A 57,143-nucleotide genomic window follows, 5' to 3' on the forward strand; every position below is an offset into this window, starting at 1 on the left:
CTTCAGTAGGAGTTGACCAGTGTAATTCCTTTAGTACTATTCTATATGACCGTCCCTGTTTGGGCTGATATGTATGATAACTTATCTTCCCTGCTTCTAGTTGTTGTACAAATTTTCTATATGAATCTACGTTATTTATAAATAGTCTAACTTGTCCATCTTTTGACGATTTATAACTAAAATCTCTTTTAGAAATCAAAGTTGAAAAAGAGGTTATCATTTCACTTATGTTAACTACTCGAGGTCTAATCAACGGTGGTGGCTTTGGAATATTCGGCATTGTTGCTTCACTCGCTTCCATATTATTGTTCTCGCCAGCCTCTTGTTCATCATTGTCGTCGTCACTCAAAAGATCGTATCGGTTGCCATTTGAAGAGAGTACTCTCGCCTTCTGCATTCATTTCGCGACTTTACAGTTGTTGGATGTTTATTAACAAATTGATTTTGCAACACTTTGATACTTAGATCTCCACTAAACACGTGACACGTCTGTTCACTAGCACATTCAGAAAGAGACTCCTTAATTAGATGGATGTGAAAAAATTATCATTATCACAATATATGTCTTCGATTCGTTATTATTTTGCTCGCTACCTTTACGAGCTGCTCTCTTGTCAATAAAATTGTAAATAAGTCGCAATATATTTAGCTGTTCATCAATATTTATTATGTCGGCTTCTAAGTAATCTCAATCAGATGTAATACACTTATACCAACGATTTTTCCAGTCCTCGAGACACATTTTATAAGCACCTTCTGCTATGGCCTTCAGCTCCTCCAGAGAATTCAGTAAAAAAAAAACAACGAGCATATTGATTTTTGAGCGGTTTTGGCGTTTAATTTGGTTTCGGCTCATTTTTTCTCTTCCATTCCGACAATTGTTGACTTGTTTGCATATCATACTCATAAACCCATATCTCGTCATTCGAACGGACGCACGAGAGAAGTTGAGCTCTCCTGCAATCTCTTTAACACTTACCTAACGATTTGCAAGCACCATATCCTTTACTTTTTTAATATTTTCATCAGGTCGACCAGAACGAGACATGTCCACAATGATATCTCGACTGCCTTTGAAGGCTTTGTACCACTGAAAGGCAAAGACAAATCCTTTGTTCGATATTTTCATCCATTGTAAAAATCGCAACGCATTACTGAGGGGTCAGAGGTCAGAGACTTAAGTAACTTCTGTAAAGAAGTTGGTTGACAAATCGCTCATATTTGCATGGCAATTAAGGACAGTCCTACCATCTTAACAAAATTTTTTGAAATATCATTAAGAATGGGAATTTAATTAGAACTACTGGGCACTTTTTTGTATTAATATCGAATATAAAACTATGGGGTTACTAAACGTCTATTGACTCTGAAAATAGAATTTCCCCACAAAGAAGAAAGGTTGCACAATTTAGAATAAGTCAGAGGACATGAAAAAACAGTGCCTAAAAAAAGGAAACATTTGGTCATAAAACTACAAAAAATATCTTTAATATCTTCCTAATTTCGTTAATTTTTAATTTATTTTTCCGTAACCAATTGAAGATTCCAACTTTTTTGCTCATTACAACAAAATGTTATTAAATGGTCATACCCCTATATACCACAGGCGCTATACAAGCCCACATGAATAACTCCGTACAAGTGTGGAGATGTCATTCCACTTTGCGTAAGTGTTTTTGCTTTTGTAAACACACGTACATATGTACATAATTTCCTAGCGTACTCCACTTTTTCTCTACACACTTACCTACATACATACACATAGAATACGTTTTCGTTTTTATTTTTAAAAAAAGCGACTTTATTTTTGCTTTCTTTTGGCTTAGCTCGCAGCGCTTAAAGCATTTGCAAGTGCCACTTAATAATTCATTAGTATCATCTGTAAATTACACGAGCGAGCGCGAGTAGCGCGTAACTTTGTCATAAATTGCGAACTAATAAGCTAACATAACGTACTTTAAGACCTCGTTACTGCAGTTATAATTTAGACTGCTTTTAGGCATACAAAACCTGCGTGATTGCCGTACTTAGCCTTTAAGTAGGAGCAAAAAAGCTGATTAGATTATTATTTTTTTTGTATTTTTTTTTTTGCTTAATTTTTAGTACTCGGTTGAGAACAAGAATGTAAGACATTAAATAATTTATAAAGGCATTAAGTTTTTTTATTTTAAAAATGGTTATAAATAGTTTTAGATGAAATTTCATTTCTCAGCAACTACCAGTTCAATTTTGACTACAGCCTCCGCTTCTTATTATATGCGATATATTAAATTTTCGTTTAGTTTGCTGGCTGGTGGGAATCTCCAATTAATTGCTTGACTAATGTCTGCAAATATCGTAAGTGATTAAGCGGCCGTTCACTTCTGTGTTCTTTAGTGTTGTTTTTATAAAATAAATGAATTTTTTTAACAAATCTCCAAACCCAAAAAAAAAACCAGTTTACGCCACCATTTAAGGGATTTTCTTAGGAAACAGTACGTTGAAGCATACTGATCAGCACGATCGACTCCGCCCATGTATTTGATGTAATCCATTATTATATTATTTTTCATGACGGTCAATTCTACTCCACCTCGTAAAATTCGTTTTACAGGCTTTATTCCTGCATTGTCCCAGGTGGTCAAGCATGTCAAAAGCACCTTGTCCTTCCACGCTTTAGATTTCCTTAGATTTCCAGTATGTTACTATTGATTTTTTTCCGAATTTTATCCTTTTTTTTTTTTTTGTTTGTTCTGGTAGTTGCTTCCTGTTTGTTAAGATAGTTACTGCAAGGTAATATTTTAATTTAAATAATTCTTGGTCCAAGATATAGCTCATGTAATAACGATCAGTGAATATATAATATCCTTGAGCACCAGGTAGTTTTTCGAGAAGCAATGAATACGCCTTTCAAACTTCCAAAATAAGGAAGAGTACCACATTCTGTCATCGTATAAACCCTTCTTGTAAGTAATGAAGGGGACCAGACCTTTGAACTTGATTGTAGATTCACTTAAACAAATTCCTCTTCAAGGTGTAAAAAAGTTAACAAATTTCGAATTTATGTAATCCAGGAAACAGTTAACTAACTGTAGGCGTGTTCGTGGTCATGCATCATTTCTGATAGAATCTGTCTCTTGTAAACTTGCTCGAATAAAAAGGAATGTAGCTGGCATCACTCCGTGACCAATATTCTCTCAAATTTGCCAACGGCATTGTCTCCATATTTATTGTAACACCAATAAACGCCTACATTTCTTCGATAGTTACACTCCGCCGATTTCGAGAGATAATGTCTTTCCATCAAATTTTTTTTTTTTTTTTTTTTTTGTGAATTATTATTAGTTTCGATAACAATTGTATTGCCCAGTTCATCAGTAACAAATAGTTTAAAAAAATTCAATGGATCTTCCTTATCTGATGGTGCGTGCGGTGCTTCAGTAGCGCTGAATGGTATTATTGGCGATGTTTCTTTAGATTCAGTACAATCCATTCGGAACTGTCCGACTCTGAGTCTTCTTTATAGTATAAGTATCACTGGATATTACTCGGATCTTTCGCCTACTGACACCTCTCACTTCGTCACTACTGCTGTTATTCTCTGTATCTTGAGGCTCTCTGTGTAGTGCCGTATTTTCCTCGTTAAGCATCGTGAAACCAAACTCACATTCACTTGAACTTAATTCGGTATTACGTTCCATGATTTTAGGGATCAACAACTTTTAATTCAGTAATCTTTCTGCTACCACTGTCAGGTTCAAACTGATGCCGAAAATGCACTCCGCAAGATAATAAAATCTTATCTCATCTCCGTTTATACTTCATAGGAGTATATAGAAAGACCGTAACGAAGATAGTTAGACCTGCGTATCGAGTTAACGCAGCAAACTAAGTAGTGAGCGATAGTCACCTCCCGAGTGCAAAGTGTTAAACTCACAGTTCATTTAAGATATGGTAATACATTAAATAAAGTACTCGAAAGTGGACTAAAAGATTTCAAAACTTCGAATATGTGGGTGTCAGTGACCAAAAATATCGAAATATACAATATCAATTACATTCAAAGAATTTTTTTAAAACGGGTTTTTGTGCGAAGGAAACCTCAGCCGACCTGAAATCGCAAATTAAGTACGCCTGTAAAGTAGAAGAACTATAATTGAGTCAAAACTCCAAAATTTTCAAAAACCAACATTGCATAAAAGGTTCTATCGAGCGTAACGTGTGAAAGACGAAAAGTCTTCGTCAACAAAATGATTGGATCTTATCAGTGGGGATTTAGATCCTTAAAATCAACAACCGACCAGATTTTCACTATGCGTCAAATAGTCGATTTTAATGAAACCTTCGACAGCACGTAAAGGAACTGCCTATATACCAAGGCTCAAACATCACTGTTGACAGACATAAATTCGAAGTTGTAGATAATTTCGTCTATCTTGAAACTAGTATTAACACCAAAAACAATATTAGCCTGGAAACCCAACGCAAAATAACTCTTGCCAACAGGTGCTACTTCGGATTGAGTAGGCAATTGTAAAGTCCCCTCTCGACGAACCAAGACAAAACTCTACAAGACACTCATCATCCCCGTCCTGCTATATGGTGCAGAGGCACGAGGCATGAGTTTTCGAGAAAAAGGTTCTGCGGCAGTTTATGATCCTTTGCGCATTGGTAATGGTGAATACCGCAGTTGATGGAACGATGAGCTGTATGAGATATACGAAGACATTTTCATACGACGAGCTATCAGTCTATCTGTCCTACGGTGTTAGGCCCTCTGTATTTTCCTCCCCACAAAACTGCTTAATTTGTCTGAACGATGAAAACAAAGTTCTTATATAAAAAAAAAAACTGTCTTTATTTTAGGAGATAACTTCACGAAAGACAATAGATTATTATACAAAGCAAAGTTAAAATTTCCGAAGTTATTGTTCCGATCGGTCTATTATAGGATGCAGTTGCCACATAGTATTAGATTTTCAATGTTTTTTTGTGGCGATAAAGGCAACAATCATTTATTTTGAAAACATACTAAAGAAACCAATTTCATTAGAAGTTTAATTGTTCAGTAAGTTTCATTACACTTCCTTCTCACATTTCTGCTGTCCGCTATGGACTTTTTTACGAGAATTACTTGCACGCACTTTTCACTTGCGCCGAGATGCGTGGGTAAATGCAATAATGCATAAAAGCTGCTATATACATACTCGTATATATATACAAATATAATATGTATTTATATATGCATGTATATGTTTGGTTTATGCATACATGCATACATATTTATACCGCACCGACTTTTACGTGCTTTTTGTTTGCCATTCACTGTGGCGTGCCGCAAAATGCAATATGAAAGGCGCAAACAAAGTGGAAGCGTAGTAAGCGGATAAGCAAAGTGGTGAATGAAAAATCGAGTAGGCCAACGCTTATGTACGCTTAGGTTTGTTTGTACTACAAGCACTACTCGCATGTAACTTCGAAATGTAGTAAAAAGGTATCTACATATATTTCAGTATTCATTCACATGTTTGAATTGATGTCACCATTCGGCATTTGAGTATATTTCTACTCCTCTGTAAATATTCGTGTGCGACAAATAATATGTTTCTACGCCAACTACGTCAACTTTCGTTGTTTCTTCAAATGTACATATATACTAGTTTTCAATGTCCTTAAATGTATGTATTTACGCAATAGAGTTTCTTTGCTTTTACACTCTTCATACGCAATTACCCTATTCCACTTAATAACTGCTTGCTATACCTTTTCTTGTTAACTGGTAGCAATATTATCAGATACAATACTATATTTGCAATTAGTTGTGTGAAAAATTGGTAATGAAAATGTATCACTCATACGCATTGGTGCAATGTAAGGAGGGATGCCTAATTTTATGGTTCCGAAAGACAAAAAATAGTTGAAATTCGAAATGTGTATAAAAATATTATTTGACTGACTTTACTTGTAATTTATAATTTAAATAATCAAGATATAAAATTTTCTGACTCCGTGTTATACAAAAATTCCACTCCGCAGCATTATTCCGGGTGGTACAGCGATAAGCAATGATGGAGAAGAGAAACAAAAATTAGAAATGGGTTCGCTATTGCAGTAAAAAATAAAAATAAGCAGCATCGTCATGTGGCAGAACCAGTATCAACAATAGATAGGGAAATTACTAAAAACTACTTCTCCGAAATTAACTTAGCCTGAGAACTGAGTATTCCGATAAAACTTTTAAAATTGATTTTAGGCATTAAGCTTGCCCACAGTTGCCAAAAAACAAAACAAACAACATTTAGCGCTAATTATAGTGAAGACCAACTTTTCCCTTCCGTTTAAGTTCTGCGGAGTTCCGGTTGGTCATTTCCGGTAAGCACGTAAAGCATTATTTTTCAAGTCAAACTTCAAGATATAAAACACTTTCGGCAACATTTTTCGAGTTTACTCGTACAGCGAGATTGGTTGTTTAAGCTAATGAGCTGAGGTTATATGGTAAAATTCCACACCAAGTTCAATTGGATTCTATCAACATATTCGAGCAAAATTGTTCCAGAAAATACTTAACAAAAGAAGAAACCGCCTACACTGAGAAACAGTGCCGGAAACTCAAAGAAAAGAAAGCAAAGCTTTTGAATTATGTTACCAGATATGTTATAAAGCCCTCTTTACTACTTACTATGGAGGACGGAAAAGTTTCCAAAATATCCGGATCTACTATGATGTTTTACATATTTGCTCAAACCGCAAACTTTTTGAATGAAACCAACACAGGTCTCTCGGTTCTCCCAGATGAGAATTTATTTATTCTAGGCCCTACTGCATTTATCATATATGATACCAGTAAGAAAAGCAGCAAATGCGATTGAAATAATTTAAAAAAAAAAAGACAATCGTTTCAGAGTAAATGTAGGTATTCACTTTTAATATTCCGATAATTACTCACGATAACAATAATGACAATATATCTAGAAGAATATTACATAAACATCTTCGCGAATTACAAAAGACAAACCAGGATCTGATAAAGCGTTTCAATATTATTTTTGAAATTATCTCAAATAGCTACGACAATATCTACGATGAAAAACCGGTAAAAAAAACCGGAGTGTAATGTGTCGAATACTCTCAGAGCTGAAGTGTTTTAATCCATCCGGTGACATGACCTAGCCAGCGTAGCCATTGTCTCTTAATTCACTGAACGTCGTCGTATAACTTGTACAGCTCATCGTTCCATCCAGTACGGTATTCGCCGTTGCCATAAATCTCCCGTCGACTCATCAGATGTTGTTATCGTATATGCCTCTGCACCATATAGTAGAACGGGGATGATAAGTGATTTGTAGAAGTCCAAAGTAGCACCTGTTTAAAAAAAATTATCAATGGTATCTATGTCATGACGTACGTCAGCAGTTGTACACTATTGTGACAGATTGTACCTTGTCTAAGCAGCTCTGGAGCTCGAACACTGATAAGGTACAAGTAGTTTGTTGAGGGTGGACTTTCACACAATACGCTCTATAGAACCTTATACGAGATGTTGATTAGGCTTATCCCACTGTATTTGGATTTGGGCAGAGTACACTTAAATTTCAATCATCGCGCATATTTTCATACTACCGTATTATACAAAGAAGCTACATGCCCCTTCTTAGTTCAAAATGAATTAATTGCAACTCTCAGTATCTTTCACTCCTCGTCATACCAGCTGTTCTTTAGCTTTTTCCGAAAACCAAAGTTTTCACAGAAGCTAGTTCTGCAGCAACAAGATAATGATCCTAGTCAGTGTTAGAACTGCGGAAACAGCCGGGTAGCTTGATGAATTTTCATATCCTGGAATCTAGTACAACAGACAACCTCAATTTCTGTCCTGTTGAAACCGATCATGAAAGCTGAATTGATCGACCGTTTTGATGCCTTCTTTGCCCACCCTAACGTTGAAGTCAGCAAGTAAGGTTTTAACATCGTGGTGGTAGCAGATCTCATAGGTGCACTCCAGACTCATACGTCTTTAGTCACATCGACCTAAATAAGCGATATGTTGAGGAACTTTGCGGAATGTGGCTAGGCGTTCATCCACCGGGGCGAACACCAGTACTCAGTGATGGAGTCTTTCTCCCAACACGCATCCGACACCGAATTTGCGCTTTCTGATATGACCATCATAGTGAATTTCACAAAGATCTACTGGTCTCATTCCCTGTCCCGTCCATCTTCCTACAAGAACATTAACCGGTTTTGCTGCGGCACCTTAAGGGTTCGGATGTTTCAAGTGCATGCCTCTTAATTGTAATCCTTACTGCATTTGCAGTTGTTGTCATAAAAAGGGGTCTCTCATCCGAGGCTGTTGTGTCCTTGTCATAGAGGTGCCTTTTTTACGAGATGGGTTCCAAACCCAGCGTACACCACTGGAGAGGAATGGTTCGCCTTCTGACTTAGTTCGTCTTCAAATGGATGAACTTAAGATTGATTTACAACTTCGTCCACCTTCTATAAAATGAATATGTTTCAAATTAACAATACAATTTCGGTGTAAACTTTCCGGAAAGAGTACCTTTAACAAATGCCACCTGGCCTAGAGAAGTCGGATCATAACTGTTCAATCCCTTAAGTTCCAAATATGTAAACATCCAAGTGCCTATGCCCATTTTTTGTGAAAATATAATTCGGTATATGCGATAAATAATTATATAGCACCGTTTTCGCATAGTAGTATACCCTTGAGTACAAAATGCATTAAATTGGGTCAATACTTCCTGTGCAGGTCACACCCGAACTTAGCGCTTCCCTACTTGTTGTTATTTTAAGCTATACATCAGTGGTAATGCGAAATATTTCTCAAAGTTATATACTCTTAATTGTGCAACTTCTTTCATTAAATCATAAAAGTGTCCAGTTACATTGAATCTACGAAAAATAAATTTGGGTTTTGGCAATACCTGAGCTTATTTGTAACTGATTTGATTAATTAACTGTTGTTTGTAGCTAATACAACTTTAGATTCCGGCCAAACGTGTAAAAGCTAGAAAGTCCGAAAGCCTCCATTCCATAAACACTCGCTTATGTCATCGTTTTCTCCATTTCATGACCTTTGACCAGCATGAATGTGAATGTGAAACTAATAAGCGGTGAATAGAGGGTTTTTGCTACATATACGTATACACTTTCAATTCACATATTTAGTCATAGCATTTATATCACGTCCCACCACAAAATGTGCGTTGCAAACAAGCACGTTCTTTGTACTTGCCGCAAAGCCGAGTATGAGAAGGCAATGTTGCTGCCTTGCGTAGCGTGCACTGCTGATTAGTGCGTGCGTCCATTGACTACAAATGGTTACAAACACATGCAACACAGGCATTTAATACATGTTTATACATACAAAATGCATTTTAAAGGGCTATAAATGAGACAGGACCGGTTCAACGGTTAAAAGAGCCCAAACAAAATGAATGCCCGGGCGCCTATTAGTATACTTAATATGGCCAGAAAACATTCTCCCAAAAACGAGCTAAAATGTGTTTGAAGGGCAATTGTTTTAAAAAGAGATAGTATGTGGAAATATGCAAGGTTAGTAACTCCATTACAATTTTTTTTTTTTTTCGAATAATATAAAATTTCAACGCAATTTAATTTGTAAGTTTCGTAAAAAGTAATGCTGGGAATATGCTGAAGTAATCCACTTATTGAAAAATATGTAGCACAAATTTAATCTTAATTCCTCATAAAAGTTAAACAGCGTTTTTAGCTCATTTATACCACATTTTCGGTTCAACACTTACCCATGAGACGAAGAAATTGCACCACTGCATGATGCGTAACTTCACCTTATCAAGCAAACGAGGGTTTGTGTCATGTGCTTGGGACTCGCCACGTTTAAAACGGTCCCAATGAAAAGGAACAAAAAGCCTCGGAAAAGAAACTCCCCTTTTGATGACGACACATAATAATCAGTTTAATATATTCATTATCCTCACAATTGTTGGCCCACCAGCACCCGTCTTCTAATTATAGCGACGCTGATGCAAACAAACGCTAATATCAGCTTTTATACTCCGTTAGTCTACAAACAGGCGCAGTCCTGCCACGCCGCCACGGAGAATGTCACGCACTCACGCAACATTTTCAAGTGCTCGTTAAAGCCGCAGGAGCCGCTTTAGCTTAAAGTGTACTCTTTTAAATTGAAGGCTAAATATTTATTTTATTTCATTTTCAAGTGCATGTATTTATAGCAACAAAAGCAGCTGAGCTGAATTGCACAAAAATCGATTTGAAAGAGTGTTAGTGTAATAGAAGTAAATCTTGAGTCTATTTAGTACTTAAACGCCAGCAGGCACTTGAGTGTTTCCGCTTTCGCCAAGAAGTTTTTAAATTGCAAACTTGCGTGTGTACGCAAGCTACAGTCGTACATAAGTACAAACTTCCCCTTCTTCGATTTATTTGTTTGCTTCTTTTGTCGCACTACAAACTTATTTAGCGTGCAACAGTTGCTTTTGTTTTTCTGCTTTCTCCATAGAATGCTTTGAAATACTTTAAACGAGTATTTTATATATTACCTACTTATATTTTCTGTACCATATACTTAGTATATATTTATGTAGTTGTCAACACACACATACTTACACCCACACAACGTGAGAAAAAACTGAAAATGAATACGCTCGGAAATACTAGAAAGCAGTGAATCGGAAAAAGCTGAGCAGTACTTTCTGCCTTCCACAGAACATCCTTCGCATTGCTTAATTTTCATTTCGTCATTTCGCTGATTGCACTCACATACATACGCACTTACGTAGGCACAGATGAACATGCAATTAGCAAACACTATTTTTACACGAACTCCTAGCTGTATATATAGCATGTGTGTAAGTACACTTTTATTGCAATCTGCTCTCTTCAACATTTGTAGATTTCTTCTCTGCAGCCGTGGTGAATTTCAACAAAAACAGTACAATTTAAGAGAAGGCAAATACATTGTAAGTATATAGGTACATATACATATAAGTAAATACCTACGTAATAATATCCCGATGCCCTGATATGCAAAGTGAAGTACATAATATAGTAGTGAGTAGTCTACCCTGAAGCGAGCTTTTAACGTAAAGCACAAGCTTTTTGTAGAAAGCTCCAATGGTTGTAAAATAAGCTGTATTAAGTTCAAAGACTGCCAAATAAGCTTCGACAGATAAACAGAGTGACTCGTGTTCTAAGTTAAAGCTCAAAGCTCCGAGCTAATACCTCTATCATACTACTAAAGTACCTAAACCGGAATAAGAATTAAAAACAAGGTGTTTGAGGGTAGAATTTTGGCTAAGTGTGATGTTATCTGATATTTTAATCCAAGACATTCATCCTCAACTATATTTTAAAGCAGCTTCCGCTCCAATAAGTATGTAGTTTACTGTTGATTGTAGAAGTGGCAGTTTGAAGTTAACACTTTTTAAGCGTTCCGGGAAAACAACGGCACAGTATAAGAGCTTCAAGTAATTCCATAGACATATAAGATAACTAACAGACAATAAATCTTCCATGACAAAAAAGTACCCGGATATTATAATTAATTTCCCCGGGTGAACGAAATTTTCAAAAAATGCTTTTATATTTACAATAACTTATCTGCTAGATTTGTGTCATTCTATTGATTAGGATTTCACCCGCTTTTTGATTTTAAAATATTATTGTGACATGGGCTTACGGGTTTCTTTCAATCAATCAAATTTCATTGTCTTATTAAATTCTTTCACGCCTTTAAGCTAGCTAGACAAAGTGCGTGGTCTTTAAACGGAGTTTTTCCAAGGGGTCACCGGAAATGGCCGAGTTTAAAATATATTTTCCAAAATGTCAGAATTTCTTTGTTAATAGAGTATGTTTGTAACAAGTAAAAAATTTCATAAAATATTTCAGTTTTTATATGAGAATATAATTTTAGTAAAAAGGCTGTCTTTCACCCGGGGAAACCCATGTAACCCCGTAAGCCTGTAAAATTTTTCTCTCATTCTCAACTTTACCTTCTACTAACTAATACATAATGGCCTGTGGAGAGGATGTGAGGTCTATAGGGACAAACTATATATTTCAAAGAGAAGCATTTGGAAAATTAGATTACTCCCTGAAACAATATATCCCACATAGGATTTATATGGTTCAATTTGATTTTTATATGCATTTTTTTAAGCTAAAATAAGTAGTTCGTTTCGTTATTGCCTCTATCCTTCGACAAACTATAAAAGGCTGCTGATAAAAGCCAAATTTAGCCATAATTTTGTACCCTACCAGACCGAAAATCTGTATATTTTTTTTAAAAGGCTTTTTTATTTATGCCATCAGTGTTCGTCCTCAATTGAATCCTCCAATGAAATGCTGTATTTGAGTGATATATTTCCGCTGTGCGAATGAACCCAGTACACGTACTTTCACTTGCCATTTTAACAGTTCGTGGTTGAACCTTCACTAAAGTTAATCAATTTATTTACAATCTGAAAGAAATATGTACATTATGTTCATAAAATTTGTAGACAAGAATGAATAAATTTTGCGAAGTTTTGAACGTAACAATATACGGTTATACGGCTTGTGCTTTTAAGGCACAATAACGAGCCCAATTGCAACCATAGAAAGATTTTTTAATGTGGTTCCTATTTTAAAGTATTCCTTTTAGAATAAGAATCAATGTAGATAATTTATTCAAAAAATATATATTGGTACCTATTTTATTTTTTCTTCTATACCCTCGTAAGCGATATCTACGCCAATGATAAAGAAAATGATCCGAATTGATTTCCATATCGCAGCTGATACCATCCATTAGCGCCCATTATTCTTAAATAGCTTGCAAAATAGGTTGTCTTTTATATTTCGGTGTTTGGCAATCGTGGTGTTGCAATCTAACAACTCACAACTTTATGGTAAAGTTTGTAATTTTTATTATTATTATTATTTTTTTGTTTAGGAAAAATATACAAAATATTAAACCTAATAGTAAGAAAGGAGTACAAGCTACTATGGCGATCGCCTTCGATATAATAGTATAAAATTAAAAACTTAATATTTTATTATGAAAATTACATTCTTTTAGAAAATTACATATATTAACAATGTTGGAAAGATGGTGTATTTAACAATGTTGGATATTTACTAGAATTAAAGTGTTTTTACCTAATACTCTCTAGTGCTGGACAGATATTGAATATATGTTCCATGGATAATGTGCTGGGGCAGAATGGGCAGGATGGTGTAGGATTGCCGCCAAGAAGATGTTGGTGAGTGACTTGCGTGTGTCCGATCCTTAATCGAGTGAAAATTGTTGCTTGCTGTCTTGAGATGTTGTTGGGGTAGCATACATTCGATATTGCATGAACACCTGGCCGTAAAAAAGGTTTGTTGTCGTTGCATCCCGCATAATTCGACAATCGCTCAAAAAAAGCCTCGTGTGGATTGGTGTAAAGAAATGCTGGAAAAATACGTTCGCGGTGCTCTAAAGGACGTTTAAAAGATCGTCACAGGTGACGAACTATGGATCTATGCGTATGAGCCCGAAACAAAACAGTAATTGACCGTGTGGGTCTTCCAAGACGAGCCAAATCCAACGAAAGCTGTTCGTGGAAGAAGCACTTCGAAGCAAATGGTCGCCTGTTTCTTCGGCGACTGTTCCGCTTGAGCAACATAGGACGGTCAATTCTGAGTGGTACACCACCATTTGTTTGCCTGAAGTCTTCGGAGAAATTCGAAAAACCGACAAGAGAAGACGAATCATTGTGCACCATGTCAATGCGAGCTCTTACACATCGGCTCAAACCAGCACCTTTTTGAACGGCCAAAACGTCGAATTGATGGGTCATCCGCCATACAGCCCTGACTTGGCAACCCTCTTATACAAGTCAACCTACGTACGTATAATGTGTGTACACTCTATATGAAACTGGAGGAGAACATTATTGAAAATTAAAAATTAATAAAACAGATCTTTAGTGGTCTGCTTGTTACTGAAATAACATCCATTTTCAATATATTTGTGCTTACAACTCATAAAACTATCAATGATTTTGTAAGATCTGCTATAAATTACTTTAAAATTTTTGATTTACATTACAATCAAAAAAAAATAAAATACAAAAGAACAGTTTCATTTGAAAAACAAAAATAAAACGAAGTAAACAAAGATCATAAAATATATATATTTAGTTTCAGTAAAAACTAATTTTCCAGTCGACCTTTCTCCAAGGACCAACAGTAATCTGTCAGGATAAGACGATACCATCAATATATATAATTAATTTAAGTTCCTGGTCGAAACATTCTCCTTTTTCTTCACTATACTTTTCAAAATGAAATGAAAATGTATACAAATATATATTCGATACTCATATTTGCTCCTATAGCCTGAACGTTTGTAAAATTTTTTCATTATTTGACATGCAACACTTCACAAATTGTTTTACCGTTTCCCACTTGATCATGTATTAAACCACTGATTTCATTTTAAGCAAATAACTTTGATGTACATATATTCTTAACCACCTATTTGAATACATAGGTACACCGCACCGATATCTGGCTATTTGACTACAAGATTGTTTCTAAAAGCATTTGAATAACTCTTGAAACTAAAGTAAAACAGGACATCTAGACTGAAGGATCTCTTCATTTGATTTTTTGTGAAACCTTAAAATCATCCTTCTAACTTTTCGCATATTTTCAGTAAGAGGTATGCCCGAAAAAGAAGTGCTTAACCTTAATCATGACGTTAGTAAGAAACAAGTATAGTATGTAGTTCTGTTGATCTGGGAGTAACTATGGACCCCAAACACAATTTTTGTGCATATTCTATGTTTTTTAGAGCTAAAGGCGCTTTTACTTTTGTTAAACGTTGATCAAAAGAATTAAGAGATCCGTTTAATATGACAACTCTTATTACATCTTTGGTGAGGCCTAAATATATTGGAGTATGGTATGCTTCTGTGATGTGGAACCCTAATTATTAAGCCCATTCGGAAAAGCTAGAGTCTATTCAAATGGTCAGTCTACATCTCTGTTGCTTGATATTAATTTTAACGTCCCGGAACCCAAACTTAATATCTGTTGCTGAGCAGCTTTAGATCGTAACGCTTAATAACTCTCCTGCCTTTTGTGACTCAGCTCGTTTGCGGATTGCACCCCTCGCTTAGGTTGGACGGGAGGAATGTAGTCGTTGGGCGGTTATTATTATAACAACGAATTAAAACATAAGTCTGCATAAATTAAAAAAAACTAGAGCATGTTCAATACTTTCATGAAAAAATGCTTTATCTTGGCATTTGTAAAGTTTTACCTTTGTTTGAACTTTGAAATTGTTTTTCAACGCAAAGAAAATTCTTTACATCTTTAGAGCATTCCATCTTATGACCAAAAATTGTCCAAACCGAAGCAAAACTGATCAGCTGCCCAAAGCTTGTTTTACTCATAACAATGTATCTTTGTGCCTGAGCCAGACAAAATTGATCGAAAATTTAATCTAGCATAAGAATGATGATTGTATGTGAGCTACTTTACTGAAACCCATAGAACATTTTTTTAGTATGTGGCATTTTAATAGTTTGTTACTGGCAACTCCTAACTCCCATATTTTCTTGGACGAATTTCTCAGATTTTGATTCTTGCAAGTTGCAATCGTATAAAATGTTCGGTTACAATAGAACTTTGCCCGTCCTTACTTGATACACATATGTTTCTTTAATTTTTGGAACCAGCATATAATGTAATTATAAGCCTCTGACATAGCTTCGAAATGAAAGCAAAAAAAACAAAAACTAACTTTAAAGAGTGCAAATATATTATTCCATAATTATGGAAGCATTGACATTTATTTAATACACAATATTAACATATATTCTTTTAAATATTTTCTTTTTCCTAAATCTGTCCATTGTTCGTCATAATGTCATCTAGGTCACAAATATTTTACTCAATGAACTTTGTCACAAGACTGAAACGCTGCCCTACCTGCCTATGGACAGGTACGTACTGCTTAAATAATTAATAGTTTTTATCTTTATGCAACCTTAAAAAAATGTATATTAGGTAAGGTCGAGAAGGGGCGTAACAGTAATTTCAAATTTCCATTTAGACAATAGTATAAAAGAGTGATAGGATAAATATGTATGTGTATTGAATTGATCGTATTATAATTGTTCCGTAAAATGTATGCATTCACTGCCGCTTTTCCTGGGAAAAACGCCACTACAGTCTTTGCGAAATTTCTGAGCCTAGCAAAGCTTTGTTAATAGACTCTTGCTCTGCCGTCCTTTTGGCTTTGTATACTTTTTAATTTATGAAACATAAAGCGGTACATAACCAACCCCTTTGTTTCATCATGTGTGGCAGCATTTGTCGATTATTATTGATTACTGTAATTATCTCTAGAAATTGAATGATTTTATTTTGCAGCAGTGAACAATGGTCTGAAATCTCCAGAGTCAGCAGAATATGCGATGCGTATGCGATTTATATTATTTGCGACCTACACTAAAAATCCCAGCAAACAAACGACTACAACCTCAGGGGGCACGTGAGTAAAATTCATGCGGTTTAACCTTTCCTATGGCTTCCTATTGACTAAACATAGGTTTTCTTATTTGTCTTCATTCAAAATATGATATACTATTGTCAATTGTAATTTCGTAGTATTTTTATGGTACTTTCAGCCAAAACCTTTACTTTCGAATGAATGCAGAAGAACTAAATTTTATATATTTCTATAATTTATATTATATATGGAACAAAGTATATTTGGATTACAGAAATTAAAGATTTAAATATTTTTAATACTTAAAATAAGAGCTTATTTTATTTAAAAAAGTATCTTCAAGTTTCTATTCACTCTTGTTCGATGAAATTGGGAACTTTGTCTTTTAAAACACTCTCTTAAATAGGAAACTTTCACCCACTATTGAGAAGAGAGCTAAGGAGACATTAAGTGCTGACTAAATATCAGCCAAAATCCCTGTCTCCGCGTATAGCATGAAGTTTAAGCTTTTCTTTATTAAGCTATTAATGGATCGTCTCAGTGTGAAATTTGCGAAAAGTCGATTATTATCGGATAGTATAAAATGTAATAAACACTCTCTCAATTTTTGTAATCGAAATTCCAATTATTACGATCGCTAGTTTCTTGTGGAAAGAGAACAGTGGGGGAAAAGTTATTACTACAATCTGTAAACGCGTTTCCCTCAGAATGGTGGTTTTCACAACAGTTTCCACTCTCAAAGGCAGAGTTTTGAAGATATCTAGTTCCAATTTGGAGGAAACATTTTCAACGTAATTCTCAATCGCGCTGTGGAAACGATCTTCCTAATTTTCCTAAACAAAATAAAGTCGAATAGGCGGGTGTTCAAACCGCCGGCATCTTGTCAAATTAAAAATTTCCATAGCGACTTTCCTGCAAATTAATAATATTTGGGAAATTTTTGATTAAGATCAAGCAGATGAACCCTTTAAGGATCATATTAACAGCACTCATTGAAATTTTCGTACTGTTCCTTAGGTTTTTCTGCGAGAAAAGTCAGTCATAATTCATAACTGGTTTTTACTTGTATCCCAAGTTATTATTATATTCTCCACAGTAAGTTGCACAATAATCTTCTCCAATCCCTCAAATGTATTTGTTTAATAAATAAACTTACCTAAACTATATAAGAATCAAATTAGTTGTTTTCGATTCGCCAAGCGTTGGAGAGTAGTCAATCGAACAAACTATACGAGATGTGCGCACAAATAGGCCGCTTTTGTGGTTGTGTGGTGCAACCCTGCGCTCGCATGTTTTCTAACATATGCGCAATTTTAATAACCCAACTAAAATAAGGTTTATATTTTCATTTGTCACTCACAATAGTAAGATTGATTTAAAATATGCACAGTAAAACTTGGTAGCATTGAAGATAGTGATACAAGATAGATTTAGGTTTAATGTGGTATCCGCGTACTTTCTTTTATGAATTTTACTTAAACTTAAAAGTTATCTCCCCTTAACAGAACACTCACTTTAACAATGAAACTAAAGTATTTTAAAAATCCCAAACTCTTCAACCATTCCTCATTATTATGTGTGTATGCATGCCTCCCACGATTTTCAAAACAGAGTTTCCACGAAATACTTACTTTTTATGAAAAAATAATTGTAACACGCTTTCAAAAGACAATACAAATATTTTGGGAAATTCGCTGTTAAAACACAACAACCATCTTTTCAGTTATGTTTGGCCTCTAAGCTAACAACGAGTTTTTTTCGGAAAGCTAATTACTATATTTTTCTAATGTACAGCAGATATATCGCTCTACCTGAGCTTCTTACCGCTAACATTTCTTCTACCTGAAGACTAGTCGTTGGAAACATAAACAGTATAAAAGAGTGGTCGCCTGAAAGTTTGCGGCATTTCAAAAAAAATATTTCGACAGCACAAGTTATAAAAGAATATATTTTACGGAAATGGATTTGCTAAGAGAATATAACCATGCAATAATTCTTTCATTACCGGAGCAGTATGATGATAGTATAGTAAAAGGGTTGGAGGAATTCTACGATGGTCCTGAGGGACCAAACGATAAAAAATGTAGCAGCAACTATTCAAAGGGAGAACTTGGATCGCACAGTTTTAATGAGAGCAACAACGAAATGGAGGAAGCTACTAAATATTACAGTTGTATGAGCTCAATTGAAGACCTAAACAAAACAGATAATAGCTGTGCTAGTTACATTGGATTTCGCACATCCACTCCCATAGAATCATCAAACTTACAACCGATGTTCGGCGTAGATAAATTCGGATCGATGTCGACAATATATCAAAATTTTACCTTTAACATTCCACTGAGAGAATCTGATTTGACGACTTTCAAAGACGAAAGTTATACTGAGAAGGAGCACAGCACTTCATCATCCTTAGAATCTAACTTACAGAACTTACAAGAGATTTTTGACGATAAAGATAACGTGGCCGCTGCCAAGATACCCAGTTGGATTTTTTCTAGCACTGACACTCCATTGAAAGAATCAGATTTTCAAAACTATGATGACAGTTATAATGAGAAGAAGCATCAGGATAAAAAAGCCTCCGCTCAGGATAAAAAAAGCTCAGAATTTTACTGGCAAAACTTGCAACCGTTGTTCGAGAAAAATGACAACGTAGCGATGCCAACTACAGGCGATAATTTTTCCGGCGACGACGACTTTCCGCTGAGCAGATCTGAGTTTGACAGCCGTGACAGCTTTATGGAGAGGGAGCATCAGGCGCTTATGTCAATTATAGGTCGTGCTTTTTCTAATCCTCCCAATCACAACGACGGATGGTCTAACAATTTTAATGAAGAATATTGGTCAACAAATAAGAACAATGACGAGTGGTATAAGGATAACGAAATATGGCCAAAGCCTTTGACATTATTTTAAAGTACACAATAATAAATTATCGAAGGAGAGAGAACTATTCAAAAAGAGAAACTTGATACTCAAATCAAAATGCTAACATGCAAGGGAATGAATGAATGAATGATAAAGAGTGGTTAGTAGACATGACTGTATTGAAAATTTTGAGAGAAACTTGCCACTCAAACCAAAAAGATAAAAGGCAACAGAATGAATGAGATGATGGAATATTTGAGAGTTTATTGAAAAAGAGAAACTTGCCACGCAAAAGTTCAAATGCAACAGAATGAATGCTGAAATAAACTTGATGAAATTACGGAAAGTATCTAAGATTTGATGTCAACCATTTTATATAAATGGGGTTATCGGAACCTTAGAATAATACCTATTTCTCGTCAAATCAATGGCGATATTTCTATCAAGTGTGGCTAATATAGCTGGTCTTGCAGCAGTAATTTGTGACCCATGTACAGCAAATATATTAGAGGACGGGGCATTAACAAATTCGATAATATATATACACAATTCAGAATATTATTTTTAAGTGGAAGTATATTTAGATGGAAACATACATATGTCTAGAGGGCAAAACTTTGGAAATCTAAGTTGATAATGACACGGCAATTGAAGAAATTTGTACTGCTCATTGAAAACTGAATCTATGTGTATCTTTGAACTAATAATAAATATTTTGCTATGAATACGAAAAACTAAATAGTTATTGGATTCTTTGTACTTTGCTTTTCAGCCGATTTTTATATTCATAAAATTCTGCAAATGGTAATGCAAGAATAAAATAATTTATAATATGAGACATAACTACTTTAGTTTTTTTATTTACATATGCATTCTTTCCTCAATTGAATTACCGTTCGTTCGCACCTACTCAGCCCGGTGCGCACATTTGGCCGTATCTTCTTTAACGCCTTTGCTTTTGAACACCTCACGTGCTTACGACAGTTGAATAGCCAACCAAGCCGATAATCAATACATGCCACCAAATCAATGAGTCAATAGTCACATGCCTTTTTTTAACGCATTCCGTGACAATATTATGTAAAAAAATTCTAAACAGCTGATTTGGTTTTTTACCTTGTTTTGCTGCAAGCTTTCACTTATTGCTACTATTTTGTATTGTTTCTTCTTATGTTTTTACTAGCCGTTAACTTGAAGTCTATTGCAATGATCGATTGAATTTTTGCTATACTTTCCATGACCGACTTTTGTCGAAACGTTAATGTAATTAGTGGCATATACCAAGGCGTTAGAACAATTTATTTTCAGTTCTTCGCGAATTCTTGAACTCTCAACAACTAACCTGCGGGATTTTATGAAAATGGATAGTAGAGAAACTGGAAAATAATAGAGGTGTTTCAAAGGATATACAAAGAGTATATTTCATCAAGGATTAAAAGGGTAAAGCATCCTTGAAAGGTTACCAACTAGATGGATAATACGGGGAAGGATTATGGGAACAGAAAGTGCAGAGTGCAAAGAATTAAAATTTGTGAGAACTTACATTCTAATGTGAAAATATCGATCGTTTTGTACACGGCACTAATCTAATTAATGATTGTGAAGAAATAATAATTGAAGAAACTAAGTCTAAGTGTAAAACATTTAAAACCAAATTCAATTATTCTTCTAAACACAGCGCATCCTTTACCAAGGTTTTGGGGTTACTACATTTGAAAAGTAGTAAAGGTGTCCTTCAACCTATTTGAAGATCCGAAATTTTGCAGATGTCTACTAAAAATGGATTCAGCTGCCATGAAAGAAAAAAAAACTTGTATTATACTTTAATAAATGTGAATGCAATATTATTTAAAGTGATAATGTCCTTAGAGGCTCTATTTACTAAAAAAATCCAATAAAATAAACGAAAAATATAAGAAAAACCTTTCGAAGGACTTCTGATGTCCTGTGTATCATTGGTGTGAAGTATTATTTCGTGAGAAGAATAAGAAGTTATATAACAGTAAATAAATGCGAACACAAAAATTAAAGTTAACTGTATTTTTTAAAGAAATAATGTGAAAGAAAACTTCTACAGTGTAAGAGCTTTTTACTGACATATTTGGATACAAGAGATTTTTTAAATGTTCTGTGACACTAGTGACTACCGACCCATATATTTTTAAATAAAGGCATCATTCTCCCGGTAGATCAAAACTTTCGAATTGCAAACTGGTGTCAGTAGCGAGCATATGTGTCATCCATCGCACGGACAGCTTTATCATACCCAATAATTGATAGAGAATGTGTCCCACATTGTGTTTTTAGATGACTGCTACCTCGCGCACCTTTAATAAGTAATTTGCTAATACGAGATTGACACTTTGATTTTTGTATGCGATGTCACTTCTTAAAAAATAATGGAAACAAAACTACTCATATAATTTGGTTAAAATTATTTGGTAATAGTGGTCGTTTTCGAGAATGTCCTCCATTTAAAACAACATAGAAAGCCGGAATTATATTCCGCTAAACCTGACTACACCCAACTCAAGACTCTCCCACGGAACCTATTGCTAAAAACTACTTCGTGAGGGGACAGGACATTTAAGCTTTCTCTGTTCTGCGGATTGACGATCGCTTCGCTTACATGTTCAGAGTCCTCTATATACTTTATACACGTCGGACAGTTCGGACTAATGTCATTGTGAAATCTGTAATGGTAGAATGGGTGCTTTGTCCATTAGGTATTTGAGTCAGATGGAAATCCAGACCCCATGTCGTTTATCTATTCACGAGTGGCGGCCTTTAGATGAGGATTGCCACCACTGCTGCAACATTTTAACCAACTTGTTTCTCTCTTCTGTCAGAAAAGCCTATGTACTGCAATTATTTGTTTAACATAAGATTTTTTATCCAGTGCTTATAGTAGTATTACGGAACTCATTGATTTCACTATTACAAATCGCCGGCTGGAACGCACGCTGCCACTATTGATAGAGCCTTATAAATTTTGTTGGCTTCACCAGAAATATACGCTAGGCGTTTCTTTAGTTTTAATTTTGGAATTCAATTATACTCCCCGATACTTCAGCTGCGGCTGTGAGGCAATCTCGTACTTCCCTATGCTGAGCTCTACTCGCAAAATGATAATTTAAGCACTCTTTGCATTTGTTTCTTCGGTCGACTAACGAAGATATCGTCCTCATATGCTATAAATTTCATGTCTTTAGTTCATTTCTTCTTACCACCCCGTCATACATGAGGTTCCATAACAGTGCAGACTGATCCTCCACTCGAAAGAGAGTAGTTCTTGATGCCTTCGTCTATATCAAAAATTAGTCTTCTGTTTTTGAAATAACTCGTGATAATGTTCATGAGGTGTTCAGGGGCGCGTATTTAAACCAGGCCCTTGATTATGTGTGGCCATTTTGCCGTGTTGAACGCATTCTTAACATCGGCGCGCAGTATTTTTTGTACCACCCGCCGGCTTCCTGGATAGCTAACTCTACGCGATTTCGTGATATTTTTTCGTGCGCTTTACCCATTGTGTCGAGAATACACAGAGGTCGGTACGATAAAAGTTCTTCAAGTGGTTTCGTTGTTTTCTTCACGAGTCGGGGATTACCTTTTCCTTTTTTCAAGCTTTGTACATTTTAGCAAACATTTGATGTTTTGAGCTTACAGCTTCCTTAAAGGCTCTATTGAGTATACCATCTAATCCATATTTAGATACATAACGTACGTAGATGCATTCTTTGGTAAATAGTATGTTTTTAACTCCTCAAATATATTTCCATGCAAGACTGAGTTCAATAAGAATATTCAATTTATTCGAATTTAATGACATACCCGTAGTCTCTGCTGATTGTAAATATTCTGTGTTTGATTTGTGCTATAAATGGGCATTCACAGAGAAAGTGAAAATTTTTTTCGTTATTTCTTTCTAGCTTGCAGCTGCGAAACACTTTATTTTAGAGCATACCCATTTTTAGCGCGTGTTTTCCGAACAGCCACACTATTCTCTCCCCTACGTAATAAGACCTTGATTGCAGTTATATCATATATGGACCATGTCTGTTTCATTATATTACAGTTGGTTATTGATTTCCACTGTCACTGATTTCTTGAAATTGAGTATAAAATTCTCTTTTGATCGTTCCCAGCGCATATGGCGTTAACTTCACTTCGGATTCGTCTTAGAGGCTACTAATTTTAGCTTTTTCGTTACCTAAAATGTTCCTGTGAGAACAAAAATTAAGGTCAAGTGCGAATGACTTGATAGTGAGCTTAAAGCCTTTCTGTAATTGTTAGCTACGATGGAATTAATAAATAAGGTCAACAAGACCAGGTATCCCTGTATATGGTTGCTTTCTGTTTCTTCCCGTAATTCTTTAATAGACCACTATTGTCCTTTTATAACCATTTAATATAACCAGTTCAGGGCATAAAAATACTATTCAAATGATATAAAACACATTTTTACTATGTTTGGAACTTACATTAGGGGTATTGAGACCAGCTTTGTTTACGCGGGTTTGGTTTCTGTAAACTTAACAGGTTATCGTTTTACCGAGTAACGAAGTACCAGACTGGCAAGCAAGATAGTTTTTTCGTTACTTGTTAACATCACTCAGCTGTTTTGTTTGCGTTCTTGCCTCAAAAGTTAACGAAAAAAAATCCATTTGCTGTCTACTATAAATTAGTTTCTAAAAAATTTTTCAAACATAAGTATTTAATATAATTGATCAGCTGTTTTGAAACAAACCTTACACCCACTACTGATGTACAGCAAAAATTACGTTCACAATTAAGTGTTTTAGCGAAGTATCAACTAACGAACTCCCATATTAACAAGTTCGGTCTGAATGCCCCTATTATAATGACGAAATTATACGAAGGAGGTTACCCTCAATTTTGTAAGCTAACTTCGAGAAATGAAAAAAATAATTTCGGAATTAGAACTCAATCTCTTGAAATAGATTGGTTCAGTCCGATATCCAGTGATGTATAATTTTTCTTATTTACTTGTAGGCTTATATAAATTTCCAAGTAACTAAAAATTGCGGTACTTTTAAGACACTCACTAATTATATGTGCACATCAAAATGTCACAAAAGAAGGACGATGACCCTGAACAGGGTGAACCCAATTACAACATCTCTATGGGAGAGGAGTATATGCTAAATGAGATTGAAAAGAATTTCATATTAGCGGCCGAACGTGGTGACATACAGGGTGTTAAGAAGTGAGTAACATAACTTTGAACCAATCTCACAGATGGTTTTATAACTTGAATTTTACATACCAGAATAATTGAGGACAACAAGGGTCAACCGGATAAGTTTAACATAAACTGCGTGGATCCGCTCAATCGCTCAGCGCTCATTTCTGCCATTGAGAATGAGAATTTCGACTTGATCATTGTGCTGCTGGAATGTGGCATCGAAGTGGGCGACGCGCTCTTGCACGCCATATCAGAAGAGTACGTCGAAGCCGTAGAGGAATTACTGCAGTGGGAGGAAACGCATCACAAAGAGGGGCAGCCCTATGTAAGTATAGAGAGTTGTGCAACCGCATTTATGGTGACACTGGTGGCCACAATCAATTAGCATGTATGTCCGTCTTATATTTGTCTGTTTGTTGTTCGTCAAATAATCTATTTTTCATTGTACTGATTACTAATTACAGAGCTGGGAATCTGTTGACCGTAATAAGTCGACATTCACGCCGGACATCACGCCATTAATATTGGCAGCGCATCGCAACAATTACGAGATACTGAAAATTCTGTTGGATCGTGGTGCAACACTACCGATGCCACATGACGTGAAGTGAGTAAAACTGCGTGCACACATACACATACAAGAGTAAATTAACATTGTCACTCAGATACCTGTAATCCGCTGCAACTCGACAGCTTGTTTGCTATTGTCAATGTGTTGGTTAGCATTTCTGTTATAGTTTTGCAATATTTTTCCATCTTCCGCAACACTATTGACCCCTTTACAAACGATGGTGTCTCTCTTCTATTTGCTGCTTACCAATACCATTTCATTGCCGTGCACATACACATACGCACACCTCCATATTTAGGTGACGTGAACTCCATCAATTGACTATTGGCTTTTGTTGTTATTGTTGTCCGTAGTTCTTATAGCCGAAATTAGTCGCGTTTGGCACGTTTCCTTATTTGTGCTGTCCCTGCGCTCCGCATGCGTTTACGTGATTTTCAGCGAATTTGCATTATTTTTGAAATGCTGCCGCCTCTGCGCCGGTTGTCGTCATCTGTTTGGTGTTGCATGTCGCATAATATGACGTTGAATAATTCGAATTTATGCGCATTGCCACAAATTGTAGTCTGAGTCCTATCAAAGTGGTTATGCCAAACAGCTGTGGAGGTGTAAACCAATTCAAAGGCGATTGCTGCGTGCGCTTATGTGCGCATTTGGTTTTTTAGCACATCCGTGGATTACTTAACATTCGCCAATAATTCACTTAAAATTAAAGTGCTGCTTTCTTATTGTAATTTAAATGGAGTGACTTCTTATACATATAGTACATAATAATCAATTCGGTATTTACACGACTATTAACATTGGCTTGAGAGCTGAAGAAAATTATATTGCGTAAATAACTTCATAGAAGTGTGGAAAAGGCGCACGTGAAATTTATGAGCTTCTCAAGAAACTTAGTACTTAGAATTCTGGTTTATCACATAACTAATCGTTTTTCCTACAGCTACAGTTGACGACGGAAACAGAAGTGGTTGGATCCAATACAGCCATAAAACCTGTTCGCAAACGCATTCGCAGAAATTCCATTAGAAAACATAACATTTTATGCAGAGAAATTAATATCTTGACTATATAAGTGTCAATGTGTGGCATGAAAGCCTACGGTTCGTGAACTGTGTGTCTTCTGACAACATGCTTGAAGCAAATTAGACTATTCAGATGAAAGTAGACAATTTACTGTCTGCTTTACGATGATCCTTCTTATTCTTTATTGACGTTTACACCGCTTACGCGGTTATAGTCGAGTTTGTCGTCAATTGGATATTTCAAGCATAGCCACATCCTTTTCCACCTGTTCTCTCTAATGCACTTCCTCCGGTGGGTACTGTGTCCAATACTATTACCTAGCCAGCTTAGGCGCGGTCTCTTAATTCGCTTAACTATGCCAATGTCTTCGTATATCTCATAACGTTTCAGAAGATATTTCGTCTTGCCCGCATTTCCCATCAGACCCATTTGCTTCGCATCTTTCTCCAACCTGGAGAGAGCAGAACCAAAGGCGTGGTTCTTATGGCAAATGATATCGCTTTCATCGTCGTACGTCAGCAATTGTTCACTCTACAAAACTTTGTCTCTGTTCAGCTTGACAGCTCGAACTATTTTCTTCGACAGTAGAATGACGAAGTCGCACGATATGGAGTCGCCTTTTTTGAAACCTGGTTTGGTATAGAACGGCTCGGAAAGGTCCTTTCCGATCATGGTAGAGCTTTTGGTATAACTTAACGTCACTTATAGCTTACTTACTTTTCGTTCTGTCAAAGTCAGCTTTGAAATCGACGAAGAGGTGGTGTGTGTCGATCGTTTTTTCACGTGCCTTTTCCAACATTTGGCTAAGGTGAATAAATTAATAAGGTCTAATCAGTTTGTTGACGGTGGTCTTTAACCGTTCACACAATATGTTCCATTACACCTAATATATGATGTTGAGGAGGCTTGTCCGACCGTACTTGGCGCAGATTGTGGGTTTTGGCTTTTTGTGTATGCTTCTTAGTAGTGTTTCGCCGCCGTATTTGAATAGTTTGACGGGCAATACATCGGCCCCGCCACTTCATTGTTTTTCAGGCGGGTAATTGCTGTTCGAACTTCTTCTTGGTCGAGTCCGGTATCACCCAGTGTTACGCTTTCATTACCATTCAGCAGGCTGTAGAAGTATTCTTTCCGTAATTTTAGTATGATAGGCCTTCTACAAGAGTATGCTCCGGTCTTAAAACCTTCCTTCTGTTTTTTTTTTTTNTTTTTTTTTTTTGTTTTTTTTTTTTTTGTGTCTATTTTCTCTCCACTGCGATACGGCACTCCGCGCCATACCAGCTGTTTCTCGCCTTTTCAGAAAAGCCAGGGTTGATAACATTAGCTCATAACTAAATTTTTTCGAGATATGCAAATAATATATTGCCACATGGAGACTTCTAAAATCAAAAAAGGTGAAATATCGTATTTAAATTTAAAAAAACAAACATGCCTTGTAAAGGGTGTTTCTATACTCTTGTAACATTTTGATACAGATTATAGTAATTTTGTTCATTTAACGGTTGTTTGTACCATTTAAGGCTAATAGGATCACTGCCACGCCCACAAAACGCCATTAAACGAAAACTATGAAGCGCCACAATTAAGAACTGAGTTAAGATACAAAGCTTTAATTTGGCACAGGGACATCTGTGGGCTAAAAATTCAAAAAACTGTGCGTGGCCACGCCCTTTAAGATGTTTTACTCATATATCTCCTAGACCACTACAAGTATGACTTATGTTGCCATAACCAAATTCACTAAGGACAAGTCCCTGAAGCACCCTTGTCGATACTGTCAAAGTAAATGATATCCGATGATAACTTCGTCTACTCTCCATATAACGGTTTTAGAAAAAAGTACTAAAAATGTTATAAATCAATAATAAAAGCCCTAGAGGAACGAGGTGGTATGAGAGAGATTTATAGTAGCTAGAGTCAAATAAGATGAACGCCCTCGAGCTTTGCAGTCTTTTCTAGAGCTAAAAGAGACACATAAAGACTCCATAGAGCAGTAGTCCTAGGTCGGATAAAAATTGAGATCCATTCCGGTTATATAGAATCGTTTTTTATGAGAGTGTTTTCAGTGCCTTCACGACGAATCTTCAAATGATATGCCTTAATTAAAAATTTTAGCTCATTTACCGTACTTCCTAACAAAAAATCTTTTAAATTAATCTTCCGTAGATGTGGTTGCGACGAGTGTGTCACCTCTCAAGAAACCGATTCGCTGCGGCACTCACAATCGCGTATCAACGCCTATCGCGCCCTCTCCGCCAGTTCACTGATAGCACTTAGCTCACGCGATCCCGTTCTAACGGCGTTTGAGCTCTCATGGGAATTGAAACGACTGCAGGCGATGGAATCCGAATTCAGAGCGGAATACACGGTAAGAAGGGGGGTGTGAATGTTATAATGCGCGAACACAAAAAACAAAGAAGTAGAAAGTGAAAACAAATGCGGAAAGAGGCAAAAAGAAAGCGAAGAGACAATGAGATTACCGCTTAAATGCATTTATGTGATTGTAAAAAAGAATATGTTGCGCTTTTGCGGCTTCTTTACGCATTTTTTAGGTGACCATATGTTATTCATTTGTATACTAATGTGCATAACTGTAATTTTATTTGTGTATGTGCGCACTTTCTTGTGACTGCAGGAAATGCGTGTGGGTGTGCAAGAGTTTGTCTCATCATTATTGGATCACGCACGCACTTCCACCGAACTGGAGGTAATGCTCAACTTCAATCACGAGCCAACCACCGACATTTGGATGCCGGGGCAGCGACAAACGTTGGAGCGCCTCAAATTGGCCATAAGATACAAGCAGAAAGCGGTAAGAAATTAATGCACTCAACATACCTCAACAACAACAAGTTTGTTGTTGTCTTGGCATTTGTTTAAAGCAAATTTGCAAATGTCTTCTTTATCACCGCCATTTAGTTTGTGGCACATCCGAATGTGCAACAATTACTGGCGGCCATTTGGTATGAGGGTCTACCCGGTTTTAGGCGCAAACAAGCCTCACAGCAGATCATCGAAGTGGTGAAGCTGGGCACTATGTTCCCCATTAACAGCATGAACTATTTGCTGGCGCCGGACTCGGATGCTGGCAAATTCATGAGAAAGCCATTTGTGAAGTTCATTTCACATTCCTGTTCGTACATGTTCTTTTTGAGTAAGTTGTGGGCGGTGAGCGTGTTATAGAGCGAACACCGAAATACTAATATAATCTGATCTCTAGTGCTTCTGGGCGCTGCATCGTTGCGCGTCGTTCAACTATCTTTCGAGTTGCTTGGGTTTCCTTGGATGTTGGCCATGCTGGAGGATTGGCGTAAGCATGAGCGCGGCTCTTTGCCAGGACCGATCGAACTGGGCATCATCACCTATATTGCCAGTAAGGAACGTAAAAAGTTATTTATGCAGAACTCATCGAAAATGTTATTATTTAAGGTCTTGTGTTTGGTGAGCTGAAAACGCTTTATTCGGATGGCCTGTTTGAATATATCATGGATCTTTGGAATATCGTCGACTTCGTTTCCAATATGTTTTATGTCACTTGGATACTTTGTAGGGCGACAGCATGGATTATAGTACATGTTAGTAGCATCTTTTATAAAAATGTATTTTGCAGTAAGACATTATTACTATTTAATTTTCACAACTTAATAAAAGACATACAATTTTACCTAAGTTGAAATTCTTCGTGTATACAATTTATTTTCTAATAAAATATCTTTACTTGCTTCTAGCGTGACTTATGGTACCGCGGCATCGATCCTTACTTTCCGCGCGAACATTGGCACCCTTTCGACCCGATGTTACTTTCCGAAGGCGCTTTTGCTGCCGGCATGGTGTTCTCTTACTTAAAATTGGTTCATATTTTTTCAATCAATCCACATTTGGGGCCACTACAAGTCTCTTTGGGACGCATGATCATCGATATCATCAAATTTTTCTTCATCTATACTTTGGTGTTATTCGCCTTCGGCTGTGGCTTAAATCAGTTGCTATGGTACTATGCTGAACTGGAGAAGAACAAGTGCTACCACTTGCATCCAGATGTGGCGGATTTCGATGACCAGGAAAAAGCCTGTACTATTTGGCGACGATTTTCGAAGTGAGATTTTTTAAGTTTTTCGATTATTCGACTATTTTGTTAACATTCCTCCCCTCTTCGTAGCCTTTTTGAAACATCACAATCACTTTTTTGGGCTTCCTTCGGCTTGGTCGATTTGGTATCGTTCGATTTGGCTGGCATAAAGAGCTTCACACGGTTTTGGGCTCTACTTATGTTCGGCTCCTACTCGGTTATAAATATTATTGTGCTACTCAACATGCTTATTGCCATGATGTCCAACTCGTATCAAATTATTTCGGAACGCGCAGACGTTGAATGGAAATTTGCACGCTCCCAGCTGTGGATGAGTTATTTCGAGGATGGTGGCACTGTGCCGCCGCCATTCAATATTATGCCATCGGTGAAACTGCTACGCAAGACATTGGGCAAAGAGGCACCGAAGCGCACTAAAAGTTTTATGGTGAGTGGGAAATATTTTAATTCTGGACTGATAAGTTTATTTACATCTGTTGAGTTAGTCATATAAAGGACTGTTTTTCTTCGATAATAATAATTATTATTTTTTGTAGAATTTTATTACACCAAATATATCTCTAGAGTATAAATAACTGGATTATGCTGAAATATATTGGGATAATATTAAAAAAAAATTTATATTTAAAAAAAAGCTAATGAGTTGATTATAAACGAGTGTAGGCGCCTCCACAAATTTACGTTAGAGGCCAAGAGCTTCGTCGGTAAGTTACGGTCTCTTCATACATACCCAGGATTCTTAGCATTACAAAGCACTTTTGTTTCTACTGTCCAAATGGGAAACCAGTAACCTCCAGGCACTTTATCCTTCATTGTCCAGTGTTTGCAAGGCTAACGATGAAACAACTGAGCAGTCTTACCTTCGACGAACCTGATGAAATTTGTGTTAGGCTTAAAGCCCTTTGCCGATTTGTAAAAGTCTTTCATATATTTAGGGTTACCATATCCATCTCAGTCAAAATCAGTCCCGTTGCGTATGCAGGGAATCAGTGCATTTTTCACGAAAATCAAAGAACCAGGGCAGAAGGTCAAAATCAAACAATTCCCTGACTAATCATTGAATATGGTAACCCTACATATATTGTATAGGAGGGATACGAAGCTATCCTAGTGAGATTCCTGTTAAGGCATCGTACTTAACCTAACTTAATTTCCTTTGCAGGGGTGCAAGTTATTTTCAAATACGTAAATAAATCTGATAAATAGTCTCTTAAAAATATTTACCATTTAAATTATATCATTCGAAGAGGAAAATTTTTTTTCGCCACAGTAATTAGAGGCACCCAGTTAACTATTTTATTACTTAAAGAGTGTGAGTTCTCTTCAAATTTCTTCAAAGTTTTAAGTATTTACTATTCAGACTTTTATTTGAAGGATAGCGAGACGATATTAATAGATTTTGCATACAAATTTAATACACATTGTTGTCCCTAATCCACCTCATCTGCCAACACTGTATGCAGAAATAGAGATTGTTGGGAAGAAGAGACAAACCCTTGCGATGATAGAAATAAATAGTTGGTCATTATTAACAATTTATCAGCTTGAGAGACCAGTCACCGGTATGATGGCCATACAATCGGCGCCAAAGTGTTAAAGTAAAGAAAACCAGATATTTGCCAATCCAAATTTCCTCACTGCAATAGCAACAGTAGATATCTTCTTCACATTGATTCTTATGCTATCTCACTCTTACTTGCAGCGCAAGACGAAGGAGCGCTCACAGGCGTTGCACGACAAAGTCATGAAGCTGCTCATACGACGCTTTGTCACCGCAGAGCAGCGTCGTCGTGACGACTATGGCATAACCGAAGATGATATCATTGAAGTGCGTCAGGACATTAGTTCGCTACGTTTCGAACTATTGGACATTTTCCAAACGAATCGTTTCAACGTGCCCGATATTGAGAAGAAAACAGCAGGTGCGTAATAAACCATTGTGGCAATTAAATGATGCCCTAGTGTACTGAGAATATTTAATGTGTGTTCACAGCTGCGGCGGCCGGCACCAAGAAGGGTAAGGTGATGGAGCGACGTATACTGAAAGACTTCCAAATCGGCTTTGTTGAGAATTTGCAGCATGAGATGACGGTAGGCGATGAGGGTAGCAAGGATATCTTCTCCTCTTTGGCAAGGGTAATTGGCAAGAAGAAGTCATTGAAATCGGGGTAGGTACAATCGGTTACTGCGTAGCAAGTACAACCACTACTCGCCATTTCTTGCAGTGAGAAAGACTGGAATGCCATTGCACGTCAGAACACAATGACCGCCGACCCGATTGGTTCCAAGCGTTCGTCAATACAGCGACATAGTCAGCGCAGCTTGCGGCGCAAGATCATCGATCAGGCGAATGAGGGCCTGAAGATGAACCAGAATCAGTTAATTGGTATGTAAAGTTTCGTTCAATTAAAATATTATCTCATTTGTTGCTTCGTCGTGTAGAATTCAATCCGAATTTGGGTGATGTGACACGCGCCACACGTGTTGCATATGTCAAATTCATGAAGAAGAAGATGGCAGCTGACGAAGATGGCGCCGCAGCCGCGTCTGTAGAAGCAGCAACAACAAGCGCTACTATCAAAGACGAAAAAGCTACCAGCGGCGTAAGTACTAACCTTAAGGCAATACTTCATATAAATGTGTATATAAATTTCACCTTCACTTAAAGTCAAAGAAAGTGAAACCGGACGATCCAAAAGCTGCCAGCGATGAAAAGGCTGATACTGTATCCAAAACCTCCAGCACCGATGCCAAACCCAAAGAAACTAAACCAGGTGACGCTAAGCCAGCCGCACCGGCTCCACCAGGAAAACCAGCTGCACCTGGCACTAAACCAACTGATGCAACAAAGAAAGATGATGCAGCGAAGCCAGCTGCAGGTGCTGCGGCAAAATCACCACCCCCAGCCGCTGCCAAACCAGACCCAGCTGCTAAGAAGGATGATGCCGCTAAGCCAAGCGGCTCCGAAGCTAAGCCCGCAACAGCACCTAAACCAGGTGACAGTTCAAGCGGCGGCACTGCTGCCGCCAAGCCTGCTGTTGCTAAACCAGGTGAAACCACAAAGCCAGAAGCTGCTGCCAAGAAGGAGGACACTGCTAAGACAGAAGCGGCAAAACCAGGCGCTGCTGCAAGCGCTAGCACGACAGCTGCCGCCGCTAAAGGTGCTGCCCCAGCTGCGCCCGCGGGTGCAAAGCCCGATGCACCGACAGCGGGAGGCGACGCGAAACCGCCTGCAACGGGCCCAACAGCCACCAAGGCAGCTGGTGACGCTAGTGGTGCCAGTGGTAGTGGTGGCGCTGCGGGCGCTAGCACGGGTGCGACGGCAAAAGCAGATGACAAGAAAGCGGACGACAAGAAGGGCGATGAGAAGAAACCAGACGAAAAGAAAGCTGACGAAAAAAAACCGGACGATAAAAAGGCGGCGGCACCTGCTCCGGCTAAACCGGTAATTAAAGTGGGACAAAGCAGTGCAGCTGCCGGCGGAGAGCGTGGCAAATCGACAGTCACTGGACGTATGATATCCGGTTGGTTATAAGTTGAGAATCTGTGTTATGCGTACTTCCAGATTGTCAGCTTATGTTTTCAAACTTGGAAAATTTACTAAGACATTTTGTGCTTTGCAAGAGACAAATAAATTTATATTAAATTGAAGTTGTTTTAAGTGAAATAAAAAAAATTTTAATGAAAATTCTAAATAACTGATTGTTCTATTATATTTCGATTTCTTCCACAAAATTTTTCATCAGGGAGAATATAGTCTAAATTATATTAATTACTAAAGCATTTTAATACTCGCACAATCCGCACCACAACAGATTTATGGACTATGTTTGCTTGGTTATTAAATCTGATCGGACGAAAGAGATTACTGGAGCGATATGTTTACAGTTGTAGACTGGTCCTTTAATTACCAAAAATTTAAATAGTTATAGGGAAGTCTTATGATAAAGCGCCTAAAGTATTTTAGAAAACGGTTCAGGCCATTTCAGGTTTCTATAGTTCAACAGAGTGATATTATATTATCCAAGATGATTTTAATCTTTTTTCTTTCGAAAACTGCACAATCCAAGACACCGACCGATACCGATTCTTTTCATACAGTTTTGTCTATTGAGTGCCAATAAGAATTTTGTTTACTTGCGGTCTACCGTTTTGCATTAATTTTGATGTTTTGCACACAGATAGTTCGTTCCATCGTGTTTTGATTTTCTTCACCATGCTTCTGTCGAGATTATCGTATTTACAACACATGGGCTTCCGAATATTGGTCACGTTTTCGATATGCGATACGCGGATACTGCCTTGATTTCTGATTGGCTGTCTACGTAGATGTAGACACTGGAATTGCAAGCAGGTGCATTAGAGGCCAGCTGCGCTGCTTTCATAATAGAAAAGACCTCAGCTTGAAATATATTGCACTGGTCTGGCAACTTAAAAAGTTGCCATGTGCCTAACTCTGGACAGTATATTCCCACTCCATCGGCCATCGAAAAAAGCTGCCATTATAGACGTTTAGAGTGTTGCGCGTAGCCAATATACCTTTACGGCCGCCATCCTTTTCTATGCTAATTTGAACCTTCTTTCCCAGTTGAAAAGTGGGGGCATGTAGTCGCTGTTTGCCCAACCGCCATTACCTATCGCGCTGTGCCCGAAGGTTCTATATGTACATTAAAGAAAACTACTAATTTTGGTTATGTAGTCTCAATTCTTATATGCGTATCTTATTTAGAAAGATTTGCCAACATAGTTTCTCCACTTTCTACCTGCATTCATCTTCTTCTTTTGTTTTCTTATTTTGTGATTTCATAAATCACCCTTGAAGGCTGGATTGTATACATCTCTCCACCATAACCTAACCTACAAACAGCAGTTTGTTGAAAAAATCTTACAATAAACAAGTAAGGAAGAGCTACGTTCGGGTGTCACCGAACATTTTATACTCTCGCATCAAATACCGTATTTGTGCAAAGTTTTATTCCGCTATCATCATTGGTTCCTAATGGATATATTATACAGAGAAGGCATCCGATGAAATTCAAAATAGCGTTACAATGGAAGAAGGCGTGCTGGTGAACCGATTTTACCCATATTTGGTACATGTCATCAGAGTGTTAAGAAAGTATTATATACCGAATTTCATTGAAATCGGTTGAGGAGTTCCTGAGATATAGTTTTTGGTCCATAAGTGGGCGACGTCACGCCCATTTTCAATTTTTAAGAAAAGCCTGCGTGCAGCTTCTTTCTGCCATTTCTTCCGTAAAATTTAGTGTTTCTGACGTTTTTTGTTAGTCGGTTAACGCTCTTTTAGTGATTTTCAACATAACCTTTGTATGGGAGGTGGGCGTGGTTATTAACCGATTTCTTCCGTTTTTGAACTGTATATGGAAATGCCTGAAGGAAACGACTCTATAGAGTTTGGTTGACATAGCTATAGTAGTTTCCGAGATATGTACAAAAAATTTAGTAGGAGGCGATACCTGTCTCTTATACACATCTAGATGTGTATAAGAGCATTCCCTAATCCTTTATGCCAAATTTCACTTTAATATCTTTATTTATGGCTTAGTTATAACACTTTATAGGTTTTCGGTTTTCGCCATTTTGTGGGCGTGGCAGTGGGCCGATTTTGCCCATCTTCGAACTTAACCTTCTTATGAGGTCAAGAAATTCGTGTACCAAGTTTCATCATGATATCTCAATTTTTACTCAAGTTACAGCTTGCACGAATGGACGGACAGACATACAACCGGATTTAAACTCTACTCGTCACCCTGATCACTTTGGTATATATATCTGACTCTTTTAGTTTTAGGACTTACAAACAACCATTACATAATGAAAACTATAAAAAGGAAGTTTTTTACAAGAAATTACTTGTAGTTTCAGGATTTATTCTACTCTATTTCGATATTACATGTATTTGTCATTGTAGTAAAACATGCTTGCTGACAACGCTTAAGTAGTCTTCACATGATTTCTAACACTACCAGCTAAGTTACTGCGCAACATTTTTAATATCAAACAAAGCCATATTCGCCAGCTCAGCAACATGTTGCTAGAAATTCCTGAACCACCTGTTACAGATGTTGCTACACATTTAGTTGTAGCAAACAGCTGATTGCGGCAAAGACAAAACTTGAGGCATGAGGCAGCTTAACGCACACTTACACTAATCTAGATACAGTTATACAGCTTAATACTGATGTTGCTTCAATTGCACGTCCAAATATGCAGCTTCATTCATGCCGGTTTAAAAAACGGAGTTAACACACACACGTACACGTGTGGCACAAAGCATTTAGTGACGCCCACAACAATAACTGTGCAGTAACAATCGGAATTTTCAACAGTAACGGTACGTAGTACCGAGAATCCATTGGATATCTTTGGAAAATGTATTAGTGCTGTTGCTCACTTACATATACGCATTCATATATTTATATATGTGTGTATGTAAATAAGGAGTATTGCACGCAAATGCGCCTAAAAGTTGGCATCTCCTGTCATCGTTGCTATGTGTTGGTATTGATGCCTGTATCGTTTTGTTGCCGTCATCCCTAGCGCTCATGTATGTAGCTGTTGTCACTGTTGCCACACACACACACATATGCAACTTGGCATAAGTATTTGCGACTATGTTGCTACATCATGACGCGTTGTTGCTTCGCTTGGATATTAGCCTGACGGCGATGGCTTTTGTCTTTTCCGTATAAAAGGACATGCGTTTTAACAGTTATCAAGCATAATTTCGGTGAGCGTGGTAAGGCAAAGTACGCCAAAGACAGGCAAGCAACAAGCGGAAAGTGTGAATTTGTGACAATTTGTGACTCGTTTCAGTCACACGGCCACCACTCGTCTCGCCTGCATATCTTCTCCAGCGGCGAGCAACGCAGAACAGTGCCTTGCCGAGACTTCCAAACACGTTGCCGTCACAAAGTCGCAGCGCTCGCTTGTTTGTTGCACAGTTTATTTGTTTGTCTGCAAATCAACAACGGTTATTTTTAAATATTTTCATCTTTTTGCTTTTGTTTTTTTTTTTTATTTTTTTCACAAAAAACTGCAACATTCGGATTTCAAGGTTGTTTCCTTGATTATTTTCATCGCTGTTGGGTTTTGTCACGCCACAAAGGATTTATCAAAATGAAGTCTTTCTACTGTTTGGATGTTATCATTTGTTCGACAGTTGTTGTTGTGGCCTTAGCTGGATTTTCCGACGCTGGTAAGTGTATAAGAAGAAGCAATTGGACTCTCAAATGTGACAATGATAAGAACTTTACGCGGATAACGATGCAAAAGTTTTGCGATTTTGAAAATTTGAAAGGGTTTAAATGTGAGAAAATAGTTTCAATGTATTTCGAAAAAACAAAATAAAAGAAAACGCAAACTTTCGTGAGCTGTGCAATAATATACTTAGCGGTATTATAATAAAAAAAAATAGTTTGCGATTGGTGAATCGGTTGAGATATTTCTAACAATTTTTGCAATTAAAATGCATATTCGTATGTCATCAAAAAACCCCAAAAAAAAAACCAAAAAAAAAAAAACAAAACACAAAATATTATTCGACTCTACGCAAAATTGATAAAAGTGACTTGATTTGAAACCATTTAAGAAAAAGTATATAAACATAAAGAATAAAAAACTTCTAATTAATTCAATCCGAAATTAAATTTTATATAGCTCAAAACCTATACTTGTATTAGTTATCTAAGGAATAGTGTTCAGCTTTTTATTTTTCTCAGCATTAACATATTTAAAAACACTTATTTAGTTTTGAAAATATCATTTTCATACAAAATAAATTTCTTAAACCCTTTTATAAACTCATAAAATTTTTGGAATACCAACCAATCTTTACTTATATTTAAGTTTTACTTTTATTTTTAAATTTGAAGCTCATAGTCTATAACCAAAAGCTTTTAAGAGCAAGATTTTTGTAGCTTAGCCTTTTCTTCACTCTGCCTAAATGTAGGCAACGTTTAATCTTTTCATATAACAATCTCTAATCAACTGAAGCAATATTTTCAAGCTTACTTTTTTAAAAGTGGAAAAACATTCTTTCTTAGCTTAATGTTTAACTTTACAAGCTATAATTGAAAGTTTAATTTTGCAAAACGTTGCCCGCCCTAAATGTATGCATCGTTTTCTTTAGTAGGAATGCATTATATTAACAGCCGTAACTTTTTTATTAAATAATTCAGCTAATTTTAAAATTCTATCTCGAAAAGAAAGAGAAAAATAACTTAAATTGTCTCCTAATTGACCCTGATTTCCACAAAACTTAAAAAAAAATCAATTATAATAGGTAATAATCTACATAAATTGCTTGACTATAAAAATATAATTCCATACCATATAAAGCTTGATTACATTAAATATTTGATTACAAGAATGAACGGATTTCAACATTATTAACTTAAAAAAGAAAAATTTAAAACGAAAACAGAACAGAAAAATTAAACACACTGCAAAAATTTTAATCAAATAAAAATTGTTGAGCCAGGTGCAGGCTCTAAGGTGATGATTGAATTAAAGAGAGTTCTATAAAAAGCAATTCAATTAAAAAGAATTCAATAAAAAAAACGCTTCAGAGTCAGCTGATCCAAATCTACCATTTTTAAGAAATATTTTAGATAATTTTTGCTTCCACAACACTTTTCGTAAACAGCGCATTGAATTCTAATTACCATGAATATTTTTCTGGCAAATCGCTCTATGCTTCTAAGACCAAATTATCTTTAAAATATTTTATTTTTTATAATCCTGGAAATATCCTCTCTAATGTGAACTACCTATTATATAAGAAATAATATTTTTTATATTTTTCTTGGATTGCTTAAAGAATTGTCAAATCAATTTACATCGACAAAAGATACTTTCTAATTCAAATTAATAAATAGAAGTAATAATAGAAGTAATTATGAATATATACTATTATAGTTTGAAAGGTTTATGTCCAAAAATGTGAGAGATTCATATTCCATTAAACTTTTTTCTAAATTTAAACTTCGCTAAATTTCATTTATTTGAGTTGTGTAGAAAAGTAAAAAAAAAAAAATAATGGGAATCGATGCGTATTTGAATCTTTTACGAAACATCTGCGCCTCACAGTTCTGCCAGCAGAAGTTACAGTAATTTAGGTTACTTATTATAAATCTTATAAAATCATTAGTTTCGGTTTGCATAGTATTCTCTTTAAATGGATGTTTTGGATGGATACATATATTTCAATATTTCCACTAGTATTTATATTCACGATAAATACCGCTGATCGTAACTGAAGCCCTATGGAGAGTATAGTTAAAGTTTTTTGGAACACGATGTACTATTACTTATGAACAGAAAATAGTAAGAATTTGGTTATAATTATTAAATTCTTAATTCATTCTTCAAAATCTATGTCGTCAGCATTAAAGTAATGCTGTCCAGTCTTGCCCAGAATACATTTGTGCTAACATTTTTTTCAATCCGCGAAGCAGTTATTTTTCGAATTAGCCTTCAAAACGCGTATAATGTTTTCAATTGACTAACACTCAAATAACAGCACGGCAGAGTTAACAATTCAATAATCCAAGAAAATTGTAAACATAACCCTGATTTTTGAACTGCTTTGATGTGGTTTTTTCAGCTTTGCCACGATATACGGCCGCTTGATCGTCTGCTTCCGAGTAGTAGGCATAGATTTAAAACTCATCGACAGTAATATTATGTTTCATAACATCCTCGTGGTCAGAAAATATTGTTATACAGACGTTAACATGTCGCTGTTTTCCGTAAAAATTTAGTGATTTTGAAATTAATCGATATTCCAAAGATATCAGTAAAATCGCTGACTGTTAGTCGTCGCTTCTCAAGCACCAATTCCTTTATTTTCCGCACAAAATTTAAGTTTAAATGTGTTTGATTTTTTGCCCACAGTAGTATTTTTTATAAAACTGCGTTGCAAATAATACATTAAAATACAACTGAAAATAGTTTTTACTGAATCCAAGAAACCTTAATTGACAAACAAAAATGTTAGCTTCCTAATCCAAAACTCGAATTGAAAGATTAGAAATAAATTAATAAACTAAAACAAAAAAAAAAAATCGGAATAAAAATAAAAATTTGAACCCAAAACAGCGGATGGAAAAATAAAAAATAAATGCTAATCTCACGCCTTACAATTATAATTAAACCAAAAAAAATTTAATTCGATTACACCTTCACAAAAAAAATGTTCATTACAAGAACTTTGATCGATCAGTTTTTATAGCTGCTATATACAACAGAAACCCGAACTGAACAATTTTTTAGAGACTGCATCACTGACTAAGCAATAATTTTAGCTAAATTTCTTAAAGATATATCATCAAACGAAAAAGCTTTCCAAATAATAACCTCATTCCGATCGTTCAGTTTATATAGAAGCGATAAGCAGTGTAGTTCAATAAAGGAGCAGCATAATGCAAAATTTCAAAACAAAAGCTGAGGGATTTTAACTAAATGAAAGATATTTGACAAATTTTTACTTCCGATTTTGTGATATAAATTTAATCGGAATCGGAATTTAGAATTGAAAATTGTATTTTTAGTCCAAAACCTTTTAGTAGAAAAATTCGCAATACTGCCCTCTAGGAATATTCGCTATCAACCAGTTGACACCGAAGGACAATATTTATTCTTGTTAACAAATCTAACCCTGTCAACACTAATGTCTTCAACACTGTGGTGTCTAAATTAAATAATAATTCTAACTTAATTTTAGAAACGCATACTATATAATTTAGCCACTGTAAGAATACCATTTCCATATTATCTTGATAACCTGTCTCTCACAGTATTATGCAAACCATTAACCCACACATTTTACAGAACGAAATGAAATAATAGTAAACAGTAAATAGTAAAAATTGCTCTTTACTAAAAGCAACTCACTAAATTGAATCACTTAAAATATCAAAGTCATAATTTACGCCAACGTAGCAGCGCCCATTGTGATTAATCGCAATTTTAATACAGAGCTTGCACAAAAGGAAGCGCCAAAAACGTGCTTAAAATTTACATTAGAAAATAAAGCTAAAAGTTTTACACTTTCTCACCAAAAACTCGCTCTTCAGCCTATAACAGCATTCGTTAAACAAATCGCCGACGACAATTGTCACTTGTGAAGCAACAATTCAAAAGTAGCCTAACAGAGATTTACCGCAATTTTACGTGAATATTGAAGCAATCAAACATTTTCGTAAGACATATTGAGATGTGCGTTTCAAAATGGTATTAGCAAACATCAATCGCACTGCAGGCTACTTAAGCCACAAACAACCATACACAGCAGAGCGCGCGCCGGCGGTGAACCAGTGCGTATGAACAACAACGGCGCACTTCCTTCTTGTGGCGTGTCAATATGGCGACGAGCTGTGAGGCAATTGCTGTTTGCACTCTGCATCTTCAACTTTGCTGGCTCAACTACAAATAGCCACATAAGTTGTGTCCATTTCACCTACATTTCTGTTGTTGTTGCTCTTCATATTGTGTACGTGTTGGTGATTTGTTTAAATTTAGTGCTAAATTGTTGGTCATTAAATTTGCATAGAATCCCCGTAGCAATCAGGTTAAGCTTGGTAAATTGCAGCAAATGTGTCAGCTGTGGGGTTTTTGACATCATTTCACACACACCCACTCACCCGCTCTCCCCATATACAACACTACACATACACGTACATATAAAACTATATCGTAGAAGCATATATTGATCAGCTGTTCGTTGCTATATTACTATTTTCACTTTGCTTAGACAAATTAATTATCTGTATTAGCACACTTATAAGCGTTTTTTGTTGTTATTGTCTATTGATTTTAGAATCCGAGCAACGGAGTTTATTTGGTAAGTTAAAATTAATGTTTACAAATAATTTAGAATTTCTTTCGAGCACAAAGGCACATTTGAAAATATAAGATTAATTACATGTAAATAAATATTATAGCGAAATAAATGAATTAGTGAAAGTATTCAAAGTTATCACAAGTTTCTGCTCTAGCCGTTAAGTAGTTTAAGAAAAATTGGCGAAAGCTCACTTGATATATATATTCATTTAGATTATAATTAGATTCAAAATTGCTCTGTCAAGCGTTCGATACCAGCGTATAATTAATATCGATTATAATCGGTACTACAATATCTACATTAAATCGAAATAACAAAATTAATAGTCATCAAAATTGATATGAGTGACTCCTAGTGCCTCCTAAAAGTCGCATCATATTCCTTAGCTAAAATGCGGAACAAATTTTGATGACACACTTTCACCTGTAGTTATTCCATTTTTGTTCCATGAGCACCGAAATATTTAATTTGCAACAACCACATTATAAACACTGAAATAATATTTTCAATATGAATTTTAAATTTTTTAATTTAGCTTTTTTAATTATATTTCTAAAAAGGAATAAGAAGGGAACTCATTAATTAATGGAAAGATCTACATACTCGAGCAATCCGTTTAGGGTATACCAGAAGGTGAAAGAATTGAAGGAAATTTAAAACTCAAGGATATATGTATGTACATTAAACCTATCAGACTTTTCAATCAAAAGTTGGTCAAATTCAACAGATACGGTTCAAGCCCCTAGGTAGCGAATACGACTCACGCATCTATATCTGACTTTTAATCGAAAATATCGTTCAATGTGTGAGTTGTATAATTGACAATGGTAGGTCTGCAGGTCAAAAATGTTTATAGTTGTGTCAATACCTTTGTCCCACGTACCTAACACAACGATTTTCGAACTAGGTGACTTTATACCGCATAACAGGTTGTTCAATAAGTTTTGTCGTTCATTGCTACTAGCACAAATTTTTTGTTGTTTCGTTGGTACCACACAATATAAGAATGCAGCTAATAATTATGCAGGTCATTACAATCTTTTATGCCTTATTTACAGATAGTTTGTGAGATCGGCTTAATGCTTTTTACAATTCGTTAAAAACTTTTCATTGAACTGTATCGAAATATTTCATCTATTGCCGACGTATATTCTCAAACCAAATATTTATGTCATAAAACTATTGGAGGTATAAACTCTTTTTTATAAGCATTATTATGGTAGTCTTACTGTTAATAATATAGTGCAACTCTTATATCGAGTCCATATAAACTTTTTGACTACTAGCAACTTTTCCATTGCTGAGTTGTTGATATTTAATTATCTTCTCAACTTCCCTATTTAACTAACTAATGCTGTTAATATACGAAGCTTAAGGATTAGTTGATTAGTGGCTAAAATTGATAAAATTGAGCAAAAACTTAACGTAGCCACCATTTAACAAACATATAACATCCGGGTGACTTTCCTCGATATGATTGGTGATGATACTTTAATAAACCTAACAGAATATTTTATTAGTATGTGACTATTAGTAGTATGTAGTATAAAAAATAGATGAAATCGGGTCAATACTAGCGCAAACTCCCATTTACTACATATGTACAATGATTTTTGTTTTTCTAACAAACCTTTTGTCGATTATGACGGTCTATCTGTAAATAGTTGAACCGCCATAACTCAAACTTCTACAAGTATAACTCGAAGTTCTCCATAACTCGAACTCTTGAATTGATAATAGAATTTCTACAAATTTGCTTCCATAACTGAAAGTCTCTCTAACTCGAAGTTTTTTTTTATGAATTAGGGTGATTATAGCGAGTTAGGTTAGTTCAACTGTATATAATATCCTGAATTCCCATTCTCTGGTTGCATATTAAGGTATTCTCCTGGCTTAGACTCTTGCAAGCTGCAACACCTTTCTTAATTATTTTTCGTGATTTTTTTTTTTTTTTTTTTTTTTTTTTTTTTTTTTTTTTTTTTTTTTTTTTTTTTTTTTTTTTTTTTTTTTTTTTGCAAAATTGCACTCTTATATACTCACACAATCTCATTAGTTTTATCTGAACTGAATGGAATCTCTATTCAAATATCGCGAAAAATTAAAATGATAAAAGAAAAATTAAAAATTAATAATATTAGATTAACAAACACATTACTAGAGTCTGCTAAACGGTGACTCTTCAATCATTTATGTGCAAGCACCATGATGTTCGTTGAATCAGTTGTCAAAGAAAAAAAATTAAAAAAGAAGAAGACTCATAGCCACATCATATACGTAAATTGATATACAAGGAGCGTTCGAAAGTAAAGAGAACTTTAAAAAGAAAACAGAACAAATGATTTTTTCAGCAAAACAAATTTATTTTATTCAAAATAGTCTCCTTCTGCTTCAATACAGCTTTTTGCGCGGTCCAAAAGCATATCGAACGAGTGGCCGGTATGGACGCCAGTATGCCGGTGCAAGCCTTTTGAGTGGCCTCTGCGTCTGCATAACGTTTTCCTTTCATGGGCAAATGCATTTTTCCGAAAAGGAAGAAGTCGCACGGTGCCATATCAGGTGAATACGGGGAGTGGTTAATGGTTAAAATGTGATATTTGGTCGAATAAGCGTCCTTCGAATGTTGAATTCTGAGTAATTTTTTGTCTTCAGCCAATTTGTGTGGAACAAACCGTGCACACACCTTTCATTAGCCCAAATGTTCGGTCAAATTGCGATAAATCGATGTTTTGGAGATGTTCAATTTCATTTCCATGAATTTCAATGATGATTTCGGCTGATTGATGAATTCACGCACAGGTTTGATGCAATCTCCGGGATTACGCATTTTGATTGGGCCACATGTTGATCATCATTTATGTCCTCACGATCACTTCGAAAACGATGAAACCACTCGTGCACTTTGCTACGAGATAGGAAACCATCGCCATAAACTTGTTTCATCAATTGAAACGTTGCGGTAAAAGTTTTACCAATTTTAAAATAAAATTTAATTTTGGCTCATTTTTGCACCGATAACACAAACTTACTGACACTTAAAACGCACTAAATTCACTTCCAATCTATGAAATGCCATGAAATTCTCACTCTCCTGTTTTCTTTGGAACTCCCCTTTCATGAACGAAAATATTAAGCTGAATAATTTTTTGTAGACATTTATCTTGTCTATATTTGACATTATTGTCAAAAGTACTTTCGAGTACGCAGGCCTTAGAAACTTTTTTCTTTCAAGAAAAGTATTATCGCATTGACTGCGTTAAGTTTAAACACTAAAAATTGTTCTTTAACTTAGAGATCCAGCTAGTAAAGTACAGAGTACGTGTTTTCAAAACTCTCTCTGATTATCATCTTATATATAAAGTGAGTGATTTTTATTTCAAATTACCAAAAACCGATTGTATTTCTGTAAAATTGCTGCACCACATACATAGTTTTTAATTGTACTGGTAGCCATGTCAGCGACAATGTGACAAAACAACACATGCAGTGAATGTATGTCTGTTAACCTAGCGTTCCTTGAGCTTAATCTATAAATCTTTGTAAACAGCAGAAAGTCGAAAAGACTTCAAAGCGATATGTTCTTCAAAAGGTAGTTCAGGGACTGATCCAACGATCGATTGCGTATAAAGATTATAAGAAATTATTCTAATACATTCTTGAGACAACTTCGAAATTTCGCAAAGTACTCTGATTCCACTTTCATTTACTGCAAAAATTGTAATACAAAAAAGTTTTTCATGCAACAACTTAATTTCAACCGGTCAGTTTAAATGCAGCTACGTCGATGAAAAGAAAAAGATGTTTGCAGAATTTACTGAGGAAAGAGAGGCTGTAGTCCCTAAAGTTCGCGAAAGCGAAGTATTGTCCTCAAAGTCAAGTTCTTCGTATTCTTCCTCATTTTAGTGAGTCACTTATAAACCACAACTCTTGCACATGGGAACCCTTCGGCGATTCACAAACGACTTTGGGTACGCTGATATTTATGGCACTGTTTTAAATATTCCCTTTACGCCGATTACTACAACAACACACACCGTTGACGACAAGAAGTTTGCCAAGTAAAAATCACAACTGTATTAGGAACACACACCCACATGCACAGAGCTATCATTTGGAAGTAATTTGTTTATTTATTTATCTTCCAATTTGCAAGCACGACAGCGAGAATCCTAATACACCCACTAATTTTGCAAATTATTTATCTAACATTTAAATACAACAGTAAAGCGAATAGTGGTAAACATATACGAAATGTTATACATTGCAGAGCTGGAGCAAAAAAATCGGCGCACGGCCGGTGGACCCTCCGGGCTGATAGCTTTCCCGCGCGTCGGACGCAGCGATCCGAATCTGGTGAATAATTTGCATGAAGCTGACATCTCAGCGCTCGGCGAAAGCCTCATGTACCCCGCCTCCTTAGAGGACTACGAAGGTGAGTTGACACAGCGCCCATGGTAATGCGCCTACCGTTTGTTCCTACACAGGAATGTGTGTTTGCCTATGTTAGTGTGTACGTGTGTGCTTTTATGCAAGACATTTAATTGATTTGTTGCTTTTGTTTTCTTTTTTCATTATATTAACAGTAGAATATCCAAAAAGCGAAATGAAGCGCGCCAGCCTGATACCTTTCCCACGCGTAGGTCGCACCGATGCGGAGTTGAGGAAGTGGGCGCACATTATGGCGCTGCAACAGGCACTGAATAAGGCCACCGGCCCCAGCGCTACTTCAGGCCTATGGTTCGGCCCACGCTTGGGTAAACGCAGTGTGGACGCGCAGCAACAACAGCAGCAAACACACAAGTCGCCTGCCAGCGGCCAAAAGGAGCTTTACTAAGCATAGTGCAGCAACAACAACAACACAGATATAACAATTGACATTGACGAACCACAAATGCAAACGATTAGGCCGACGATTTTTGAACCATTGAAACCATACCAAGTTACCCAAATGTTAAGTTAGCGCAATTGTCATAGCAGATAAAACTCAAATTTTATGCAAAAGCGAAAAAATATAAACGAAAAAGTTAAAAATAGCACAAAACATACAAATATACACTTACTAATATATACACATGTGTAGATAGTGTCTTTGAGGGAGTTTAGAGAGTTAGTAAAAACAGTATGCTAGATGCGCAAAACAAACAAAAAGACTATATTTAATAAAAAAATTTATAAAGAGATCGATTTTCGAGTTTGTTGTTTTTGTAAATTTTAGTTTTTAGCTTCGCATTTCTTGCACACTCAAAAGAAACAATAACAAAAACATAAAGCATAAAACATGCCCGTTGCACAGGTGTTGCTTTTGTTTTGTACATATTTTCTTCAAATGGGCTGGTGAGGGCTTTCATTGCAATGCAAGCACCAAAGGAAAAAAAGGAAAAAAAAACAACAGCAAAAAATATAAAAATCTAAAATGTTACAAATATATGTATATAAATGTACCACACACCCCTGCACCTACACCTTTGACTACTTGTCCCTTCCGCACACACCAACACACTTAAGCAACTCTGCATTGCAATGAAAGTCCTTTAAAACGAACAACTAATAACAACAACATCGACTAAAACAAAACGCCACACTTCTGCAATGGCCTCCCACACAAAAGTAGCAACAACAACACTTAGCGGTCACATTTCACACTTTCGTTGTTATGATTTAACTTATATACACTATATACATATATACATACATGCGATATATATAAATGCCTAATGAGAATTATACAAAACTCCTTAAATTAATGTTCTTGCAATAAATAAAATTAATAAAAATCAAATACTTTTACTATGTACATTTGAGAGCACGGAGCGTGGGCGAACCTAACTTTGGTTAGCGAAATATATTTTTAAATAATATATGTAAATTAAATCAGTTTTATTGTCGTTGTTATTTTTTGGCATTCTGAATTAAAGCAAACAAACATATATATGTATTTCATTGCAGTTAATAAGGAGATATACAAAATAGCGCAAAAGGTCAAGACAGTCAAAATGCTAACAACCTTGAGAAGTTGTCGATTTTCATACCCTAAATAGGGTATATTAAGTTTCTTCTTCTTTATTGGCGTTATAGCCGAGTTTACATCAGCGCGCCAGTCGTTCTCTCTTCTCACTGTTGGCCAGCCATTGCAGATTTCATGTATGAGAGAAGGACTGGTCTCGAACGGAGTGGAGATTCACTTCTTCCTCTCCCCAGGTGAGTACTGCGTCGAGTACTTTCGGAACTGTCTTGTTTTCATCTATTCGAATGATAAGATCTAGCCAGCGAAGCTACTGTCTCAAAATTCGCTGAACTATGTCAATGACGTCGTATATATCGTATGGTTCATCGTTCCATCGACTGCGGTTCGCAGTCCTGTTCGCAGACCTGTTCGCAAGAGTTGATGTTGTTGTTGGTGATGATGCTAGTTTCAAGATAGATGATATTATCTACGACTTCGAAGTTATGACTGTCAACAGTGACATGGGAGAATAGTCGCGCGTGCGACGACTTTTTGTTTGCTAACAGGAGATATTTCGTCTTGCCCTCGTTCACTGCCAGACCCATTTGCTTTGCTGCCTTGTCCAGTCTGGAGAAAGCAGAACTAACGGCGCGGGTGTTGCGGCCAATGATATCACTATCAAGAGCATACGGCAGCAGCTGTACCTGCCTGCTTAAGTTCTGCAACTCGAATTATTTTCTCCAACAGCAGATGGAAACCTCGTTGATGGAAAACTCGTTTGGTATTGAACGGCCCGTTGTAACGTTGCGAAGTATGTAGTGTGTTTTCTCCCCATTGCGAAACGGCACTCCTCATCTCATCAGCTGTTCTTTTGCCTTTTCCTTTTTTAAGCAGCAGTGAAGTTAACATTTCTTCTGGTTCTGCTAACTAAGCAGCCCAAAACCACTGCTTTTCTGGAGAATGATGAGAAAAATGCCTTCCGCATTATCATTGTGTATCACTTGCAGAGCACTAAAAACTCTCCTCTATGGCACCGTCGCCCATTTCGCGTCGTGTTCCAAATACCTGTTCTTAAGAGTTAGATGTCATTGCCTGCATCCAAATGCCGTGTGTTTTAACCGAGTATTTACGTTACTCCCATTTTTTTTTTTCATATTAAAAGATGATAGATATGATGTGAACATTTAAGGGCCGACCAAACCGTGCAGTCTGCTTCGCTCTTTTTGCCAGCGAAGGCATTTGCAAAACGCGTGTTAGGCATCGGCATTGTGGCATTGTGAATACATCACGCGTCTTCGTCTCTGCTATTTTATGTAGAAACTTGCTAAAATAACCACGCACTGATAGCATCTGTGTATTATAGTAATCTAGCGTCTACCATGACGTATCTGCTAACAACAAGTTTTTCTGTTATTGTTGTTGTTGTAGCGGCAGAAAACATCCATTAAGTAATTTGGAGAAATTTTGCCGAGTTGACCCGATTGTCGTGGGAACGGTTCCGTGTTTCTTCTTTTGTAATGGTTACATTTGTTCCTTGTACCGCTTGTTACCAATATAACTTCGCCCGAATTTGTACGGTATGCCGATACTACCCTATCAGCTACTGCGACAATAAAGCTTCCGGCTCTCCTGTTGCGCTTTTACGATAATGGACACCTTTTTTTTTCGCAGCTTACATGCACGTAATTGACAACGTTTTGTGTTCTTAGCATCTTCGTTCTCATGTCTATTATAATCGGAATATGCCTCTTTGTTATCAATACTAGTTCATTTTTTCAGCGGCATGCTTAAGACCTTGCGCATCAGTCACATTTGTGCCCTAAACATCAGTCTTTCAATAGGTCTGAACTAAGGATTGATCCCTGCGCAGTTCTTGACGTGACTTTTCAGTGTGGTGGCCTGTTTTCTTCTGTTTTTCAGGTAGCTTCGCTCCATTAAGCTCAGATATGTATTTGTTTTAAAGTGTTGTTCTAATACTTCTATCATATTTTTCCATTGAGTGAGCATACGAACTCTGCACCCTCTGTGCGTTTCTTCCACACTCCTTATGACATTTTGAATTGCATTCAATGTTAATTTACCAGGTGTGAATCCGTACTTATTGGGTGATTTTCTAGCGTTTATTCAGTACTTGCTTCAATCTCGCGCTGTCTATTATAGCCTGACATGTTCTATAGACACTAGCAATGAAATTTTCCTCATATTCTACAGGAAGCGTCCTTCAAGTTTAAATTCAATGAAATCTTTTGTTGCTATTTAATGTTTTCCTGTTTCGAAGTTGCAACTTTTTTCAACGTTTGTTTTTTGAAGTAGGGAGTCTTCGAAATCTTAGAGGGTAGTATTGAGAAATATCTCTAATCCCTTTTTAAACACATTTTCTCTCTTAAACTGCTAAGTAATGATTTCCGCCTCATTTTTGAGCTTTTAAATATTAAGCCTATATCTATATATTTATCTACATAAAAATAGATTCCACAACTCTATATGATTAGTTCCAGAACCCATTTACTAGTCTGAAATTTGAAGCACCTTGCCTAATGTGCCTAACTTCGGTATAAATAGAATCGAATCTCTTCGTGATAAGGCAATTATAGGTGCTAAGCCATAGGGGAATCGTAGGCAATTATAAAGCTGATAAGCCAGCAGAGAAAAGCACCGTTGAACTGCTATAAGTAGAATGGGAGCGGGACGGTGCTTTTCTATCCTATTGTGATCCACTACTAGATAGCTGGCCTTGGCGGGAGCTTAGCCGGAGCTAGGCCACCATCAGAACATGAGCTGCCTCAAGATCCTTTTGACCCAGTTCAACAAGACTATGCCCTCCCTAATTGTAGAGGTTTCAGCAGAGCATTGCCCTATCATCTCAATACTTCCTTCATGACTATCCCGCGTGTGGAAGATCAAGGCTTTAACATGACGGGCATGAAAATTAAACGACTGTGCAAATTTGTATTGGCCACTAAGCGTTTTGCTTATTTATAAATTCGAACACAGGAGTTCTTTTATATGACTTCAGAAAGGTCTACTTATATATAGTACTCAAGGAATAGATTTCTTAGTAATTTTCTCAAAAGATTTTTAATGCTACGCTACTTTTGGAAATGTTCAATGGAGAATCCATATAAAGAATAGCAGTAAATAGTACTAATTTTGCAAAACTTCAAAAAACCTACTTTAAGATATGAACAATATTAAGACCCATTATAAATATGCGTATTTGAATGCTTTTATTTTCAAATTAAATTTGTGCAATCATTTTGTGCTTCACATTTTATCCACAGAATCTAAAGCTTATCATCCTTAAATCGTCGTAATTCGCTTTTTATTGCCTCTATAAGTGGCTCCGCTGAAACAGCAGACCGATTTGTTGCCGATCTGGGTGGACCAACCACCTGAAATGTTTCCGAGCGCTGATAGGGTCCAGCACTCAATGGTCGACTTAGTGGAGAATGTGAACCGTAAAGGCTGCCACCCCAAGCGCCGCTGGCGGGTGAAGGCGGTTGAGTAGAGTTGTTGGATTTTGTTGTTTTCAATGGTTGGGCAGTGGCTGGACGGACGTCGGTAGTATTAAGGCGAGCGGCAAAGCTAAATATGGATACACAAGTTTATTTGCTCATTAGAAATCTGTAATAATCTGACTGAAAGTGCAGTCTACCAACCTGGATACGCCCGCCGATGAGCCGCGATTTTCCCATTTTGTGGGTTTACGTTTATTAACGAAGTCTCGCGTTGGCAGAGGCATCGGCAAATCTTCTTGACTGGAATACATGTGTATGGCGCTTTCTAGTAAATCTTCATAATGAACTCTTATTGCTCCCGGATTATTGCCAAACCTATCGTCATAACCCATTAGCATGTCGTCTATTGGAAATGTGTATATGTGGAAGTAAAATAGAAGAAGACAAGAGGAAGAATGTAGAATAGAGAGGAGTTTGCGTTGAGCTTGGAAGTGTTAAGTGTTGAGCAGTTTGCCTGTCTGTTTTTACGAATACATTTAAATATCGATTGTGTCTATTCGACTATCAATCAATCAATACATTTTATCTACATTTGTATCTCATTAACTACGTTGGTGATGGGCTCTAGTCTACAGTTGTCTAATATACATATGCTAAGAGCACTCAACGCTCAATAACGTTCCCGATTCCCTTGTTCCCCTTCTGTTTGGTTATCCCCAACATCATTACCCGCATCATCGTTATCCGCCGCTTCTTTCAAACGTTTCTTATGCCGTTCCCAGACTACAGGGCCAACAACACCCGGATCTGGGTTGTCACTCTGCGAAGCGCCTAAATTAGTTTGTGACGGCGCCTTTGGTGTGGGGAAACTTTCTATAGTCGCTATAGCTGTTGCATCCAATGCATCGTGTCGGCTCTGCTGCCTACGCAACGGACGTGTTTGCGCGGTTTGTTTCTTTGCAGCAGGGTCTTCGACATTGTCGTAATATGTAACAAAAACCGGATCCAACACCCGATTCAATGGCTGCGGCAGTGAACTTTTCGGAAATGCTTTTACAGAAGCCATCGATAAGAACGAACCAATACTACCAGTATCGGAAGACCTCTCCGTGGGCTGTAATGTGCGTATAACCTCCTTATTAACAGCTTCTACGGTCGGTAGTTGCTCCACATCAATCTTATCGCCGAAAACGCTCTTCTGATGTAAAAGTTTGTTGCGATGATAATTGTTGTGCGGATTAAATGCCTCATTCCTTTCGAAATTCGCATATGTGGGACTCAATTGCTCCTCATCCAAAGAGCCGCTAATCACCTCATCACCCGAAGACTGAGCCGCATGGTGTGTGCGTGGACTGGTCTCTAGAGAACCGACGCGATTCTCAGAGAGATAACGTCGCTTGTTTTTGCGGCGTGTCTTGTCATGCTTTTTGTCCGTAATGACAGTAGTGTATACAGCGTTCTCATGTCCCTCAGCCTGATCGTAATCATGTTGCGCATGCCTACGACGATGTTTATCGAATAAGGCCGCAGCCTTATCATCAAGTATACGTTGAACATCCGGCGCTGGCGGATTAATAGGACAATAGACTGAAGAGTCAGATGTATTGTCCGATGAACTAAGTGAATCCCGACGGTATTCACGTTCTGCCGGCGGACTTGGAAAGTTAATTCGTGGTTCGCGTCCATGATGTGTGCCATCGTGCTCGAATGAGAAGTTCTGTACGCCAATATCACGGGAGTGCGTTGTTGTTCGACCGGTGTCTAAGCCGGTTTCTGTGGAAGCGCCGCGTCCAGATTGCAGTTCAGCTAAGAGCTCATTACGGCTGGTCGTTCTGTGCAGTAAGTTATAGACAATTATGCGAGAATTTCAAGGTTTCGATTAATTCCATAAGTATACCTTTGTTCCTCTAACCGCTGTTTTTCACGCACACGCGATCGACCCATTAACAACAATGCGATGAGCAAAAGCAGCAGCAGTAAGATCGCAAGCGAAGTCACCACCACCAAGGCGGTGTTGTTTTGTATGGAGTCTATGAAACCCGATTGACCGCTGCGTATTGCAGGCGCCAATGGTGTCGCCTGTGGCTCGCGCAAATAAGCTGTGGATATTGAATATTTTATAGGTTAGAATTTAATTAATTATAATCTTAATTTAAAAACTGCTAAACTTTGCATACGTTCGGACTTCATGTAGACCTCCTGCCCAATGACATTCGACGCTTCTGTTTCAGACACCAGTTTCATATCGTTGGCTGCCGTTACTGCCAACACGGGACGCCCGTTGACAAATACGGAGTAGATGAGCTCAGTTTGATTTGCAATGGGACGCTCATCGCTGGAAAGTTACAAACTCAAATGTGACCTAACTTCAACAATTTGCACAGCCCAAGTACTCACATCTTCTCATTGATATCTTCATCATACGAGCCTATGCTATGTATGCCCTTCTGCACCTCGTCCTCAGTAATCCGTGTGATATTATGGATAACCACACGAACTTGTGCATTACGCAGCAGTGGAATCTGCGGTTGTAACGGTACCAGTGAAGCCTGTGTGTTCAAGAGTGCCGCTGCCGCTTTGAGTTTCTCTGATTTTGCATCCTCCTGTATCAACTCCCATGGCACCATAGTCATGTGCGGCAATTGTGTGGTGCTTTCCAATCTTTCGCGTGTAGCTCCCGTGTACGAAGTTGTGGACGTGGTGACTTCATCGGAAGCGGTCGTGCTGGTAGAAGAGAAATTGTTTTCGATTTCCTCCGAAGACGTTTCCCACTCAGTATCTCTATTTGCTTTACGTTTCGGCTGAATCAAGTGAGTATTGGCTGGTGTAGCACCACCGATCATGTCAAGCATTTCGGCGTCGTCGTCGAGATCTATAAGAGAATAATGGAATATTCATATTTTCAAGCAGTCATTTCCAATATGCGATTTCAGACCTTTAGGCGTTGTGAGTTCTAGAGTATGTATGTCGGTCTCATGTTGACCACGCCTATTTCTCCCAGCCGACACCGCAATTCCTGCAATCTGCTGTGCACCATTGATGCCTAAATGCTTCGACTGTTGCCTGTTAGAATAAATTATAGAAAAATATCAAAGGATTGCCAGATCTTAAATTGTATACCCCGGAACTCGTGAAGGCCTAGAAGGATTGTCTTAATTAAATAGGAACTTGCGACAAATAGTGCATTTGGCTACCGCCTAAGACTAATTATAAGACTTTTTATATCATAAATACCTCGTAAAAGCCAATCGATATAATCGCGCCAACTTCTCCTCCAAAAGCGGATTATCTTTTTGTGAATAAAACCCCGACATCACTGTGAGCAGCCAATATCTTCGATCTGTCGCTGAATAATTAAGTGGTGGCATCGCGCCAACGTCCCAAGTACCGCCGCCATCGTCTGGCGGACAATCCAAGCATATCGGTATATCAATTTCCTATAACAAAAAATTTATCATATAAGTACTTATTTAACAATAAACCATATGTTTACATTATTGCCGTCCACATAAACTGTCGCAACAACGGTCTCCGTTTTGACAATCACGTCTTTGCCCTTACTAATGCCAGTGTGCACTTTCTTTAGATAGTCAGGTGGACCATCACCAGAACCAGTCCAAAAGAAGTCCTCAAGGTGTACTTCCTCGCGCATTTCTGGATAATCCTCACCCAAATCTTCATCTGTAGAATTAAAAAAGAAACTTATATTAAAGAAAACGAAATTTTAAACAGAGATGATGATAGATGATCACTGCATCCGCACAAACTCAAAACGCTGTCATTGGAATGTAGGGTTCGTAGTTAAGCAAGATACATCAAGCTGCACAGAATTTACAGGCCAAGCAGCAGAAAGGGATCTGCCGATGGATCATTGTCTAACTTGGGCCTATAACATATCTGAGGTCGGAAACGATATAGGTATGTACATACATATATCAGTCCTCTTTATGCTAAGGATAACTTGCGTACCCATATTCATTATGTTGAAATCAGAATTAACAATTTTTTTATTCCGAAGGGACATTATGTTTGTTTACAAAGTTATAAATAAGAAGTTTATGGAATTTTAAAAATTTAAAAACAATATCGGTCTGTTGAAGGTGGCCATAATTTGTAATAGAATAAATAGAAAACAAACAAGGAAGGGCTAAGTTCGGGTGCAACCTAATATTTTACATTCTTGCAACTTACAACAATCAAAGACTTTAAGGTGTAAAACCAATCATATATAGTAAAGTCCGCCGGATGTTCGAAAATCCTGATATTAGTTATACAAAGTGTGTTCCAAAGTAAATAGAATGAGTGTTTTACCTCCTCGTTGGCCGGCATAGCCGCCAGAATGCCGGTGCAAGTCTTTTAAATGGCTTCTAGGTCTGCATAACACTTTCCCTTCATGGGCAAATGCATTTTTCCGAAAAGGAAGAAATCGCACGGTGCCATATCAGGTGAATACGGGGAGTGGTTAATGGTTAAAATGTGATATTTGGTCAAATAAGCGTCCTTCGAATGTTGAATTCTGAGTAATTTTTTGTCTTCAGCCAATTTGTGTGGAACAAACCGTGCACACACCTTTCGTTAGCCCAAAAGGTTCGGTCAAATTGCGATAAATCGATGTTGTGAAGATGTTCCATTTCATTTCCATGAATTTCAATGACGATTTCGGCTGATTTTTGATGAATTCATGCACAGTCTTGATGGAATTTCCAGGGATTACGAATTTTGATTGGCCCACATGTTGATCGTCATTAATGTCCTCACGACCACTTCGAAAACGATGAAACCACTCGTTCACTCTGCTACGGGATAGGCAATCATCGCCATAAACTTGTTTCATCCATTGAAACTTTTCGGTAAGAGTTTTAACAATTAAAAAAAAATTAATGTTGACTCTTTATACGAATCTCATTTTCGCACCGATAATAGAAACATACTGACTTCACTAACTTCACTTCCAATCAATGAAATGTCATGAGATTCTCACTGGACAATCGATAAAAAGAGCATATTCCAACGCATCAGTCGAGATATAGATGGCGCCACCAGGGGCGCTAGATTCAAAAAGCTGTGTTTACTTTGGAAAATACCTTGTGATCCGAATGTAAACATTTTCACAGGATGGGTAGCGGTGCCCTAAGCGAATTTGGTTATCATAGCATGGTTTAGGAGTTATGGATTAATGACGTATTGTGGTCCGATTCCAGCCCTCTGCTAGCCCAACTAGGGTAACATAAAATTATACCGTATACAGAGTTTCCTCAAGATATCTTCATTTTTACTTAAATTACATCTTGCACGAATACACTGACATACTCTCACTAACTCCATATCCATCTCGAATAGTTTTAGGTAAACAAAGCTATTATATTCTATAACAACATTGAAGGAAACATTGGAAATAGAACCTAAGGACATTTTTTAATTAAATATAACATAGCTTTTGAACCGTTTATGACACAGTTTTAGGTTTTGCGTATTCTTGAAGAGAATTCCTTAAAAATCTCAGTGAGAGATTTTCAACTCAAATACTGCTATATATACATATGTTCTTCTTCTTCTTGATTGGCGTAGACACCGCTTACGCGATTATAGCCGAGTTAACAACAGCGCGCCAGTCGTTTCTTCTTTTCGCTACGT

The 57,143-nt window shown here is 36.9% G+C and overlaps 3 protein-coding genes across 6 annotated transcripts in view; 2 read left to right on the forward strand and 1 right to left on the reverse strand.

Annotated features, from left to right (window-relative positions):
* The first annotated feature begins 20,677 nt into the window (after positions 1–20,677).
* On the forward strand, positions 20,678–33,942 carry LOC108978186 (transient receptor potential protein). The gene is made up of 16 exons (XM_018948348.1): positions 20,678–20,791; positions 24,365–24,578; positions 24,642–24,882; positions 25,022–25,164; positions 28,321–28,522; positions 28,790–28,966; positions 29,074–29,308; positions 29,375–29,527; positions 29,584–29,729; positions 29,883–30,250; positions 30,314–30,671; positions 31,947–32,166; positions 32,238–32,412; positions 32,470–32,630; positions 32,687–32,847; positions 32,913–33,942. Exons 2-16 carry the CDS (start codon positions 24,439–24,441, stop codon positions 33,777–33,779), a joined length of 3,747 nt encoding a protein of 1,248 aa, XP_018803893.1. The 5' UTR covers positions 20,678–20,791; positions 24,365–24,438; the 3' UTR covers positions 33,780–33,942.
* A 3,062-nt stretch (positions 33,943–37,004) lies between these two features.
* LOC108978172 (cardio acceleratory peptide 2b) lies at positions 37,005–47,918 on the forward strand. Of its 4 annotated transcripts, none has more exons than XM_018948316.1 (5): positions 37,005–37,014; positions 37,323–37,463; positions 42,087–42,110; positions 46,375–46,539; positions 46,691–47,918. In XM_018948316.1, the coding sequence occupies exons 2-5, from the start codon at positions 37,385–37,387 to the stop codon at positions 46,939–46,941; spliced, it is 519 nt and encodes a 172-aa protein (XP_018803861.1). In that variant the 5' UTR covers positions 37,005–37,014; positions 37,323–37,384; the 3' UTR covers positions 46,942–47,918. The 4 variants fall into 4 exon arrangements, with proteins under 4 accessions (XP_018803861.1, XP_018803862.1, XP_018803863.1 ...); XM_018948317.1 differs by having other exon boundaries at positions 46,694–47,897; XM_018948318.1 differs by lacking the exon at positions 42,087–42,110 and having other exon boundaries at positions 46,691–47,897.
* Positions 47,919–51,295: 3,377 nt separating this feature from the next.
* LOC108978170 overlaps positions 51,296–57,143 on the reverse strand; it is a 14,882-nt gene continuing 9,034 nt past the window's right edge. The window contains exons 2-10 of the mRNA XM_018948314.1: positions 55,003–55,190; positions 54,744–54,946; positions 54,445–54,572; positions 53,907–54,381; positions 53,687–53,844; positions 53,407–53,608; positions 52,239–53,341; positions 51,711–51,912; positions 51,296–51,636 (exon numbers count right to left, since the gene is read on the reverse strand). Of these exons, the coding sequence (XP_018803859.1) occupies positions 51,336–51,636; positions 51,711–51,912; positions 52,239–53,341; positions 53,407–53,608; positions 53,687–53,844; positions 53,907–54,381; positions 54,445–54,572; positions 54,744–54,946; positions 55,003–55,190 (2,960 nt within the window). The 3' untranslated portion in view covers positions 51,296–51,335. The remainder of the gene's footprint in view (positions 51,637–51,710; positions 51,913–52,238; positions 53,342–53,406; positions 53,609–53,686; positions 53,845–53,906; positions 54,382–54,444; positions 54,573–54,743; positions 54,947–55,002; positions 55,191–57,143) is intronic.

The sequence above is a fragment of the Bactrocera latifrons genome, unplaced genomic scaffold (assembly GCF_001853355.1).
Source record: "Bactrocera latifrons isolate USDA-ARS-PBARC rearing strain unplaced genomic scaffold, ASM185335v1 scaffold_119, whole genome shotgun sequence".
Classification (NCBI taxonomy): domain Eukaryota; kingdom Metazoa; phylum Arthropoda; class Insecta; order Diptera; family Tephritidae; genus Bactrocera; species Bactrocera latifrons.

What these genes read in the sequence shown, in the direction of transcription:
- LOC108978172 (XM_018948316.1), top strand. Translation starts at nt 37,385, where the DNA reads ATGAAGTCTTTCTACTGTTTGGATGTTATCATTTGTTCGACAGTTGTT. An exon ending in AGCTGGATTTTCCGACGCTG is followed by an intron (nt 37,464 to 42,086) that starts GTAAGTGTATAA and finishes TATTGATTTTAG; the next exon opens with AATCCGAGCAACGGAGTTTA. An exon ending in CTCCTTAGAGGACTACGAAG is followed by an intron (nt 46,540 to 46,690) that starts GTGAGTTGACAC and finishes TTATATTAACAG; the next exon opens with TAGAATATCCAAAAAGCGAA.
- LOC108978186 (XM_018948348.1), top strand. Translation starts at nt 24,439, where the DNA reads ATGTCACAAAAGAAGGACGATGACCCTGAACAGGGTGAACCCAATTAC. An exon ending in CCGATGCCACATGACGTGAA is followed by an intron (nt 25,165 to 28,320) that starts GTGAGTAAAACT and finishes AATCTTCCGTAG; the next exon opens with ATGTGGTTGCGACGAGTGTG. An exon ending in TATTGAGAAGAAAACAGCAG is followed by an intron (nt 32,167 to 32,237) that starts GTGCGTAATAAA and finishes GTGTGTTCACAG; the next exon opens with CTGCGGCGGCCGGCACCAAG.